The 66,633-nt window shown below is 46.4% G+C and overlaps 2 protein-coding genes across 2 annotated transcripts; one reads left to right on the forward strand and one right to left on the reverse strand.

The window, feature by feature from the left end:
- The first annotated feature begins 9,976 nt into the window (after positions 1-9,976).
- Positions 9,977-16,355, forward strand: B3gat1 (beta-1,3-glucuronyltransferase 1). The gene is made up of 4 exons (XM_038323802.1): positions 9,977-10,118; positions 14,244-14,752; positions 15,398-15,694; positions 16,269-16,355. Exons 1-4 carry the CDS (start codon positions 10,007-10,009, stop codon positions 16,353-16,355), a joined length of 1,005 nt encoding a protein of 334 aa, XP_038179730.1. The 5' UTR covers positions 9,977-10,006.
- A 6,051-nt stretch (positions 16,356-22,406) lies between these two features.
- LOC119810062 (beta-galactosidase-1-like protein 2) lies at positions 22,407-60,555 on the reverse strand. Its single transcript, XM_038323373.1, has 19 exons — positions 60,441-60,555; positions 48,567-48,764; positions 47,029-47,097; positions 46,337-46,432; positions 44,371-44,479; positions 38,749-38,841; positions 35,705-35,786; positions 33,238-33,308; positions 30,242-30,326; positions 28,800-28,937; positions 28,259-28,339; positions 27,641-27,747; positions 26,942-27,082; positions 26,589-26,660; positions 26,272-26,350; positions 24,522-24,609; positions 24,078-24,189; positions 23,553-23,669; positions 22,407-23,265 (listed from the first exon to the last, which is right to left on the reverse strand). Exons 1-19 carry the CDS (start codon positions 60,524-60,526, stop codon positions 23,179-23,181), a joined length of 1,911 nt encoding a protein of 636 aa, XP_038179301.1. The 5' UTR covers positions 60,527-60,555; the 3' UTR covers positions 22,407-23,178.
- Between the last annotated feature and the right edge of the window lie 6,078 nt (positions 60,556-66,633).

The following is a 66,633-nucleotide window of genomic DNA, read 5'->3' on the forward strand; positions in this document are numbered from 1 at the left end:
CCTGGAAATAACTGGAGTATTCCCTTCTCTGCATTTTCTCCAGGTTGTGGGATCCAACTGAATTTTTAACTTTTTATTAGCATATATTTTATCTAATAATGTGTTTTGATATTTCCATGCATATGTAGAATGTACTTTGATAATGCTGTTATCCTCTCATGCCCCCTCCCACTCCTGGCATTCTGTGTTTTAAAACAAGGTGATAGCGCTGGCTGCCACTGTTATAGTTTTCATGGTCTAAGAAATTGTAGTGCTATTTGTGAACCAGATGCTCCTCGTGGATTCCCTCAACTAACAACCAATCACCCCACTGAGTTAAGGAAACTGAGCTTCAGAGATGTTGGTGATGTTTCTGCTTTGTGTTGGGCCCTGAGTTCCAGGTAGGGATGCACAGGTTTGACCTAGAGGACAAACATCAAATCCAGCAAGTGCCTGGCAGCTTACAAAGCTCAGCATCTGATGACTGTATAGTGGGTGCTTGGGCTTGGGTGGGGCAGGGGTAAGGCGAGGAAGGCACAGGGCTCAGGGGCATCTCACCTTGCCAGCACCCTTCTCTAAACACAGCGCAGGCATCAGTACCGAGGGAATGTGAGGCAAAGGATGGCCTGGGACAGTATCAGAGTGAGAAGGACAGAGCTGGGGGAGTGAAAGGGGTGCCAACTGACCCATCCTCTCTCTGGGACGCAAAGGCCTGAAATAACTTGAAAGGCACTGAATGCTCTTCCAACATACTCAAGGTTCAGACACATGGTTCCAGGAGAGACCCACCCTGTGTGTTCTTGGGCCTGCTTGGTTCCAGTACCCAGTTCTAGAAAGGATCCAGTAGGTCTCTGTGCCAGGTTCCACCCTAGATACAGTCGCCCTCACCCCTACTTCATTCAGGCAACATAGCCATGGGCTGTCCTCTATCTTTAGGGTCGCAGAGGGCAAAGGCAGTGTCTCTCCCTGCCGCAGAGCCAGTGATTCTAGGGGCATTGCAGTGTTTCTCAGTTTAGGACCATTCCCTGCCAACTGTTGGTACATGGCAGGCTGGGGGGGGGGGGGGGAGGATGAGGCCTCCTGGCCAGCTGCCCACGTGGCTTCTGCTGCTTCTGGTTTTGAGCAGCTGTAGCTCTACTAGTCCCTGCTGCCTGCCTGGGAGAAAAATAGGCTGAGTCCCTCCTCTACTAAACAGGCATCCATTGGTAGCGCTAGCCCAGTGGGTATTCACTCACTGGAGACAGAGCCATCCCACAGATGTCCTGAGCAGCCCACAGGCCTCTCACGGGGCACTAAGCATTACAGTGGGCTGGGTGGAGAGATTCTCCAAAACCAGAATGGGTAAGTACTTAATGAAGAGAATTTTGCTTTACTGTGGAGAATCTAAAGGCAGGGCAAAACCCTCATGTGGTCCTTTGTAGTGCTGAATGAGGTACACTGCCAGTCCTGTGCCTGTCTCCGGGTAGTAAGGTAAGGTGGGTGGGGAGAGGATATGAGAAGGCTCCTGATTGGAGCAAGTCAAACTCTCCCAGAGAGCTCATAATGCAGGAGGGAGCGCCACCATTTGGATTTGCTAGCTCCGGAAGGTTGATCATGAAGCCTGGGAGAAGGCTGGTGACCCGCTCAGGGAAGGGAAGAAAGAAAAGCAGCCCTCTCTGCTCAACACCCACTTCCCCACTCAGCACCTGCAGGAGGGTTAAGCAATGGGTCTTGGGTCCTTGGTGATACCCAGTTTCCCCACAGTCTACCAATGGCTGATCTGTTGGCCTCTCTGAGTTATCACATCCTCTCATCACCCTTTCAAACCTGTCCTATTTGAGAATTGTTTTTTAAGTATACAGGTCGCACCAGCTTTGGTAAGCCAGGGGCAAGGGAATCTCAGTTTCTCATTTACCATTCGAATATGCAGCTTCAGCAGGGAAGAGCCATTTGTCACGGGGCTGAGAGGGAGGACTTGCCACTCTCAAGCAGGAGACTATCCCAACAGGAAGCCAACAGCAGATTTTAGTCAAAAAAGATGTGGTTGAGTCACACTATCTGTTAATGGGACAGTTGGGAAAATATAACCCCTGCCCTTGTGTCTCAATTTCTTCATCTATTAAAAAAAGAAAGAAAGAAAGTAAATAGAAGATATGGAATTATAAGGGTTTAATGATTAAATGAGATAAACAGCACAAGAGAACTTGGAAACCACCCTCATGAAATCTTTAGAGGGCTGCCTCCTACTCCACTGCAGAGAGAGCACACTGGCATGATGGCATCATCTCTTCTATAATAATCCCAGGCCCAAGCATCGGAAGCCAACGGCACATGACATAGCCTTTCATTTTAGCAGAGACCCAATCACAAGATTACCCAAGAGACCTTAGAAGCCATAACCACAACTGAGCTGTAAACCCATGCTCTCTCACCTAGGTGGCACGCTAGACCTCTGCTCACATGTGCAAGTACATGTGTGTGTCATGAAGAGAACTCTCGCCCTCTGAAATCACGCAGTAGGTGCTCTGTGGTTTGCCATCAGCCTTGATGTGTTGTCTGGATGAAAGGCTCAGTCCCAAGCCCTTTCTAGATTTAAATTATAAATATCAAACCTAGGAAGATGAAGGGCGGGGATCTGAGACACCTTTCCAGAACACACACTTTCTACCCCCTCAGCTCCATAAGGGCAGTGGGGAGACACACAGTGCCTGATCTGATACCAGGCTTCTACCTCCCGGGGTCTATAACAGTCACTGGACACAGGTGCTCACCCCTAGGCACACCAAGTAATGGCAGAAGCCTTTCAAATAGAAGTAGGGGGTAAGGGAGTGGATGTCACGGCAGGGAGGCAGATTTCCAGTGGAAGAAGAATCATGGCTTGAAAGGGCCCTACTGGGCTTTCTCTCAGAACATTTGTAAGACCATTTCCCTGGGGCTAGCCTTGACCCTGGCTCTGCTCTGTGCCTTCAAGTCACATGGTAAAGCCAAGGTTAGCCCTTGCGAAGGAACTGTCTCTGACTAGCCCAGTCTCTCCCTTCCTCTACCTGTTCTTTTAAGGGAGCCCTGGGGGACCAACTGGAATATCACTGGAAGTAATCAAAGGGAAGCAAGCTGGGAATCCCATGCCAGACCCTTCCCAGGCTAAGCGGATCACAGTTACAGGAGTGTCTGTTTATTGGTACCAGCTACATGACCGATTGTTTATGCTATTTTTTCCTAACTACCTAATAACCTACCTGGGGAAACACAATTTTGGTCCCATGAGAAAATGAAGGTTCAACAAAGTCCCCTTGCCACAGTGTAGGAGGAGAGAGGGTTGCAAAATGCCCAGGACCCAAGCTCTCGCACTCTTGAACTATTCCTCCATGGATCACTCTTCCTAGGCAGAGGAAAGAGAAAGGAGCTGGCAGAGAGGTCATAGATGATGATAAAACATATGGCTTGGCTGGTCCTTGAGGTTCCTGGTGAGATCTGTGATGGTTAGGCAAGAACTAAGGAGCTAAAAAAGGGGAGGACCGCCTGGCTGTTTGTGGTAGGCAGGCAGCCTCTATGATGGCCCCACGATCTTTAACTCCAAGGTCTCATACATCAATATCTTTCCATTCCTCTCACTAGTCTCTAGCCAATAAAAAATGGTTACCACTACCGCAGTTAGACTCTATCATGTAGGACTTCAGTTAACTCTGGATTCTCTCTTTGCTGAATTCATACAGTAGGAAGCCAAACAGAAGAGAGCCTTATATGACAGGGTGCTATGACATAGACAGGCTATAGGAGGTAAGCAGTAAGCACCTGTAGTTTTGCCAACAACCCAAATAATCATGGAAACAGATTCTTCCCCAGTTGGTCCTACAGGTGAAAATGCAGCCCAGCCAATCCTTTGGTGAGACTTTGGCAACCCAGGCCTAGAATCCTGACCTCAGACAATAAAGACAGCAAATACATGCTAAATACGTTCCTACTCATATAGTAAATTGTTAGACAGCAATAACTAATGAATTCGACTCCCTGGGGATGGCGAATTCCCTCCTAAATTTGGCATGGCTTGTAGAAGAAGCCCATGGCTAGGAAGAAGAGATAACAACAAAGAAAACAAAGGAGGACAGAGAAACTGAACCTCTGTCTGGCCTCAGATTAGAATGTAGGGCTCTTTACACACGGGACTTTCTCCCACATCATGGGGGCAAACGCTGAATGACCCTATGATGTCTAATCACTATCCTATTATTGCTCATTACACACCTTCCCCCACCCAAACACCAAACTCTGTCCCCTCAGTCTAGACAGTCATCCATCATACCTCTGCGGCATGGTGGCTCCTAGCTGGCACTCCTCCATGGACTGGATGACCATTTCCAGCTGTCCTCAGTCCTCCAACAGCTCTCCAACTGCCGTCAATTGTTTGGCTCTGCCCAGTTAATGCCCTGACTGTTTATACTCAACAATAGGTATAGACATGTGATGGTCCCACATGACAAAATATGGGTGTTTGATCAAGGTCCTCCTGCATAGAAACTCCATGGAAAGTGGATGTCTCATGTATTTTGGTCTACAGACCACTAGCATAACACAGGCAGCCTCAGGAAACCCAGCTAGGACCATTATTTATTTTGTTTAAATTTCTGCCATGGACTAGAGAGGACTCAGGATTGCAGAGGACCATGCTAGGCTAAAACCCAATTTTTATTTTTCACATACTCATAATCTAAATCTAATTCAAGGTTATTTCCAGAAAAGAAAAATAAAGAAATAACTTCAAAGAAATTCAAGAAACCCCATGGTTTTTGACACTGCTGGACTGGAAGAAAAGAATACCATTGTTCGCACCAAATCTGGGGTAACATAATACCGCCTTCTCCTTGAGTCCTCAGCATGGTTTTCAAGCTGGAAGGAGACAAGATGACAGGAGATCACAGCCTCATGCTGCCCTACCTATCAAAGTCTCACATGTGCCAGGCAGCAAGGGCCAGACCACAAAGCAGGAGGACATCACCATTTCCTGGTCTAGACTTTCCTCTCTTCAAACAATATAAAGTATGATGAAGAAACCCCATAGCCTTGGGAGTCTTATAGCTCGTTCCCAAGGTAGAAGTCTCCAGTGAGTGGGTTCGAGGGTGAGTCAGAAAATCCTGAAAGCAAGACACAGAAGAATCCATACAAAGGAAGTAGAGTGGTTTTGAAGGGGGCAGGATTCAAGTTCCACAGCCTCACCTACATTCAACACTGAGATCTGAAACTATTGTGTAGCATCTCTAAGCTCCTGTTCCCTCCTATGCAAGGTGGGACCAATAGCTCTTGCCTACCATGCAGAGCTGTTTAGACTATGAAGGAGCTATGCTTTACAAAAATGCACACCCCATGTGTCAAGGTAGGATTCAGAGTGGAACTTTTTGAAGACCCCTTCCCTTTCCTTTCCCTCCCTCTTCTTTCCGATGACAGAAGAGCAGAAGGCTCTGCAGGCCCCCTGCAGGTTCTAGGGGCTATTACTCTGGGAGCAGCCAATGCCCCTGTCCTGCACCCAAGGAGAGAGCATGGGCCCAAGGCAGTGCTGTGGCTGAAGGGCTGAGGCTGGGTTAATGAAGTAGGGATTGACTAGGCCGCAAGCTGATTAGCTCTGGCATTGGGCTTTCTCTGAGCAGTGCCTGCAGAATCAATACTAATCCCTTGATCCCATTAGGGGCTCCTGTAGATCTCTGGAACAAAGTCTGTGCCTCTGCTTCTGTGCAGAGGCCCTATGTAAGGAAGAGAGATGCTGGGGTTGGGGCCAACACCCCACCATCTTTATCTTCTCCACAAATCCCCCTCATCCTTCTGTTTCTACCCCCACTCCCAAGAAAAGCCAAAAATTTCCCCAGTCACCAAGGTCCCCAGTTTCGGCTCCTCCTGAGAAGCTGACTGTGATCCCTTAGAAAGAGATTTTGTTGCTTGTATCAGCTCCCAGGCTCCTCAGTAATGTTCCACATTCTTTTGCATATGGATGAAAAGTGTTTTATGGGTGTTTGTTTGTTCCTTTGTTTGTTTGTTGGCTGGTTTTATAATGCTGGGGATTAAGCCTTGGAATTCACACACATACACACACACTACACAAGAATTATCTCACTGACAATAAAACCACAACCCACAGTCTGGAAGACACACATCTTCATGGGTCTTCTAATTGAAAAGCTAACTATGTTACAGAATTACTGGGCATAAAGGCTTGAGGAACAATTAATATTTTTCAAGTGGAGATCAATAAGCCCATCTTCAGGTATCAGGGCCATTGTTGAAACACCTGTGGGCTCAGAAGAAAATCATTCTGTCTCTGGGGAATTGGCCAGCCTTAAGCCTACCTTACACACGACCCAGGCCCTCTTGGGCCAGTGGCTTCTGCTCCTCCAGCCTTGGATGATAAGAGCTCTTCATTTTGATTCCCCCGACATCCCAATTTTTTTTAATCTGTAGCCCACAGCACTTTGAAGCCTGCAGAAGAAAAATCTCCAAGGGCTTGTGGGCTTTGATTGTGACCCAGTTCCATAGGCAGCTGTAAGGGCAGCCCTCTGAAGCTGACGCTGGACGGGATGCACACCTGGACCTCTCTTCCCTCATGTAGGACATGCCTTCATCAACACTGGACCTGATCATCATTGCTTCAGGTCGTTGAAATAGCAGAGCTGAACACTCACATCCCAGTCATCTCCTATGCTTTAAAGCTAAAGTAGAGGTCAGGGAGGTAAGCTGTGTGAAAAGCCACTCCTGGTGTCCAGGACATGGCCTACCACTGTCCTAGCTCTTGCTCCTCATCCAATGGCCATTCCTCACCGAGCCTTACCCATTACACTCCCAATATAGCCTTTGTCCCTGCTCATGGGGTCCTTATGGGGTCCTTAGAGAACACTGGGGGAATGGACGATCCTCGTGTCCACACTTGCTGGGCAGAGAGGGCAGCAGTCACTTGGGTCAGTCAGGAGCACATGTCTGAGCAAGGGCATAGGAAATCGTGAACACAGCAGACCCTAACCCCCCAGCCTTCTCCACAAAGACATGTCCTAACTCACCATGAAGCCCCATTCAGCCACCTGTTTCTCAAACACCATTCTCTCCTCCTTGTCTCCTGATGTCTCCCAGATTTCTATTGGTTCTTCTACCAGAGCAAGGCTCTGGAAACCATCCTGAGGTCCGTGCTGATGCAATCACCACAATTCCTCCTAACCTAAGCTGAGACTACAGCCTTCGTGTGAGAAGCCACCTTGGTGTCAGAGTCCAGCGTAGGTAGGGACAGGCCCACCCTCTGGCCTCCTGCCCACACCCAGGCACCATTGCCAATAGACTCAGCCCCTGCTGGCCAGATGGTATTCTCCAAGTCTGGGGGCACTCTCTGCTCTACTTAATAACGGCCTGGTAATTAGCTCCACGATTTTGCCACTATGCTTATAATAGCCTCCATTAAAGTTATGGGGTTTTCGAGCTGTAATGGCTTCCAGAGTAATTAATGCACAACTGGGTTTATTGCTAAGCTTATTTTTAGAGCTTGTCTCTCTGTCTCCTCTCCCTTTTCTTGCATAGATTTTTTGTTTCCCAAAAATATGTTATGGACTCAGACACTCCTATGCCCCCTGCTTCATGCCCATGGTCTTCTCATTGTCCTTTCCTGTTCCTTCCTCCTGCTACAGCATCCAGCAGATACAGGAACTCACAGTTCAAGGGGCTATGATGAAGAAAGGTGGTTCTTAGGCCAGTGTTTATCCAAGCAACAGCCTAGAGCCACGTGGCCTTGATGTAAGTCTGGCTCCATCATTTTATCTCTGACCAGGGAAGCCAGCTGCAAATAGAGACGCATGGGTACCTGCCTCTCGGGAGAGCCGAGTGCAGCCCAGAGAAGAAGTGTAAACACTGCCATTTCTCTCTGTCGCTGGACACCACAAATGCTGTAGGAAAGCTGGTTGTCATGAGCTGTGGCACAGGCACATACAAGAGAAGCTGGGCCAGCCACAGGTCTAAGAAGCTGCCCAGAAGAAGAGGTGTGGATGCAGGAAAGCAAGCACCCACACAGACCAGTGCTCACCTCCTTTCTTCTGCTTTTTCCTAACCTGAACTCAGAACCTTCACCAGCTCCAGGCTCATTTGAAAACCAGACATTTCTGAAGCCCCGGCCAAATCTGGCCTCCCTGTGTTGACCCTGTTGTCTGTTCCTATAAGAGGATAACCGAGACCTGGCTGCTTATAAAGGAAAGGAGTTTTTTGCTCTGTGGTTCCGGAGAATGAAGTGCAAGAGCCTGGTCTTGTGAGGACCATCTGCTGCTCAGAGAGGACGGCAGAAGGTTGAGTAGACAGCCGTGGAAGAGAGGAGGCATGAGTGGTGTCTCTGCTTTAGAACAACTTGTTCTCGAAAAAGTGAGAAGGCCATTAATCCCTCTTAATTACATAATCAGCTCTTATAGGCCTCACTTCCCAACACTGCTTCAGAAGGGAGAGACTGCATCCACAGGGAGCTGCAGGAAATGCTGCACCTAGCTCAGCATTGGCTTCTTCCTGGGTGCCTCGCCATTGGCTTCTAATGTGGCATTTAACCCTCTGGTCTCATTGCCTAAGGAATGGGGCAGTGGGCAGCTAACACTAATTCTGGAAGCTGTGAGCCTTTCATGAGAAGGACTGGGTATGGGATGCTGGCTCGTCCAGGGTGGTACTCTTAAGTAGAAAGCAAAACTTGGTCTCCCAGAAGACACTAGGGCTAGGAGAGAAGACATGAGAAAGAAAATAAAGGCACACAATTTCCAAAACTGGGTCACAAAATGTTCTAGTTGGTCATAACTCTCAAGCGTGGCAGGGACTAAGAACACATGTGGGCCTGGTGGGGCAGACAATATGGCCTCAGAGATGGCTGTCAGGGTGACTATCTACCATGGAGTGATGGACTTCGGCATGATGAGGGCCGGCCGGGTGATAAGGGCTCTACCAAGGAAGGAAAGGATGTGAGCTGAGAGCTGCTACACTCATTCTCCTGTCACAGAGGAGAACAAGTTCCCAAAGAAGTGTCTCCTGGCAGATTCTCTGCAGAATCCGTTGTAAATTCCACTGGGTGACTCTACAGCAAGGGTCTTTCATGGGGCTCTCACTGCTGCCATTTTTGCGAGTGTCTCCCTACTACCTGACAGCTTCTCAGAAAACAGCCCTTTCTCCCTGCTGACAGCCAGCTCTGACCTGAGGCTGATTCTGTGAGGAGAAGGTGCTTACAAAAATCCCCTACACACATAAACAGAGGAGCACACGTAGGGCATTTGCGTGATGTCCAATCTAACCGCCTCTGCGTACCCTTGAAGGAGGCCTAAGTATAACAGTGGACCAAAGTTATCAAGGAACCACCTATGCTAATAAGAACATCACAGCAGCCATAGCTGCTGGTACCTTTCTGTCAGGGACCACCCTGAGTGCTTCCTGAGGATTAATTTATTTACTTCTGAGGACAGCTTTGGAAAGTAGGTGACTGATTAATAGGTGAAAATGAGTGCAAACTAACTAGTTGGTGGAACTGTCCAAAGGCCACAGTTAGAATTAAACCAAGGGGCATGTCTCTGAAGTCTGTGTTTTTAGGCACTGTATTCTACTGTTCCTGAACATGTCTGCATGTTAAGGGAAGGATGGAGGCTCATTCACCCAGACAGCTATACAGAAAAAGTTCTGGGGAAGTGGACGCTCGGTTGAAAAACTCTGGATGCTGTGGGTGTAGAGTAGGCCAGTCTCTGTGATCCATGCTCACATCTCTGGTCATTTCCCACTGCTCCTTCTTACAGGTATCAACCTCTGAAGGTTCCTGACCCTGCCCTGGACGACTGCCCCTTCGCAGACTCCCATCAGGCTGAACTCTGCAAACTTGCTTCAGCAATGGGTGGGTGTGAGCGCTGGTGAGAGTGACTGGCCAGTGTTCGGCTTCTGCCTCCTTGTGCCTGGCCGGCCGGCCCAATGCCTGTTCTTTTCTCCTTTGTGCTGCCGACGCTCCTCCGTGGCCACTCCCCCCTGACCTTGCCATCGCCCAGGTAATGAGGAGCTGTGGGTGCAGCCAGCCTTGGAGATGCCGAAGAGACGGGACATCCTTGCGATTGTCCTCATCGTGCTTCCGTGGACACTGCTCATCACCGTCTGGCACCAGAGCAGCCTCGCGCCTCTGCTGGCTGTGCACAAGGGTGAGCCCAACCCCACTCCCACCCTGGCCTGGCTTTGGTAATAAAAACTATCCTGCTATCATTCTTTTGACACCTGGGCCCTGACCTTATCTTGGGGGAATTTTGGCCTTCTAAGACTCCACTGAAAGCCTCCCCTCACCCTCTTTCCCCACCCCACCCCATCCCCCATCTCCCTAAACACATAATTTTAAGTACCTGGGATCTGTTATAATCAAGTATGACACAATTCAGACAGACAGAAAGTCAATGGGCTTGAAAGGCAACTTGTTATTTTCATCTCTCAAGAGGAGTGGGTATACTGTGATCTATGAGGCAGCATGGGGGAGCACTGGGGCTCTGGGTGGGAAAGCAGAGGAGCAAAGCAAGCTAGGACGGAACCTGTAATGTGCTCATTTCAGATAGAGAAAGGCCATATGAACAGCTTATCAGGCTTAGAAATGGATTGTTTGGTCAGATTTTCCTTTTTCGAGACAGGGTACTATTATACAGCTCTGACTGGCCTAGTACTATGCAGTTCAAGACTGGCTTCACACTCCTGGAAACCCTCCTGCCTCACCTTCCCAAGTGTTAAGACTACTAACAAGCATCATCATGGCAGGCTCAAAAGAGGATAGACTGGATGATTTCTGTGGAATTTTGGATGTTAGGATGGGTTCGCTTGCCCTGTATTGCAGTCTTGGGTGATTTAGGCCAGAGGAAGATTGGCCTACAGGTTGTCGGATGTCAGACGTCCACAAAGCTCCGAATTGTCAAAGCAGTATCAAATTTTAAATAATTAAAACAAGCAGGATTGATGTGTATACAGACATGCACACCCAGTCCCAAACTAGGCAAGGATGGGCTGCTCAGCAGGGGTTCCCTTTGAAGAGCTGCATCCCTGCCAGTCCCCCTGTAGTCCTAGTCTATATGGTGGCTTGAGGGAGTGCTTTTGTTTTGACTTTCATTTTGAATTGTTGAGGGGGCAACCCAGGGCTTGCTGCAGAGCAGGTAAGTGCTATAACTAGGTTTGTGCTGCCAAACCTTTCAAGGACAGTACGCCCTTTGCCCCCTTATTCCTGCTTAGGAGATTAACTGGGCAAAGGCCTGAAGAAACAAAGTGTTTTCCCAAGAGCAAGGGGGAAAACTGTGACTAAAACAATGTCCTTCGGGCTATCAGTCCTGAGTCATCTTTTTTACTCACAACCAAATCTCCACCCTCAGACCTTCCTTGCCTCCCACATCAAGCTACCTCTCGTTCAGTCTTACTAAAGCTACCTTCTGCCCCACCTCGCTGGGACAACCTCAGACAGGCAGTTCTCCCATTGCAATGTGCACCATCTTCCCTGGGAGCAAAGAAGACGGTGCCCAAGTTCTTTTCCTAACAGATGGTTGCTCTGTGGCGCAGTGAGTCCTTCATCCTCCCTGAAATTCCTCAGTCTTCTTGCAGCCACCCTATTGCCCTTGCCGGGCGCTCTGGTTCTCTGCATGACGTCATCCCCTGCTCATGACCCTGTTGCCTCCCTTTGGGGCTTCTCAGTTGAGACTCACTTCTATCCTGTGAATACATCATTTCAGAGGGGTTAAAACTACCATATATAAAATGACATAATGTCTGTCGTCCTCTTGGCAGGATGAGGGTCAGAGACATCACACTAACAGCCTTTTAGGATTCAGGGTTGCAAAAGCCCTGAAGTCAGGGGGAAGGGGAGCGTGCAGGCTCTAGCCTAGCCCTATCACATGGAGAACTTCCCCAGGACATAGGCTTCCACCTGTTTAGGAAGATCTGGATAGCAAAGGACTGTACAAATAGTTCTAAATCTTCATCCTCAGCCCCAGTTTCCAAAATAATATTGGCTACTAGATAGATAGATAGATAGATAGATAGATAGATAGATAGATAGATAGATAGACAGATAGATGATAGATAGATGACAGATAGATAGATGATAGATGATAGATAGATAGATAGATAGATAGATAGATAGATAGATAGATAGATGATAGATAGATAGATGATAGATAGATAGATGATAGATAGATAGATAGATAGATAGATAGATAGATAGATGATAGATAGATAGATAGATAGATAGATAGATAGATAGATGATAGATAGATAGATGATAGATAGATAGATAGATAGATAGATAGATGATAGATAGATGATATAGTCTCTTACATCCTGCTCAGAATATCCTGAACATTATCACTTTTTCCTCAACATTGTTTCTTTTCAATTAAACCCCAAAGTTCCCTTTGAAGAGCCACATCCCTGCCAGTCCCCCTATTCCCACCTCACCTCCCCCCACACTCAGCATTGATCTATGGCCTGAGTAACAGACTCCATGTCCCTTGCAACGTTAGCTTGTAAGCAAATCCTAGGAGACAAAAATGGATCACTTGAATTTATCTGTACTGGGCTCCACACTTTGCGAACCTTGTTGTTAATGGCGATGGCAGGACAGTAGGAGAGAAGAAAGGAGCCATGATCCAGGACCCTTTGTGTCTACATTCCAGCCCTTTCTTGTGGCTTGCTCATATCATCCTCACATAAATACATGGAGGCACAGGAAGCAGGCGAGCTAGTGTCCTACATCTACTATATCTACTGTGCTTAGTAGTGGTTCAAGCCCTTGATGTGTGTTGCTACCTACACAGTAACTCCACCAAGCAGATGTTATTAGCATTCGCTAGTATTATTAGTTGCCACTGAAATCAAGGCACCAGAAACTAATAAACTTGTTTTAGAACTTGCAGTTAGTCACTGCAGACGGGCCTGAGCCTGGGTTTCCAAGTCTGCCCTCTGGCCATTAGCATCCCTACTGAGATATGTGTGAGCGGTAGGCACTACACAGTATTTGACTCATGAATCCTTCAAACCCAAAAGTTCAACTTGGAGATCAGGGATTTGATGAAAATGAGAATGCCAATAGCCCTGATTGCTCCTCCTAGGAGGCCTGCCAGATTCCCCAGCCAGGAAAAGGTTCCAGATGTAAGAAAACCTTGGTCCTCAGAGCTGCTCCAACTGGAAACAGGTTACTTTTAAAAAATTAAGGAAGTAATGACTCCCCAACTCCATGTCTGTGAACATGTGGCCAGAGGAGAGGCTTTTGTAGGTATCATTGTCCCTCGTGGTATGCTTGGGATGCAGATGCAAAAATACTTACTGAATGCTTGGACAAGAGAACTGTTCATAGGTCCAGAGAATCAAATTAATTTGTCTATAAAGTACTAATTAGACTGGGTGAAGTGGCCCGTGCCTTTAATCCCAGCACTCAGGAGGCAGAGGCAGCAGATCTCTAAGTTCAAGGCCAGTCTGCTCTACAGAGTGAGTTCTAGGACAGCCAGAGCTATGCAGAGAAACCCTATGTCAAATAAAAACAAACAAAAAGACCAAAGAAAGAAAGAAGAAAATACATAGAGTATTAATTGAGAGGTTGACATCAGACTAATGGGGAAACCTAAATAAGTGTCTGACCAAATAGACTGTCTACACTCAAATGACATTCAGGATTCAAAACTGTATTGGTAACTAGGAGTCAAACCCACTGGAACCAAATTCAGTAGCTAAATGCTATATGCCATGTGCCAACGTCCAAAGAACAACTTGCATAGGACAGAGAAGGAGGTCTCGCCTGACTAGAAGGTTTGTGGGAACCTTAAGTTCCTTTTGAGATCCAGATTGTGCTGCAACCACCCACTCCCACCACTTCCTAGCTTTGTGTCATCCACACCAGAGAACATGGCTGCTCCTCTCTGCTAGATGGTCAGTTTTACCATGCGAGGAAGACACTTTGGAGGTTGAGAGTCAGGGCACTGTCATTTAAAGCCTGATGCAATGAGGAACTGGAGATAGATGGCTGGAAGGTGGCCAGGTGCATCCAAATAGCTACAGGCATGTTACATTTGATGAAGGGGGGTCATTTGTATGTCATCCCAGAAATCCAAACTAGGAAAATTCTCATGAGAGTTCCAGGACCACAGGTTGGAACCTCAGGCAGGTCTGAAGACAGAAGCAGTTCTTCAGAGGGGCAGAGGACAGGACTGTCTTGGAAGGGTGGGTGACTTTGAAGGCCCTGTATCAGAGCCAGGCCAGCGCCCTCGTCCCCTACCCCCTCCCCGCACCGCCTTCTCCCACCTCTGCAGATGAGGGCAGTGACCCCCGGCGTGAGGCACCACCCGGTGCGGACCCTAGGGAGTATTGCATGTCTGACCGAGACATCGTGGAGGTGGTGCGCACAGAGTACGTGTACACGAGGCCGCCACCGTGGTCGGACACGCTGCCCACCATCCACGTGGTGACGCCCACCTACAGTAGACCGGTTCAGAAGGCAGAGCTGACGCGAATGGCCAACACACTACTGCATGTGCCCAACTTGCACTGGCTGGTGGTGGAGGACGCTCCACGCAGGACGCCCCTGACAGCGCGCCTGCTGCGCGACACTGGCCTCAACTACACACACCTGCATGTGGAGACACCCCGCAACTACAAACTGCGAGGTGATGCCCGAGACCCTCGCATCCCACGTGGCACCATGCAGCGCAACCTGGCCCTGCGCTGGCTGCGGGAGACCTTCCCACGGAACTCCACACAGCCAGGCGTAGTGTATTTCGCGGATGATGACAACACCTACAGTCTGGAGCTCTTTGAAGAGGTGCGCTAGGGACCAGAGGAGGGAAGAGTAGTAGGTGGAGCTCAAGAAAACAGAAGGATGTGGGGCCCAGACCAAGATTGGAGCAGAGGGTAGCCCCCATGAGGTGATGCTAAGCCATGCATAGACTCATACAGGAAACCTTAGGTTGGGCTCGTTTCACACTGTGGAGAACCAGGGAAAGACATGCGTAAACCTCAGTACAAGGTAAAGGAACCCAGAGCATTAAAAGGAAGCCTATTGAGGCTTGTAGCTCCCAAACCCTAGTCCTGGCCTTAGAGATTTGTTCCCTGAAAGAGACCTTTCTATGGGATCATTTAATATGGTCACCAGAAACCTCTTGGGTGGACATTTTGAGTGTGCCTGTTAAGTTTTGTGGAGGGAGGCTTGTTTCAGATTTTAAAAGGACAAGATTAAGAGATTTTTGCCATCGGGCCGCATTGAGAAGTTGATCAACATCTTAGCTGAAAGATGTCTTGAATGCCTAGATGAGAGTCCTCTAGGGATTCCCCAAGAGGTCAGGAGCAGCAGGGTCCACAGACAGACTGGGAGGGACCCACACACACCCATTAAGTGATCTACCTCCTATGGGAAAGGGTAGCATTTACATCCTAGACCCCTATCCTGACTCAGGTTCTCACCTTGTAGATGCGCAGCACGAGGAGGGTGTCCGTGTGGCCTGTGGCCTTCGTTGGTGGCCTTCGGTATGAGGCCCCAAGGGTGAATGGGGCAGGGAAGGTGGTTGGCTGGAAGACAGTGTTCGACCCTCACCGGCCATTTGCGATAGACATGGCTGGATTTGCCGTCAATCTGCAGCTCATCTTGCAGCGAAATCAGGCCTACTTTAAACTCCGTGGTGTGAAGGGAGGATACCAGGAAAGCAGCCTCCTTCGAGAACTGGTCACCCTAAATGACCTGGAGCCCAAGGCAGCAAACTGCACCAAGGTAAGTACGACCCTCTTCAGAACTGATGGCTAGTAATGCAAGCACCCCCAGACTTGTAGATCCAGGAGAAAGAGGGGTCTCAAAATAGCTTTGTCTACAGTCCCCATCCAGGATGGTAGCTTATTATAAACTGATAACACTGATAAGCAGAAAGATGGGGAGGGGTTTCTACTGAGAAATTCCAATGATTCACTGGCTCTCCATAGGGGCATCTGTGTTCCATGACCCTGGTTGAGTATGCACATGCATACACTAAGGCAGATGCACATATGCATACATGCACATCTTCAAATATGTACATAGACATTCATACAGATGCCTTCATATGTGTGCATACACAAATACACATATACATACACACATGCATATTGGAAACTCTTGAGATGTGTCTCTTTTCTGTAGTTCTAGAATGAGGGAGTAGATAGAAATAAAGAACAGTTAAAAAAAATCTTGATGGGGCAATGGTGGAAAGAGAGAGGGCAGAAGAAATACTCGCAGGGTTTGGGAGGGAGCCAGGTGCTGGCAGAATGAGCTGGGGATCTGTACCACTTATTTTGTGTCTCTGGCCATGCAGATCCTGGTCTGGCATACACGGACAGAGAAGCCAGTGCTGGTGAATGAGGGGAAGAAAGGCTTCACTGACCCCTCGGTGGAGATCTGAGGATGAGGATGCAGGTAGGAGAGAAGGCCGCCGTGGCCAAGGCACTGCACAAACAGCACCATCCTCCATCTCTTGGGATACATCTCCATCTCTGAGGGCTTTTCCTCTTGGTCCTTAACAGTGGGAGGACAAGACCAATGTGGGCAGAAGCATGGCCAAAGTCCCCTTCCTATTGTGCTCCCAACAACTATTGGCAGGCTTCATGCATACAGCCGGGTCCTTCTGCAAGCATCACCTTCCTTCATTGTTATTGTCATGCTGGCCACGACCGTCCACAGTGGGGGATGTTTTACCCGGTTCGTGGATGACTTTCGGTATAGAGCTCTGGTGAGATCACACTACACCACATCAGTGGTCCTGTGGCCTCCAGTAGTAGGTGAAGGAGCTCACTGAGCAGGAACCCTGGAGCCCACACCACTGCCAGGCTACCACTTTCCTATTTTAGCCTGGTTTCATTTCTCTGTTCCTGGTTTTTCTTACATGTAGAATGGGCTGCTAGGGCACTGAAATTAGTCTGTAGCACATACAGACTATGTATGTAGAGTTCTTAATTTTGATTATTTAAATCCCACTGGGGTAGACCACCACCACATTTACCTACACTTTAGAAGTGACAACGATGTTCAGAAAAGAAGCAAAAAAAAAAGTTACACAGTAGCCCAAGAGATCTAAGTGCTAAGTGACTGACCCGGCAAAGTATTTTCGAGGGTTTTTTTGTGCTCTGGACTTTTGGAGGCATCACTTGCAGGACTTTAACTCCTCCAGACCCTGCCCCAGATCTGGGGGCTCACAGCAGACTCCTGCCTTGACCAGACCCTGGCCCCAGATCTGGGAGCTCACAGCAGACACATACCTTGACCAGACTCTGCCACAGATCTGGGGCTCACAGCAGACTCCTACCTTGACCAGACCCTGCCACAGTTCTGAAGGCTCACAGCAGACTCCTACCTTGACCAGACCCTGCCCCAGATCTGGGAGCTCACAGCAGACATATACCTTGATTTTTGTCCCACTACATCTGCAGGCTCCATGTCTTTGGGACTACAGGGAGTCATCCCTGAACTTCAGGTCCTTGGCAGCACCTCTTAGAATGTGTCAGTACAGAGATTCATCCCACCTCTGGCCCTCACTGGGTCACTGGAATAATCTCCACCACTTGCTTTTCAAACAAGTCTCCAAAGGGAACCCATAGAGGCTCTGTGGGATCCACTAGGAGCTCAGGATCGAGCCTTCTGTCCTACTTGCTGTTGCAGCTCCACCTTGCCCCAGGCTGACACCCGTGCTGTTCCTGCTTTCCCCACACAGGAATCTCCTTCTCAGACCCTGATCTTGGCCTTCCATCCTCTCCCATGGCTGATAGTCACTCTGAGGCAGACTCCAGAGGAACAGCATCACCTCTTGTCTATTCTGAGGGCTTCCAAGAAAGCCCAGCTTGATGCCAGGATAAAAGACAGAGAATTTAAGCACAGAATCCCAGACCTGTCGTTCTCTCCATCACCATGGCCAGGGGCTTGAGACCTGAGGGCTGGGGATTCCAGCAGCCAGCAAAGCCCGTGCTCTGCCCTCTTCCTTGGAAGCGTCCTGCACTGATGGGGCTGTGTAAGCGGGTGACCCTGCCTTGGAGTGATGCTGGAGCTGAGGGAGGTCAGAAAACCCCACTGTTGAGTCCAGCATGGTTCTCCATTGCTCCCTGCTCTTGGGCCCAGCATGACTACACAGCATGTGCCCAGCCAGGACATTGTGAAGACCAGAGAGCAGCCCGGGGCATGAAGGTGCCCCAACACTCCTCTTTCACACCCGCTCTTCCGCAGAGCTGCTCCCAAATCACAAATACCTCTGGCTCTTCTCTGGTTCATGTTTACAGGGCATAAGGCTGTCTTGGATGCCACCTGACACCCGGCCCTGCATCAGGGGAGCCTGGGCCTACCTACAGCTCCCCCTGTACCTCAGGCTGTGGGAGAACAAAGCCCCTTCCCACATCCCTCAAGCCTCCTGTGCCAGAACTGGCAAGGTGGTGGGCCTAGAGCCAGCACAGGTCATTCATTGACCTGGATTAAGAACCACGTGACCCCAGTGTCCACACTGCCTCTCTAATACCCCTGGGCTGCAACGCCCCCTTGCCTGGCTTGGACCGGGGACAAAAATGCCCTCTTCCCAGAACCTGAGAATCATAGACCTCAGGACTGGAGTTAACAGTAATAAATAGGCAGAGCTTTTCCTGAGAAAGTGTGAGGCCCAGCAACCGCAGCCCTTTCCTGCACTGATTCCTGTGAGGGGTGCATTAGCAGGGGACCTGGAAACAAGAGCAGGGTTGCTTGAACCCTGGAAGAAAAGGAGACTTGAACGCACACTACTTTGGAAGTCACTCTATCTTACACAAAATGGGAAAGCTTGCAAAGCCAGCCTGGCCTCCTGCTCACTTACCCTCTCCGCCCCAGAGAAAAGAGTATGCCCAGGCTGTTGTCCCCACCCACCCAGGAGAAGCATCTGCCTGGGGTCCAGCATCTGAGAGGCCCCTGGCTCTGGCTGGATGTGGCCCTCTGGTGGTAATCTCACTCCAGCTCCTACAAGTTGGAAGCACAATTTTCCTCCAAGTGGGGAAAGGGAAAGGGCACCACAAGCCCACTGAAGAGGTGTTTATTTTTTAACCGCTAACAGCTCCCCCTCCATTAAAACTCATAGGACAGGCCCGAGAGTCGTTCAGAACCCACTCTTGGGTGGATGGGACTCAGTTCACACATCTAACCTTCCGAGAATAGTGTCGGCTGCCTATTTTGAAATGGATTTAACTTCCCACAGTCTTCAGGAGAACCTTCGGTAGGATCAGATCCCACAGTCACCTTGCAGGATATTCCCTCCGACCACTTCTTCTTTGGATGTTGCTTTGGAAATTGACCCCTTGGCATCACATGTGTGGCATGGGAGAGGGAGGAAGTAGGCACAGGGCATCTATCCGATGAGTAAATTTATGTCTGAGCACTCTGCTGCCCATTCATAGAAACCGATAGTGAAAGCCAAGGTCAAGCCAGCTGCTGAGGCTGCCTTCTTAGCCAAAACCCACTGCTCCTTTTTAGGAAATGGGAAATGAAAAACAAACTGGGGCTTTTATTATTGTTATTATTTTGGGCAGATGTTAGTTCAGTTGTTTTCACCTAATATCCTCTCTTAGCTGCATGTGTATTTATTTATAATTCCAACCCCGGTGGACTGCAGCCTTTGAGAATGAGTTTGTTACAAATAGAACTGGGTCCGTGTTGACAACTTGTTCTCCAAACCCAGGCTGTTCCCTGCTCCCTTGCTGGAAAGCCCCACCACAGAGGAGTCAAGCCGGGGGTTTAGGAGCTCCACAGGCAGAGGCTGGTGTGAGGGTGGAGCCCAAGCTGCTGCGCCATCTGGTCTGTTTTAATTTAACTCTATTTAATTTGTTTTCGAAATTAAAAGTCAAATATGGTTTTTAACAGTTGTAATCCTCTTCAGCCTTGCCTTATTTTAGTCTCATTTATTAATTTAGCCAGCCGGCAAATAGTTCCCAGGTGCCTGCTCTGAATAGGCATTCTAGTCAGGATCCAGCATGATGGAGCTTACCCACCAAATCCAGGACTCAGACCACGGTGCTCACGCAGCATTTCAGGTGTGAGGTGCCGGAAGAAGGACGGAACTGCTGGAGAGGATGGAGGGTAGTAGTGGGATGGGCAGAAGTTCCTTAAAGCATGGCGAGAAAGACCTCCCAGGTACGGGCCGTGGCGCCGAACAGCAGCACGCCAACCTGCAGCTGAGGCAGACATCCTGATAAGAGAGAAACGTCCCCAACTGTGTGCAGAGAGCTTCTCATACCTATAGCTCAGAAAAGAAGAGTAACGTGATTGCAATTGACTGGGCAGGAGGCAGGGGTGGGAGCGGTGGCATGAGAGATGTGGTTGGCATGTCAGAAAGAATGCATGGAATCAGCTGGTCTCTGAGACCAGGATAAAGCTTTTGGTTTCTACTCTAAGTGAAACTAGGAGCCACTGTTGGAGCTGACCTTCGAGAGCAGCTTTGTTTCCTGTGCTGAGGATAAATGGGCCAAGGCAGGGGACTGGGGAGGCAGCCCCTGCCATAAGCCAGGTACAAGATGCTGGAGGCTGGGAAGGAAGCAGGAGCTCTGGAGTCGAGGGAGTGGCTGCATCTAAACATGCCTAGGAAGGGTTGGGTGTGGAATGAAGAGACGGCAGCCAAGATGACCCAGGCCACAGGCCAGAGTTTCCATTTGTTGATACAGGACAGAGTGTAGGAGAGGAAAATGGAGTTCTGCTTCTGACCTGGTAGTGCATGTGCATCAGATAGTCAGGGTCAGCTCTCCGCGTACTTGCAGTGAGGATGGGAACGGACACCGGAAAGTGTTGGTGTCAAGATCCCACAGGCGTGACCCCACACAGTGAGTAGACAAAAGAAATAATGGGTGAGCAAAGTCTCAGGGCAAATTGGTTAAGGGGAAGTACTTTGGGGGGACTGAGATGGGCTTCATGGCACACAGGATCTGAGTAAACTGTCACTCTGGACAGCTAAGGTTGGCCAGCACAGGCTAAGGAAGCAGAGAAAAATGTTTCTACAGAAAGCCCAATACATACCTGATCATGTATGCATAAAACTGTAACTCAGAATTCTTCGCTCCCTTACAGAAGGACAGCACTGCTTAATGCGGCTTTGTAGGAATATGCTCTTATGTAATGCAAGACCTTTAAAGTGACAAGTTAACACTGCTCTCGGGCTCTGGCCTTACTCAAGAAGTCCTGGACTCAGCTACACCATAGCTGGATGCTTGATAGTCCAAGACATCTCAGGAAGACCCTGCAAGCATGGGTAAAATTGGGGACTTAGTCTAACTTGATCTTCAAGCATCATCTGTAATCTGCACTTTCTAAAGCCCCCTTGGAAGAGCCAGCAAGATGGCTTGGCGGGTAAAGACACTCGCTCTCAACCCTGACAACCCACAAGGAGGCTGTCCTCTGACCATTCATGCCCCGTCGCACTCATACACCTAATCCACACACACAGTAAACAAATAATCATCGTATAATTTTATTTTAACACTTTAAAAACAAATAAAGGACTTTTTTAAAAAGCTCCCTTCGAGTTGGCATGATGGGACAACCTTATCATCTCAGTCCCTGGGAAGCTACAGCAGGAGAACTGAAAGTTCAAGGCCAGCCTGGGCTACATAAAATGACCACATCTAAAAAAGAGAGAAAGAGAGAGAGAGAGGAAAAAACCCTCAATTTCTCAGACCCAGTGACACATGAGCTGTGCTCCACGACCACCCACTACTAAGTTATCAGGGCTCATAGCTCAGTTGCTGCACACCAGCCTGCACACCCTGACTCCACTGCAAACCTTGTTCTCAGCAATACTCAGGGATCCAGACTGCCAGGCTGTGAGCCTCTTGTTCACCCTACGCTTGCCTGATCCATCTTCACTGGGCTTCTCTAGGGACACTGTGCTCACAGATGTGTGTTCTTTGATTTTCACTATTATTGAAGATAGCCAGCTTAGAGTAGTACATATCAAATATAATTTATGAAGAGAGACTATCACCTATGGCTAAGTTATATATTGTGGTTTTGGCTTTCTAGAATGTTCTTATTCTTATCCACCAACATGAGACAGGACTGTTCTTAACACAATGACATTTCAAAGAAAATTGAAATCAGGAAAAGTGATAAGAAGCCAGGGCATGTGCCATCCACCAGTTGGGTATCATCAGTGTCTGGATCCTTCTCGACGAGCTGGAGACATCCACAAAGATGGTTTGTTTCAAATCTATTACTTTATTGCAGTTTAGGGTGGACAACCCAAAGCAAGCCATTGCACTCAATCCCTAGAACAAGAGTTTCCAATCTGGACTGGGACAGCAGTGTGGGTGCTGGCCGCTTTCCCTCCTCCTTGCTGCTTTTCCAGTCAGGGGAAGGAGTGCTCAGTGAATCAGCTGAGCTGGAAACAAGGCCTCTGCTAGACCTGTGGCTTGTAGCTAACCCCAAATTCTTCTGTGGGGTCAGAAGCAGCTGCCTGGTGCCACTTAGCTGAACCTTCTGCCATTCTCTCCCAAAAAGCATGGATATGAGGTGGTTTCTGCCAAAATTCCCAGCTCCCCCGCCCCGGTGAAGCTGTTCCTCTTTGGTGACTCTCCTTACCCAGAACAATAGCAAATGCTCTCTTAACTTAGGAAGATAAGTACTGAACATGTCTATTTCTCTTAAGCTCAGCTTATCAACTGATTCAATGTCATAAGAGACAGAATGAAAAGGAAAAGATGTATGTTTCTTCCAGAACCCCAGAACTAGCTGAGGAAAGTTGAAACGTAAATCAAGTTGACTCAAGTAAGACATGCTTTCTCTTTGCTCTACAAACAGTGGAAATTCAGGAGCAGAAAGCGGAACTACAGGATGTGGCCATGCCCTCCTAGGATGTTTAAAAAGCCTTCCTGTATCCTGCAGGTTGGCCTGATGAGGCTTTCACTTCCAGAAGAGGGCAATAAACACCCAGCTTCAGCACCTTCTTTGCAGGTGCTCCAACTACATACTCCACCTTCGGAGATAGCTCTACGGCCTCCCCAGAAAGATTGGGGGAGCAGAAAGGGACTCAACCACAAAACCAGGAGAGAAGCCATTTCAGTATGAGGGTATCCTAGAAAATGCTACCCATCTCCTCTGTAGTCCCCTCATGTTTAGGATTTTGGATTGAGTTGACTATAGCCCTTTGTTCCCTGAGGTTGCTAGGTATGAAGACCCTCCTGTAGCAGAGGACGGAAGGACACTGCCAACCACAGCAGGAAGGCTGGGACTGTTGTTCAGTTAACATACTGGTTCCTGCCCAGGTAGGGGGTATCAGTAGACTGTACCACGGAGCCTGCCATTGTCTCCTCGAAGATGATGACCTGTGGGAAACAAGGGTTGAACTATGAGGTCTGCCCTGCAGCTGGATGAGAACACAATGAGACAGAAGGATGGGAGGAAGGGTGTGGGGATGAGGATGGAAGGAGGCAGGAAGCAGTGAGTACAGAGTCATCACCAAGCAAAGCCGAAGTACAGGTTGGCCGGAATATCCACCCATTCCTATTCTGTGACCAGGCTTTTCAGGGGTAGAGAAGGAGCTTGCTAGCAGGAGAACAGGGATGGGAAGAGAGTCACAAGGAAAGGGGACGGAGCCTAGAAGTAGTCCCACCTTGTTGAGTCCTTTCTCTAGCCAGACACCTGGGAGGTAGAGAGTCTCCTGAGGTCCTATGTTCCAGTAGCGTCCAAGGTTTTGATCATTGACGAATACAACCCCCTTCACCCAGCCCTTGGGAAAAAAGCAGGGAAAGACTTGATTTACTACAAACGCCCCAAAGGTAAAGTCACACCAGAAACAGATGCAGTGAGAAATACACCATCCTCCTGAAAGACCAAAGTGAACCAACATTTGATATCCATGTAGGTCAGCCCACCCCACTGCTGAGTCTTCTAGGCAGGGCAGTCAACCTCAGACTGTCCACAGGAACCCACCCACACACTGAGAAGTACCACGGGTGCTTCTGCTCTGAGCCCACCCCTCTGCCACAGAGAAGTCGCAGGGTTCCTATCATATGTGGCAACACAGAAAGACAAGGAGGTCTCTAGGCACAGGTGTCACAGAGCACTCCACTGAAGCCAACTGGGCTCAGAGCCCCACGAAAATGGGAGGACAGGGAAGGAAAGGGGTCCTACAAACCTCTAGCTTCAGAAATGTGTCAGAGGGGTAAATGCCCACTGACAAGGCACCCAGGAAGAAAGCAGGAAAGCTGGGCTCTTTGGGAATGAAACTCCACTTGTCCATGATGAGCCTAAGAACAGGATGTAAGCAGGGAAAGGAAGGACCATCTCACATCTGCTTCCAGACTTTCATCTAATTCCTAAAGCACATCCCTCCCCACAACAAGGCCAGAAGTCACATGCCTGCCAACCAGGTCATAGGATGGCAGCAAGATAGCAAGATGGGTGTTTCTCAGTCTGGAAACATAGGTTCTGGCTAGTCCGTATCCCTCACCTTAGGTATGTCACTTTGCTCTTTGGGTCTGTTTGTAACTCTGCAGAATCCAGACAGGGAAAGCAAGGCACTCCTGGCTCTTGCTACATATTAGCTATGACCCCATATAACAGACTCTCAGGGACCCACCTCTGTAAGAACGGCTTTGTCATATCCAGGCTGTAGATTTTGAAGTTTTTCAGAGGATTATTATCCAGATAGAGATTTCCAATTAAACCTGGAGAGAGTGGGCAAAGAAAGATGAGCAAGCCCCCAGTCAGGAGACAGGCAGCATAGCTGCAGTCAGGGCATGTGCAGACAACCCAGGAATCATGAAACAAGGATTTTCCTAAAGCAGATGCTGCCTAAGGAACTTTGCACTTGGACTAAAGCCTCCCTTGAGATGTCTAAAAGTGGCAATAAACAAGACCACTGTTTGTCAAGCCCTAGATCTGACATAAAGAGCAGGGCACCTGAGGACAGAGACAAAGCTGAGGTGTCAGGGTGTGACATCTGGCTTGTGATGTGACTAAATGGTGACAAAGAGCCTAATTTTGTGGATCATGGGGGTCTCAGAGCAGAAGACCTGGTCAATCAGCCAGAACTCTCCATACAACCTAAGATTAAAGTTAGCATTAAAGACATCTAAATGGTGAAGGTATGATAAGATCACAGACGTGTCCAGCAGTAAGCACCTGCATACGGGAATGGCAGCTGCTCAGCACCTTAATGGTGGAGACAGCTGGTCCTGGAGCAGGCTCCACAGCAGGGACAAGCATGTGAGCACATGTATTTCTGGAGGAAAGGTCTGTGAACTGGCCAAAAGGATGAGATTCTACAGATGATCGGGGCACACTCAATTAAAACCCCGGGGAAATAAAGACTGGACAGTCTGACAGGTCTTCCTAACTCCAGAACAACCAAAGAGGTAAGATGGCTCCAGAGAAGGAAGACTAAGCAAGGTGCTGAGGCCTGTGGAGAAATACTGGAAAACCGCTGAGGGTCTAGGATGGTGGCCTAGATGCTGCTACTTTGGTATGTGGATAGTGCTAGATGGGACTATAATAATGAATCTGAGGCTCTTCTGGAGAGGAAGCTCCAAGAGCTGAGGCCCCATTACTTTGTGGACATGTGCATTTCCTGACCAGGACAAAGAGGTGAAAGCTTCCTCCACCACAAACACAGATGGAGGAAGAGAAATGGAATTTCCTCAACTCCTTGTCATAGGAAGATCTTACTTTAACTTAGTTCCCTCCTTAAACTGCGCTGGAAACTACTCACATATAAACAGACAGGGAAAAGAAAGGGACTAAAGGTCTAATAATTCAGAAAGCCAGGGACAAGGGCAAGTGTCATGGAGGGATACTCATGGAGGGGTGTGAAAGCAAACTGCAGTGTGTTCATTGCGGGTCTGGCTTCCCCCTGAGCCCAGAGCATTGCCTATGAGTGTTCCTGAGAGAAATGAGAACAGAAATCCAGTGTGAAGACCCAAGAATGTAGGTATATTACATTCTTTCATGGACTCCGGGATACTCCCATTCCTTGCTCCTTACCTATAGCCCTGCAAACAGAGAGGCCCATGCCCACCAAAGGAGTACAAAGACTGAGAGGCCAGCTCATGGCTTATGGAGCCTCTTCCAAGGGTACATGTGCTATGCAGGTATGAAGCACTAAAGAGAAAGTGGCCAAATCCTCCTGATGCATTAACCAGGACTTGGATGCAGGTAAAGTAGGCACCATCTCCCTTCAATAAACTTTCACGAGCCACCTGTCTTGCAGTGGCATCCTCAGGCCACCTCCCTGAAAGGGGCCCAATGGCCTGCTGATGTGCTCTATGGCGAACAGATAAACAAGCCTGACAAGTGATGATAGTTTGCTCCTGGTCTATAGTAGGACCCACCTTTTCGCTGAGTGTCAATATTATCCCCATAGTTGACTCGCCCACAATTTTCCACCAAGATCCTCAGCATGGTGTGACCCTGTCAGGAACACAGTAACCAGTTATCACTGCCTGATAGCCCACCTATACTTGGGGATCTCTGTGTTCCTATTATTCTCTATGCTCTGAGAATGGGAATGAGAGCCCCAACTGGTCAGAAAGCTAGGTGTGCCCTTTTCTTTCCAGTTCTTAATTAAGGAGCTTCCTGCCTTCCTTGTCTTCCTCTTTGAACCCTACTGAGTTTCCTAGCCATCACCCAGCTCCCTGGAATAACAAACCTGGGTCAAGGGGATAGTAATCTTCGTTGTTTTATAGTCCAAGAATCCTATGGATACCCTGTTCAAAAAGACCTGCCAAAGTGAGCAGATGAAAGTCATGGTCAACAGGAGGAAGAAACGAGGACCCTGTGAGAAACAACAAAACAAGTGCCATTGTGGGGACTTATGAAGGTGCTGGATGTACGGTATGGAGGGAAGTGAGCACCACAGTTAGGAGGGAAGGACTGTGTGATCTCCAGCTAGTAGAGGGAGACAACCACTGGCAACAGCTGGTTCTGAAGGCAGAGAATAAGGTATGTATTGCCATGTTTTATCGCTACAAAGTGCTGGGAATTCAGAGGAGATGCTCCTACCTGCCCCCGGTCACGCACAAGGCCACTGAGGACTCCAGATGAAAAGATGGTGGTCTCGTACAGGATGTACCCAAAGGCCTGCCCATTACCGTTGTTTACTGGCAGGTTCTCCATGTTGATGGGAGTCTCAGACTGGACTGGCTACATAATGAGACACAAGAAGGCACAGGAGCCAGGCTGCTTCTAAGTCAAAGTCTTCACATATGCAGCAAGAACACTGGGGACAGGATGCAAGGTTTCTCTAACCTCTTTTCTCTGTTCCATCTTCTTACTAGCTTAAACTCGTGGCTCTAATACTAGAGTTACAGAAATAAGGTCAGCAGGAAAAGGGAGATCACACTAGAGTCCTGTAATCTACTAGAATCCTTAAGCCAGTATCATTTCTGCATCACAAAAGAATGAACTACTGCAGGTGCCCTCTTCCTTCTCATGAGGGAAGAATCATCCCTTCCACCACTCTTCATTCTATTCGTGACCCAGGCCTACCCCGGAGGCTAAAGAAGGGGGCAACAAGTTCAAACTCTTCTGTTCCTTCCCAATTCCTACTCCAGCACCACTGCATTCTCTTTGCTCAGGTCCCTGGTTGTGAAGAGACCTTAATGCCACTGAGTGGCTTTGCTCATCCCGGAACCCCATTTGCAAAGCACCTGGTCCTATTTTCTTGATAACTATCCCTGATGCCCGGCCTGCAGCACTTACGTCATCCAAGAGCAGGATAGCATCCCACAGTGAGAGGTAGAAAGATGGCCTCATTGGCTCATAGATCATCTTAAGAGTAAGTTCAGGTGGAGGAGGTGGAGGGATACCTGCAACAGAAACCATGGCCCATGGCCCTCCCTTAAAGACTCAATCCTCATTGTCTCCTCTAGCCTCGTACCCACAATATACAATGCACTCCTTTCATTTTGACAGCAGTATTAACCACTGGCCCTATTCAGGGCTGGAACTACTCTAGAACACAAGGCATCGACAAGGGCAGGGTTTCCTCATGTCTTCATATGTCATAAATAGGATTAGCATGAGTCAAATACAAGAAGCACACCATGATGAAAATAGTCTCTCAAACTTTCTTTGTCTAGAATGTTTGCTTGCTTGTTTGTTTGTTTGTTTGTTTGTTTATGGCAGTGCTCAGGGTACAACACAGGGCCTTATACATGCTGGGCAAGAGTTCTACTGAGCTACATTCCTAGTAGTTTAGAGTATTCTTGAATATGGAGCAGCTGGAGTTGAGGTAGGATAGCAAGACAGCAGAAATGCCAAGGCTCTGGGCAAGAGCATGGACCCAAGTGGATGTTTGAATCTGCTGCTTGTTTGTACCTGAGAAGGTTCCAAAGAGGTTTCGAAGCTTGGTGTATTTGGCAGTATAATCTCCAGCCTCTGTCAATACAGCATCATAGTCTGCAAAACAGCCATTGACCTTTCACAGTCTCTCCTGTCCCCAGAACAGTGCAAAGGGATGAAGAAAAAGAGAAGAAAGGAGGAGAAACTGGGTTGGGGGGACAGAGTTCTCAAACCAGCAATTTTGAAGAAAAACACCTTTATTATGAAGTAGGGGGGGCCAACAGCAAACCTTCTCAAGGGCCTGAGAAGGAAGAAGTTTATCCCTACCCCTATCACTCTAGATTTGCCTCCCTTCCCTTGGTCCCCCAAGTGCTCCCTCAATGAAGCAAGGTGTTCACAGGTACCTACTGCTCTAGAAGTTTTGAAGTGATAGTCAGCCAAAGCCTATACCTTCCCTGGACATTATATAGCCAAAGTCATGAAAGGAGACAGAAACTCTTTCTAAAGGACTCTCCATCAAAAGTGTCAACCCTATAAACACTGGGGTGTAACAGGAAGAACCAGTTGGGATACTTGCCATAGCTGGTGACATCAGCCTTGTAGTCATTAAAATGCATGGCTCCATTTATGAAGCCAAAATTTGTGCCTCCGTGGAACATGTACAAATTGATGGAGGAGCCAGCTTTGATGATAGCAGACACTGTTTGCAAGACCTCTTCAAGGAGAACAAGAAGGAAAGATGTTTAGAATAGGTCAGAGCACAAGGGAAGCCCCATATCCCAATTCTCTCCAGGTCCATTTCATCACTGGGTCATTCAGTTTTCCATGGACAATAGGTAGCCAGTAGGCTGTTTCTACTCTACCAGCCGGCATGTTATGCAGTGGCTACTCTGCCCCAAAGAAATGCAAAAAAGATGGGTCCCCATTACACAAGAGTCGTGACTATGTCCCTAAGTCCTCTCTTAACTAGGAGATGAGCCAAGGATATGCTAAGAGGGTATCTGAAAACAAAATAAAAGGTCAATTAATAGATATTTGTATGATATATACAGTAAATGAAAACTCAATACTGATCTAGTGAACTGGAAAATCTTTTTAAAAACCATTTTAAGCCGGGCGGTGGTGGCGCACGCCTTTAATCCCAGCACTCAGGAGGCAGAGGCAGGCGGATCTCTGTGAGTTCGAGACCAGCCTGGTCTACAAGAGCTAGTTCCAGGATAGGCTTCAAAGCTACAGAGAAACCCTGTCTCGAAAAACCAAAAAAAAAAAAAAAAAAAAAAAAACCATTTTAATACTCAGTACTGATATATCTGCAGGAAATGAGTACTTTAATAATGACCTGTAGGCTACTTTATGAAGGGGAGTGGTAAATACATATATTAAAACTGCACTGATGTAGCAGTTTTCATATGGAAATATAGACCAACTATACAAAACTAGATGTTCAAGGATGCTCACTTAAGTAGTATTCAATTAACCAATTCCAAAACTAAGCAACCATTAGTAAAGAACTGGGTCACTAAATGGTGGTTTAGTCATCAACACAACAGGTCCCTTTAAATTCTTTAGGAGAGTGATGTCCAATTACCCCAAGTATTCCTACATTCAGCAGTATAGGATGGTGTGCGTGGGTGGGTGGGTGGCTGTGGATGGGTGTGAAGATCTGATCAATCTGTCTCTAGCTCTGGAGAAACACTGTGCGCTGCCTATTTTGTTAAATACATCAAAATGCTTGGTATGTACTCAAGGACTTTTATTTCTTCTTTAAACTTTCCTACAGTTCTTAGATATTTGTAATAAGTATACTACTTTTCTAATTACAAAAACACAGAAAAGCAATGATGAAAGTCCTACCATTATTTCAAGTCAAGACTCTGAAATACCAAGAGCTGAGTATGAACACAAATGATCCCATAATCCCAGCATCCTACAACTCCATACTCAATGCCAAGGAATGGAACACACATTCTTGCTCAGGGTCAACATACATACTAGATATAGGCAAAATAAAGCACTCACCAGAGGAATCCAAGATATTGTGGGAGCCACCCCATGAGTCAAACCACCCTGTCCAGTACTCCATCACCATCTTTGGTTGAATCCCCTGGGTACCACAAAATGAGAATTAGGAAGAATGGCTAGTCCAAAGGGAGAGAGGGGCACGCTTCTTGGAAGGAACCCCAGTACCTTTGTCCTCCCTGGCCATCTACCCCTTGCCTGAGACTTGTAGGTGCACAGCACAGATGAAGATCATTCACTCACCACACGTGGCCTCACCACCTGCTGGTATAATGTAGAAGTGGCTACCAGAGTTGATGTTTAATGTGATTTTGAGAGTGCATGATGGGTGTTAGCAAGAAGACACAAGTCTATGCTCAAACTAAGACTCCATCAGAATTTGCCAACTACCTTACGTGTGCCCTTTCCAACATTGGTTGGATTTCGTTATGGCTCAAGACAACATTTGCCTACCCTCTACCAGGGAAGAAGAATGTCCTATTCTGGATGAGTAAATTCAATAGCCACACTGTGGATGCAGACAAGCTAAAATTACTGCTTTCCTGTATCTGCAAGTCAGCAGGCTTTAGGATGGGTCTTCTTTCAATTCTGATTTAAACAACAGTTTATAGAACTAAACCAGAGCATCAGATCTTGACAGAGCTGCTACTCATGGTGCAAGCTCTACAGCTACACTCTGGGTCCATACTTCCCTAGGATATTGAGCAAGTCTTAATTGTTACTTCAGAACACTGAAGTGACACCTGCTTTCTCCAAGCATACAGAGATCATCTGGGGACTATGCTTGGTTCCACCATGTTTGCAAAAGCTGAAAACACCTAGGCAGGTGTAAAAGACTCATTTGCTAAGATTTTATGCTCTGGGCCAGGAAGCATTCCTCATTTATTCAGTGACAGCTGATTAAGTATCCTCTCTCATGGGCTGGCCTGGCATTTGAAACTGCATAAAAAGGAATAGAACATGTTCCAGAGAGATGGGGTATACTTAATAATCCATGGTATAGAAGGTACCACTTGTCCCTGAGTAAAATCCAGCATAGCCACAGGTTTGGGTTTTTAGCAAGGAATAGCTTTGTTTTTCTTTACAAACTGTCTACATCCCAAGATATGCCATACTATGCACACATTTAAGTCACCCCAAAGGGAAAAGCAGCCAAAGTCCTAAATTCCAGCAACCTTTAGTGCCAACTGTGGATTTGTTTGCTTAAGGCCTTCTCTGGTGCAGGGAAGGAGTGAATATACAGAATGGACTGAGCTGTCTCATTGCAGAATGTGGTGCAGCCAACCCTAAGCTGACTATCTTCAGGGTGCCTCATCCATTTCTGTCTCCTTGCTTGACCACGAATAGCAGTAGCAGTAACCGTAGCTGGCACCTAGGCTCGCTGGGAGAATTAGATCAAATGATGTGTATAAACCTGTGGTATATAGGAAGTACTCAAAAAATCTCTAGCACAAATCACCTTCCTCACTGGGCATACATGCGAGGACTAATGAACACCCCTTAGTTAACCAGTACTGGGGTCTCTAGTGTCCATTCAATGAAGCCCTTTAGACAAAGCCATTTATTTAAGCAAGGGCAGATGTCATGGACTATACGAGAAAGTACTTCAGCAGTGCCATTCTGCTGATAGGACAGCCAGCCCAATGGCACTGGCATGGCAGGTTTCCTAGGGACCAACACAGACACTCCTTCCATTACCAGTAAAGTGAGGTACTTCTCAAACATTACCTTATTCAAGTCAAGGTTCTCATTCTATCTACTCAAGTAAAGGAAAAAGAGAAACACAGAGGAGCCAAACAATGTGTCCAAAGTCCCACAATAGGTGACCAAGTGGATTCTAAGCAGCTCCAGGAATCTGTATTTCCCTTGGCAGCACTCAACTACAGCTCTGCTCAGCCACTTTGAGACAACATCTTGTGATTCTCTCTTCCCATGTAGATTACAGACTCTTAAAAACAGATGCCCTATAATCAGTCATGAAGGAAGACAGACCCGGCACCCCTAAAGAGGAAAGAGCTAAGAAATGCTGGGAGAAAGAAAATGAGAAGAAAGAGTTCCACTTGAACCCAAACATGTACCTGCATTCTCCCTCCCCTCTGGGAAGTCTACCAGCAACCAGACTGGCCCTCCTCCTAAGATCCTTCCCGCCCCTTCCTGGCCACCATCTATACTGCAGGAGTATACATCACACATACATATTTACAAGGTACTGCCTGTCACTATGACTTCATGAGTGTACCTGAGGATACCATTCCTACTCTGAAAGGCCAACAGCTAGAACAAACAACCTACTCAGTGGACCCCGAGTATGCCCACCCCGTTGGCCCAGGATCCCCATGGGCATCTAGCCATGCCGATACACTCTTAGCAGTTTCACTCCAGGACCCTGGTGGATATGCAGTGGGTGGGGGCAAGTTGGGGGCATTGACACCCTTCCATAAGCCAGGCTGAGATGGGCTCTCTGTTCTGCACATGGGATGCAGCTTGGCCCCAGTCACATCTATCTGTTTAGGAGAGACACACAAACCAGAGACATTAACTGGAATGGGGCTATGTGTGACCATCAATCTGAAGAAGGTGAATACACCCAGAAACCGCTCTCTCGTCTCCACTTGGAATCAACTAGGCCTCCTGTCCTATGGATAACAGAAAGATTCCCAGTGCTAATAAGGATCTGAAAGTTGAGGTAGGGACAGAGAGGCTTCTTTTCACTCTCAATCCCTCAAAGCAAAGCTGTGGCTTGCAGAATCCATAAAAGCCAAAAGCTTCAAAAGGTGCCCTTCTCAACAGAGCACAGCACACTTGGATGGCATCAGTTTACACTGCAAAACTTTAGAGCAAAGCCTCTAAGCTGCTTCCCTTCCAGGCAATGTGGCATGAGCCAAGAGGCTGGGAGAGCTAAGTGATCTGATAGCAGAACTCCAGGAACGGTGCAGGCATGCAGACTCCCTGCACTCAAGCTAGAAGATCCCCAGCATCCCTTGGGCCAGACCTACCTGTATAGATAAGAGAACACTGTTCAGTTCCTTCAGCTCCTGTTGTGACTGCAAGTTGATTGTGGCCAGCACTGGGAAGGCAACAGAGAAAGAAAACGCATAGTCTTGAAGTCACAAAGACTTTTTGAATTACCCAAATCATCAATCCACCAGCATAAAAAATATAGCTAGTTCCCACCTCCCATTAGAAGCTGGCTGTTGTGATGCCGAGAGACCTGCCTATATTGTTGGTCCTGGAAACTCCGCCATTCGCTAGAGAGCAGAGCCACAACACTCAGCATCTGATTTTATTGGCTGTAATGTTTGCAGGCAGAGTAAAGGCTCTCTGATCTACTGCCGTAGGAACCAGAGCCTGAGCTCTACACAGCACGCCAAGTGCAATGGTGAGGCCTCTGTACACCAAGGGCAATGATCTCAATGAAGACTCATGTCTCATTTCTTGATAAGAATTCGGTCTACTCTATTCCATGATGTGTTTATTTTTAAAATGTAACCAATATTGTATACAGCTTCCCATAAGTGAAATGCATGCTCAAGAAAAAATGCTGCTGCTAGCTGCTGGTCACAGCCCTGCCACAGTCACAGCCAGCTGTAGAACTTGACTCCAAGGACCCTTGCTTACAGTCCACTTGAATGGTCAGCTGCAGATGAATGGGATCAGGAGTGACTAAAAGACTGGCCAGTTCCAGTTACCATTCAGGAGATCCGGCCATGGAAACCAGCAAAGAAAACAAAGCTAAGGCTGTGAAGGTACAGAGACGATTTGTCTGCAGCAGAGCAGGGCTGCAAACTCAGGACCCTTCACACCAAGACATTATCCTGTGATGGAGAGAGCGCCTTCAAAGGTCTTTTATAGGCTGTCTCACACCCCATAACCCCCAACCCATGGGCCTTGCTAGCAAACATGAGTGGATGGTGCCACCTTGTGGAACTCACAGGAATCACTACTGATTTTGTTAGAACCAAAGAGCATGACTGTTTCTTTCAAGGTACTTGCTGTAGATAAGAGCCTTTTCCTCCCCATCTACCCAACAGTCATTCCCAGAGGCAATCATGCCAGGTATTGTGGAAGGGAAGTCAAGTTAAAAGTCACCATCTACAAACAGGTCAGTCTAGAGAGGGAAATACAAAACAAAGAGAACAGAGAGTAGAAGGTGCTACTGCAGAGAAGCATAGCACAGGGACCCTCAGAAGGAGTTACACGCAGCCTCTGTCAGCATGAATCATGCGTGAGTGCATGTTCAAGCACAGGCCCTATGAGACAGTCCAGTCCCACAGAGCTCACTCCTGCTGGGAGACAGAGAACTAAGTTAAGCCAGCTATTCCAGAGGTTAAAAGGCAAAATGGCAGAGTGGGCTGAGCCTCATGAATGGGGTACACGGTCTAACAGAGTGCTCAGAGAAAACCTCATTGCAAAGACCACCAGGGAAGCAAGCCATGCAGATTCCCAGGTGTGCAGAGTCACCGAATCTGAGGGTGCTCTGTGTACATGAGAAACAGACCAGAGCCAGGAGGGGAGAACAGACGGGGAAAGAGCATACAATGGAGAGCAGCTCGGCCAGCCATGTGTGTGGAGACTGTGAGGTGTGCTGCAGGGGTGCAGTCAGGGTCATGTGCGGGGCTGTGGGAGCAGGCAGGGGAGAATGGCCGTGTGAGGGAAGATGGGAGGGGTGTTCAGGGGTTGCTGTGTGGGCAGCCCAGGCGGCCATTCTCTTTCTTCTCCATGGAGCACTTGGAGCTCAAGGGGTAAGGCAGGATGATCTGGGTTGTAAGCTTCTCTGTTAGAGAATATGGAGTCTAGAGATATATGTAGTCTTGGCTGGCCTGGAACTCACTCTGTAGCCCAAGCTGGCCTGGAACTCACTCTGTAGCCCAAGCTGGCCTCCCGCCTTCGCTTCCCTAGGTGTGTACTTTAAAAGGCCTGACCCATGGGTTGCATTCTCTAAGGTGGGCACAAACTGCTGCATCAAGACAAGCTTGACGGGGGATCGGTGAAGGACTGCAGCACTGCAGGTGGGGAGGGCGGCAACAGCCGAGGTGGCAAGACACATCTGAGGAGAAAAGTACAGATAAAAGAATGTGCCCGCGGCTGCTGGGCCGGGCAGGAGAGGGCTGAGAATAACTGCGAGGCTTGATGCAATTGCGGGGAAATGGAGATGCAGTTTTCTGATAAAAGGAAACCTGCCAGTGGGGGCAGCCACCTGTAGCACACTGAGCACCCCACGTGCTTAGCAAGAACAATGTCCAGAGACAGCCGGCCAAGTGCTTGGGTATCTGGAAGATCTATGGTAAGGCACTTGCTAAAAAGAAGAGGAAGGGGCCATGGGAGTTGCTGTGGAGCCTGATAGCCCTGCAGCCCAGAGAACCAAGCCCCGTGTACCACAAGCACCAGGGAAACTCCTGATTTATCTCAGACCACACCCAGAGGACTGTGCAAAGAGTCAGGCAGGCAGCCTCCTTCAGGTACCTCCGTCAACCACTCCCTTTTCCAGGCCGTCTTTGTTGTCTGAGGTCAGGAGCATCTCTATAATGCCACGGTCTTCCAAGGCCTGTTTGAGGGATAAAAGGCAAGTGAAACTCAGTCTTTGTCTCTCAGAGCTCCTACAGGGTCACTGCTGAAGCAGAGTTAGTCCACAGAAAGAGAGAGAAATCTAGCCAACGTGTTTCTTTGCATGTCGTCTATGCCTACAATATTCAGCGAAGTTCCAATAAGTGTTGGGTTTCTGAGTGTGGCAAAGACAGTGCTGCTGAGATCTGACAGGCCTCAGTTGCTCCTGAAGGTCTAGTCAGTTTGGGGACACACATAAGCTTACTCAAAGGCTGACTCCCTGGGGCTAGATGCCATGCTATCACACGGTAACTACCTGCAGAGGTTGCCAGTGGAGCACTATTATTCCCCCTCCATCCACACCACAAACAAGAAGCCTGTCTCTTCTCCACTCTGAGCCTGTGTGAGCTTGCTTGGTCAGTGGCAGAGGCTAAGATGACCCAGCCATACCTCCTGGCATGGCCATCCAATACTGCCCATGCTCAGCAAAACTTGAAGCAGTCCTTGGAGGGCATAAATGAAACTATGCTTGGGGATCAGATAACTGCTAGCGTCAGAACATTAGGCATGAGGCTAAGCTCTTTGACCGTCTCCTGCACTCTTCATAGCTAACATCTGAACAGTACAGACAAAGTCTCAGAAGGGCTGAAGGAAGTATGGTCAGTTACAGAGGTCATGTGAGAGGTGGGACTGAACTCAGAACATGTCCACCCACCCACCCTCCACACTGGAACTTTGGACTCAAACAGCCCTCAAAGATGATTATTTCCACTGTATTCTTCTGGAACAGAGGAGTAACATCTAACCCTAATGCCAGACCCATGTGCCGTAAAGACAGAGTAGAAGGGGCTCCAACTCTCAGGATGACAGGGGCTGGAACATTTAAGCCATGAGGAATATTGGCAAAATGTCTATTAAAAGCCCTGGAACAACCTTCTTCAAGTACCAACTAGTTACTCACTGACACAGAACACTTCATTTTCTACACCCTTAATTTTACAGGCATTAATTTTCCAACCTTATCCTTTAAAGGCCAGTTACTATTTCCCAAGTATCAGTCAAATGCCAAGCACAGAGCTCCCACACTCAGAAGCCTTAGGAAAAGGCACTCTTGTGTCCATGTCGTAAATGATAAGAGTAGGACTCAGAACGCTGAGGGGATCATGACCAAGGTCATTCAATGCCAGTGGGATGCACATCTCGCCAACACCCCCACGAGAAGTTGCATACCGTTCAGAGGAGAACTCTCCCAAGAGCCTCAAATTCCCTGGGCAACAGGGAAGTATGAGTGTACAGACAAGGTCCCCTAAGGAGCTAGTCTCTACTCCTGATGCTCCTCGGAGCTTTCCTTAGCTGCATCACTGGTAAACAACTGCTGGAGACGAACAATACTCTGGGGAGACTGACAAAGGACCAGAGCAAGAGAGACTCTGGAGTCTGTGCCCAGAACAGGATTTTTTTCCAGGTAACCCGGGACAAGGAAGCTAGATGTGTGCTCTGTCCAGAATATGCACAAGTGCTTACCTTGCTCCTTTTCAACCTGAGGAATCCCACCCTTCCTAGACAGCCTGTATCCTACTAAGAGCTCTTCTCAAGTAAGAAGGAAAAGGCATGAAGTCAAAGGCTAGACTCTGGAGCACGTGAGTGTCAGGCTCCAGTCTGTGAGAACAGAAGTAATTTCTAGACAGCAAATGAAAGGGGGTGACAGCATAGGTAGAGTGCTCACACCATCAGCATCTCGTCAGCCAGACCCAGAGAGTTCACACCATGACCAACCCTCCAGAGTGCACTGAAAGAAATGCCAATGACGCTATCCAAGCCGCTGATTGACAACTTCCTGTGTCCCAGGCCACTTGACATCACAGAACATGAAAGAGGAAGGCGCTCTTTTTAACCTCACTTTGTAAAAGATAAAAGGAAGCTTAGGGAAACTGAGGCATTCGCTCAAAGCCTCAGCAACCAAGGGAGAGAAACCGGATATGGATGTCAGGCCTCTCTTTGCTGTCCCCTGCCATCCTTCTCTGGCATGCCATGTGAACTGGCAGTTCTCATCTGCCCTGTCACTCTAGAATCGGATGCCTGAGCACCGTCCCAGAGGTCCTCAGGATGAGCATGGCATGTAGCTAGTCAGGAACTTTACATTTCCTCAATAAAATCCATGTACAACCACCTATCTGGCTTTATGCTAGGATGAGGGAGACTCTCCACAAAGCTCTCATCACCTCCACTTAATTAAGGTAATTCCTTTATTCTTAGCCCCTGTGACACTATATTCTTGGGGAATATTATTTTCGGGTATGTGACTGTAGTTTACGCTGCTCTGTGAAGCTGTGTTCCTATGCCTGTCTAAAACACATGATGGTTCTAATAAACAGATGAATGGTAAATAGCGAGGCAGGAGCAAGGGTAGGTAGGGATAGCAGTCAGAGAGTATAAATAGGAGGAGAACCAAGAACTGAGAATGAGAGAACTAGAAGCAAGAGAACAAGGAGAGGATGACATCAGGGGCCAGCCACCCAACTACACACTAAGCCACAGAGAAAGAAGTAAAGAAAGGTATACAGGAATAGAGAAAGATAAAAGTCTAGAGGCAAAAGGTAGTAGGGATAATTTAAGTTAAGAAAAGTTGGCAAGAAAAAAGCTTAGCTAAGGCTGGGCATTCATAATCAAGAATGAGCCTCCATGTGTGATTTATTTGGGAGCTGGGTGGCAGGCCCCTCAAAAAAGCCAAAAGAGCAAAACAACAAACAATGCTATATGAGCACTAAACATATCTCAGTAAACTCAATCAACAAAGGGCAAATAAGTGATAACTCTGTAGAAATGAACACTGGAAAAATTCACTAATTAATAAGGTGGTGTTGGGACACATGGTGTATTAATTTCAGGAAAGTATTAGGGCACCATGTCACAGTCTGTAATATATTTCAGGAAAGGAATGTAAAGAAATGAAGGGCCCTTACCTTCTTGATGTAAGGCATGTATGCACGGTCTTTGTTATAGGAACCATATTCATTCTCCACTTGCACAGCAATGATGGGTCCCCCATACTTATACTAGGGCAAAGAGATGAACAATTAAAAGCTAAATGGGTAATGGGAACCATAATATCGAAATTTAAATCCATCACAATGACATGCAAAAAAAATCAGGGTTTGGGTATGGATAGAACATATATCCAGGTAATATAAGAGACTATGTATCTTCATTCTGGGCTGATTTTTTTAAGTTCAAAATGCCATTAGTTAGTGAAGGTTTTCCCTGACCATCTGCAGAGACAAGGAAAGATAATTGTTTTTTCAATGTCTAATGTTCAACCAAAAAGCCTTGAGGCACACACACACACACACACACACACACACACACACGGAAACAGAGGCATAAGAAACATAATCCAGTGGAAGAACATTTTGCTAGCATGTGCTACGCCCTAGGTTGGATGCTCAGAACCACAAACCAGAAAAGGGGGGAAAGGTTGGGGATTCATTTGATGGAAAAAAGGAGGGCTTTGATCAAAGAACATATACATAGTGTGATAAATATTTCATATATGAAACTGTAAAAGAATAAATGGAAAAAACTTCAGAAAAACCTAAAAAGAATGTACACACACACACAGAGAGAGAGAGAGAGAGAGAGAGAGAGAGAGAGAGAGAGAAGATTTACTAGACAAAGTAAACAATAAATGAACTTGAAATGATTGTTTGAAGTTATCTACCTTAGGGAAAGAAAAGAAAAATGAATGACAAAATATGAACAGGGCCAAATGAACTTAGGCGACACCATTAATCAGACCAATAAACATATTCTTTGAAATGGAAGAGGAGGGGACAGAAGAAGAGAAGGAGGAAAAAGAGATGCCCTACCCCTAGATGAAGAGCTATAGGCAATTAATGCCAAATTAGAGAGGAAGAGTCAGTCTTCTCTAGAAACAAGCCTCCCCATGGGTTATCCAACAACAAGTGGTCAGCACTAAATAAGCAAATATACAAGCAACACTAAATGAACTCAGCAGGAGCATACATATGTATATACTATATATATATATATATATATATATATATATGTGTGTGTGTGTGTGTGTGTGTGTGTTAAAGAAGAGGGGTCAATAATTAAAATGGGAGGGGTAGGGACATGGAAAAAGTTGGAGGGAGAGAGAGATAGGGTAGAAATGGAGTAAACATAATACTCATGCAAAATATTCTCAAAGTATAAAAATTTAAATTGAAAAGTGAACTGTATCAACAGTGTATTTGAAGAAATAATGGCTGACCAGGCATGTTATCCCAGCACTTGAGAGGCTGAAAAGGATTGGAAGTCCAAGAACAGCATATATATATATATATATATATATATATATATATATATATATATATATATATAGTGAATTTGATGTCAGCTTGGGCTACACAGCAAGACCTTGTCAAAAAAGAAGGAGGAGGAGGAGGGGGGGAGGTGGAGGGGGGAGGAGAAGGAGGAGGAGGAATGGAGGGAGGAACAGCAGCAGAAGAAAGAATAGTTGAATAGTTGAAAATCCCTCAAATTTGAGGAAATTTTTAAATTTAAAAAGCCAGTTATCAAAAGTCATGTGATAAGGCATGATAACATTGTTTATGGAAATTAATTTTAATATTAATTGGCTTTTTAAGTTTTCTTTATATATTTTGATCATATTCTTTCCCCTCCCCCAACTCCTCCTAGATCTTCCCTACTTCCTGACCCACCCAACTCCATATTCCTTTTCTCACTTGATGAGAAAAGAAAATCAAAACAAAGACAAAAATACCAAAGTAAAACAAGCAAACAAAAAAGACAAAATGTATTTTGTATTGTATTGTCCACCTATTCCTAAGTTGTTGCCTGCCCTGGGGTGTGGTGGATATACCCAGTGTCACTCCCTTGGAGCAAACTGACTTTCCCTCTCCTGTCAATCCCAGATAGCTTCTTGGTTAGAGATGAACTCTTCACTTCCCCTTCCCCTTTCTGGGATTGTGTCTGGCTTGAACTTACACAGGTTTTGTGCATGCTGCCACAGTTTCTGAGGTCCTTTTGTGGGTGGAGTCATCAACCACCTCTGTCAGGTGTATAGTTGATAAAGACATCTTTCCCATTCTGTAGGCTGCCACTTGGTAAAATGATGATGTCCTTTGCTGTACAGAAGCTTTTTAGCTTCATGAGGACCCGTTTATTAATTGTTGGTCTTATGAGACCCCAATGCTACAGGTTCCATTAAAAAAGTCCTTTTCTATGCCAATGAGTTCATGTGAATCTCTACATTTTCTCCTATCAGATTGAAGGAATCGGGTTTTACATTGAGGTCTCTGATCCATTTGGAGTTGAGTTATGTGTAGGGTGATGCGGATCTTTTGCATCTTCCACCGGCAGTCATCCACTTAGATCAGCACCACTGCTGAAGACGCCATCTTTTCTCTAGTGTGTATTTTCTTTTCATTCTTTGCCAAAAAGCAGGTCTCCATAGGTGTGTAGAATTATCTCTGGATCTTCAATTCTGTTCCATTGATTGGCATGTGTGTTTTAATGCCAACCTCATGCTGTTTTTTTTTTTTTTAATCAGGAAAGCTCTATAACACAACTTTAAATCTGGGATAGTGATACTTCCAACATTTATTTATTCAAGATTGTTTGAACTACCCTGGATATTTTGTTGTTTCCATATGAAGTTTCAGGGTTTTTTTTTTTTTTTCAGTAAAGAACTGTGTTGGAATTTTGATGGAGATTGCATTGAATCTGTAGATTGCTTTTGGTAGGGTGGCCATGTTTACTATATTAATCCAACTGATTCATGAGCACGGAAGATTTTTCTATTTTCAAATATCTTCTCCAATTTATTTCTTCAATGTTTTAAAATTTTTATTGCACAAGTCTTAAGGTTATTACAAAAGATAATGTTTCCCTGATTTCTTTCTCAATATGTTTTCCATTTGTATATAGGAAAACTACTGATTTTTTGTATTAATTTTGTACCCAGCTACTATTACTGAAAATGTCTATCAGCTGTAGAAGTTTCCTGGTCAAGTTCCAAAGGTCTTTTACATATATAATCATATTGTTTGCAAACATGAATACCTTGACTTCTTCCTTTCCTATTTGTATTCCCTTGGTCTCCTGCGGTTGTCTTATTGCTCTAGCTAAGATTTCAAGTACTTTGTTGAGTTGGTATGGAAAGAGTGGACATCCTTGTCTTCTTCCTGATTTTGGTGGAAATGCTTTGAGTGTCTCTCTGTTTAGGGTAATGGTGACCAAGTGCTTACTGTAAGTGCCTTTTTATGTTCAGATACCGTCCTTATATCCCTCATCTTTCTCAGTTTTAGAAGCTGATGGAATTCCTGTTCTTGCACTACACCTGCTCTCTCCTGAAGCCCACGTCTCCCTCCTACGTGATTTCAGATGTTCCTGAAGTTCTGTGTAGCAGTTCTGTAAATGGTCTGCACCACTTCCCAATTCCAGGGTTTCCACATTTTCCTGAGCTAGAAGGTTAAAAGTTTGAATTGTGTCAATCAAAATCTATATGCTGAAATCATAACCTCAAGTGGCATTAAGAGACAGAACCTCTGAAAAGTGATTATATCATGAGGATGGCGCCCTCATGAGTGGATTAGAGTCCTTATGAAAACATACCACAGTCTGCGGGGTGCTTTAGAGACAGAATGCACACCTTCACAGGTAAGCCATCCAAGGTGGGAGGGAGGAGACAGAGGAAACAACAGGGATTGAGGGTGGAGGGGAGAGACTGATTGACTGATTGATTGATTGACTGGATTGATGATTGATTGGACCTCTGGCTTTGGGAACTGTTCCAGCTTTCCCGATGTTTAAGCTGTCATAGCTCCCCTCGCTGTTGTTTCTGTCACAGAATAGTTTCTCCCTAGCTGCTGCTTTTAAACCATCACACAGCAGTGGGCTTATACTGCAGGTTTCAATTACTCATGACAAATGACAGTATGAAAGTATGAAATGGAAAGTTCCCTATGAACAATTCGTAAATTTTAAGCTGTCCATAAATTTAATGGGAGGAGTAATCTGACGGGAGCTGGCACCATCCTATCATGTTCAACCTGACTGTAAAGTCATCTCTTTGTCCAGGCTGTCCCTGCAGTAAACAACCTGTCTGTCAGTCACTTAGGGCCACCTCAGTCTCAGAGGAATTGCAGGACTTCACTACTCAGGTTCAAGTAGCCCTGGCTGTACTTTAAAATGGCCCAAAGTATAAGATTAGAGATTCTGGTGACTTTATTACAGTATATTGCTATAATTGTTCTATTTTATGATGTTATTAGCCTTCATGTCTTACTGTGTCTGATCCATTTAACTTCACTGTACATATCTATAAAAAGGAACATGTCATATATGTAGGGTTTACTCCTATCTGTGGTCTCAAGCACCCATTAAGGGTCTTGGAATATGTCCTCTCTGATAAGGAGGATTCTTATGCATTTAATTATGGTTAACTGCATACCTGAAAGGGCCAGCTTTTTTACATACATTTTACACAATCTTTCGATCATGTGAAACAACTCAGCTGTGGCCATGCACAAGACTGGTTATATTACTCCCATGACTCAGAATGCATTCCTAGAACAACCTTCCCTGCTCCGCCCACCACAAAATGTGCTGGACCATCTCAGTAGCTGTGTTCCCTGGGAAAACCTCGGCTAAGAACTTCCAAGCTTCCTGCTTCTCTCATATCTAGCAAAGCCTGGCTTAGTAAATAAAAAGGCATTCAGTTGCATCTGATTTACAATGAAGATTTTCTGTAAATAGGCAGTAGTTTGTAAATATAAACGTGGCTCAAGTGATATCAGGGCATATTTATAAAAGTTTTTCCTTGCTTATCTGACTTTCAAACTCTCCCCAACAACCTGTTTCATCTGGCTGTTCATTCTGACTTATGCTATTAGGAATGTTCCAAACCATTAACCCAAGAGTGATATTTTTTTTTTCTCAGTACACCAGTTTTTTATTGCTGTACTAATTTCCAGACATCATTCTTTGTGATTTTACAAAGCAACTGGGTTAATTAATTCCATTCCTGTTTGTTATTGCTTATAATTGTTGCATAAAATATTAAGATGCTTCCTCCCTGTTTCATTTTAGTATATTTGTTTTGAACGGTCAGTGTGAATCGTACAGCACCTTTTGGCAGCACAGGGCAGTACTTTAAAGACATTAGTTAGAGCTTTGTACTGACACAGCGCTCTTCTGTCCTATCCTGGGCCTCCCACACGTGCTGTGCCATGCAGCACTGAGTCACTGTGTTGCAGGGACTCTGACACATGCACGCTTCAGTTCCTAGGGCATCCTATCTACTCAAGCCCCGCTGGAGCTCTGGCCGCACAGACTAATATGAGTGCTCATGCCTGGCTGTCATTTCAGCACTGACTGAGACCACACTAGGGTGGACACTCTTTGAAAACGTAAGTATCGCAGTCCTCCAGGACTCGCGCAGTGAAGAATGTATGGGTGTGTTGAGAAGAACTGCAGGATTCTCCTCTGGGAGTTTACCAAGGGCTGCCTGCTATTCAGAAGGCAGGCAGGAAAGGATTGAAAAGTCGTCCTTCTTTTACCTGGAGTGGCACCACCCTGGACATCAGGTGGTCAAAATAAAGGTCCACTGCTTTAGTGAAGCCACGGTACGTTGTTCTCAGCTTCATGTTCGGGTCTTGGAGGAGCCAACTTGGAGAAGGAAAGAAAAAGAGTATCAGTGCCAGGGTCTGTGGTTTCCCTTAGGCAGGCTCATGAGCAGTGCGAAGGAAGCAGCTTAAGAACAAGTCCGGAGAACAGGTCAGGGAAGGGTTAGTCACCACCCCACCACCTCCAATTAGCTAAGAAGTCAGGAAGCTACGCACACACCACTGCGTCAGCCTACACACCAAATGCCTTGGGAACTTAGAGTTCAATTTCACGCTACAGGAGCACTCACTGTCCACTGGAGTGAAAAAAGCAAGGCCTAGTTTTATACTAAAGAATCAAAACAGGCATGGCCGAGCACTCCTGGAACCCCAGCACTCAGTTGACACTGGAGAATCGCAAGTAAAACCAGCCTTAGCTAAAGAGGGAGTTGGCAGGTCCAGTGCGAAGGCAGGGGTAAAGGCAGTGCCAAAACGATTCATCCTTCCAGGATGTCCCAGAGGAACTAAGCTTACTGACTGAGGAACTCCTGAGCAGCAGCGGGAGGCCAAGAAGACACCGTCCCTGATCTGCTGTGGCCACAGATTTCCACAAAAACTCAGCACCATTCAAACGAAGTCCTGAGAAACACATTTTCTACCAGAAGACTCGGAGGGCTCCCTTCCCCTAACTCAGAAATGGAACAGCAATGTATCAGGAATGCCAGTTGGTGATGAAAGGCTGGCAGAAATGTCTCCCCTAGCCTGAGCTGCATGTCCCTGTCTATCAAACAGGCCTAGTTTCTCACCACACAGATACCCTACCCTCCTGGAAACCCCTCACGAATAGGCAGGAACCCCCAACCATGACAAGGGAGGGGGGAATCTGAGAGTGGGTGTTCCTACTGCTTCTAATTTAAGACTGTTAAACCCCGCTGGCCTCCCATGCCCAGCTCCAGCTGAGCCCAAGGAAAATGCTGACAGTGGCACAGGTGTCTAATCCGCCAAGAGGGGCAAGCAGCTCTGCCTCTGCTCACAGCTCTGTCTTGGACACTGTGCCAGGTCAGACTGACGCTGGATGCTGGAGAGGGGACAAGCTGCGTCCCTGAGGGAATGGCAGGCCTTGCTGGAAACAGAGCAGATAAAGCCTGACCATAGTACTTGTGTTGTGAGGAGAGAGCTCCCCACGCTACTTCTTTCCTCTGGGGACAGCACAGGTGGGCGGAGGCTTGCTAGCCACCTGTAATTAACAGCACAGGTGGGCGGAGACTGCGGCTAGCCACCTGTGATTGATGCTGTGCGGCCAGATATGGCAACGCCAATTAAGACAGAACTTGTTTTGATGGGAAAGGAAGGCAGCCTTGCTGAGGAAGAGGAAAGGATGTGGGTCCATGTGATAGATCCCCATCCTGACCCCACTCCCAGAGCATATGTTTAGCACACTCTGACCTTTGTGGAAACTATACTTAGATGAATGGACTCAGGAGAATTGAGGACAGAAACCATAACACCAACTCCTCCAAACTACAGCAACACTTGGTTGTTGATTTAATAAATCAACAGTAATATCGCCAAGAAACAGAGCAGGTTTGGTTTGCCTCATGTTGCAGTAAGAGCAAGATCAGATAAGGAGCCTGCCTGGGTGCCTCTCCAGTATGGCCAGAAGAAGGAAACACTTCCAAAGAGATAAGCGTTCTGCTGCTGCCACCTGACACATAGAAAGACCCAAGGGTAGCCACAAGGACAATCACTGCAGCGTTCTTCCAAAGAGCCTGCGGCACTGCCACCTGCTCCAGAAAGGAAATGCTATACAGGAAGAAAGCTACCTTAAAAACAAAACTAAGCCAACCCCTGTGAGCCTCATGAACGGGCATCCAGACCCCTCTCTCTGGCAACTCTGGACACCCGCACTGCCCTTTCTCACCTGGGCAAGCCCCCGAGGTCAATCTCACTACAGATGTAGGGCCCCGGTCGCAGAATCACCCACAGGCCAATCTTCGCAGCCAGCTGGATAAAGGCCCTAGGGAGGGAAAGAAAGTCAGCCCTGAGCATCCAGAAGGAAGGATACAGGAGGAGTCACAGGCGTGTGGGGATTAAACCTCTCCTGTTCTTCCCCTGCCTTTTCTCTCTCAACCAGGGAACATGGGATGATGAAGATTTGGCCCCAGCTCAACATAGCAGGGGATTCCTGCACCAGATAGGGGCTCAAAAGTCCTGGAAGCTGGGTATGCACTGGTTCCTTGCATCAGGACCACTGGGATTTGTCAGACAGGATACAGGGCTTTGTCTCCGACAACAGCCTTGTTAACTCAGAAGCAGCCCCAATCCCATCCCAAGCATATGGACCCCAACACAGAATCTGGTGGGATCTGGGATCTTGGCCCTCTGTATAGTGAAAAAGAGGATTACAGCCTATAGGCTGAGTACCTGGGTAATGAGTCACAATGGGGGAGCATCTAGGCCCTAAGTTCAGAACCTTTCTAAGCATGCTGAGGACAAGGCTCCAGATTCAGTCTCAGTCAAAGCAGAGCTAAGATACAACATCTTGAGTACTCATCATCAACCCCAAGTAACTTCCAATCCCGGACCAGGTACAGAAGCACCAAGACCACATACTCCAGGTCCAGGTTCCCAGAGAAGTTGAATTTGCCTCTTTCTGGCTCATGGAGGTTCCAGGGCACATAGCTGTAAGAGACAAGATAATTGCAGGTAAGTTTAATCATTCACATGAACATTTTTATCTCTAACACCCACGACAATGGCTAAAAAGACAATGTTCGATAACTTCAAATCTTGGAGACCAGATATGGGGACCACAAAAACTTAAGACAAGTCCTAGGAAGAATATGACATCTCCTTAGGCAGACAGAAAGTCAAGTAGACTTAGTGACATATGAGCTCCGTGGAGTAAAAGGCCAGGCTCTGTGCCCCAGGTTAGCACACACTGTAGTATTCCTATGACCTGTAGTTCTCCACGAGGCTGTACACATTATTTTCAACAGTGCTGTGATTGTCATTTTAATAACCGTCTTCAAAGTCAGCTCACGAGCCATGCGAGGGAGTTCATGTCCTTGATTAGTAATCACAGCTTCTTTTGCCTGCTAATGCAGCATTTCTACCTGATAGTGCTCTTTATTTCATAGAGATAGCACCTCAGGAGCATTTTTATTTATTTTTATTATTGTTAATAACATGTGTCTGGAGAGTGGTGTAGTGCAGGTGAGTGCAGGCTCCCACAGAGACCTATGGTGCCTCTGGAGCAGCGGGAACAAGCAGGTTGTGAGGTGCCTGACATGAATGCTAAGGACAGACTCCAGTCACTCTTAACTGCTCAGCCACCTCCTCCAGCCCCTAACCCTACTTTTTAGCTGGCTTGTCTAGCCTACATTTCGTCTGTGTCTGCCCCAGAACAGTTGTCAGGCTAGGTGAGGGAGGACAGTTGTAACAATCCAAAGGGCTTTCCAGAAAATAGATGCTGAACTGGTGTCAGCATCTTGGGACCCTAAAACTTGGGAAGCAGCAGTTGCTTGTGGAAAAGGGTTGGTTGCTTGTCAGTCTAGACAAAGTGGCGCACACCTGCAACCCCAGCATTCAAGACTCTACTTAGAGAGGACGGAGAGTTTGAAGCTAGCCTGGGCTGCACAGTAGAGAACCTTTCTCAAAAAAAGAAAATCACTTGCAGTAGTCTTTTTAACAACATAAGGAGACGACACTAGGAATGCAAAACTACAATGGAAAAGTCATCTGAGGGCACGGGGGAGGTAACAGTTCTCCACTGTACGGAGGCTCCAGGAGAAACTAGACTTGAAGAGACAGCTTGGCCATGAGCGCAGGTGAGCCTTCAGAATTGTGAAAAAGCAAGTTTATTTATTCAGACCACAAGATGAATAAACAAATCACCTCCCATATTTATTCTCTCTCTCTCCTCTCTCTCCTCTCTCTCTCTCTCTCTCTCTCTCTCACTCTCTCTCTCTCTCTCTCTCCAGTACTACATGGTTACATGTCCTCTACTTCATCTGTAGGGAGTTCTATAGAGCTTGCAAACCTAAGCAAGCAGCTTGGGCTAACTTCATCTCATAGCTTTCCTCCTGCAAGCACCAGGAGCCCCAACTTGGTAGCCAAGCTTGGTGGAGGGATGGGGAGGCGGCACTCACGTGGTAAGGGTATTCAAGCCACAGGCTTTCATTTTGAGCAGGCGGTCCCTCCAGTATTCCCTGGGCACACGGAAATAGTGTATGGATCCCCCAAAAATCTGAAAAGTGGAGTCCTCCAGCATAAAGTCTGGGCCTTTTGTTCGAAGTCCCAGGCGCCGATGCTGAAGCCATAGAGGAAGCAGAGTGCTCCAGTTCAACCTGAAAAATCAAAGGCCCTCATGTAGCCGTGAGGTTTCCACAGCAATGAGCATGGGTACAGAGATACACATTGCGTTCTTCTGTCCTTCACAAGTCCTCTGCTTTCTCTCTTTCACCTGCTCCCAGGGTAGCCAGGCAAAGCTCCCACCTTCCCACTTGGCCAAACCTTGGCAGGTGACTTTCTTCAGCACTACTTCCTGGGCTGGGCCCCACTGCAGGGGAAGTGCAAGCTGATGCTGCAACCAGGAACAAGACAGACACAATTTTCAACATGAAGACACGTAGGCTAAAGGGAGAGAGGATGAGGAAGGGTCAAGCTATGTGGGGAATTGTTCTCTAGTGTCACAGACAAGAACAGCTGCAGCTCACGGGCCTCTACTACTGCCGGTTGTTCTAAGCCATCAGACTAAACATTAAAGCAACAGCTACCAAAACAGTACCTCAGAGCCCCCTCATGGTCACAGCCGCCAACTTTGGGGTTCAGATACCTAGAAAGAGGCATCTGGATTAAATGGCATCCATTCACAGAGCAGATATGAAGTTTTTGCCTTCTGATAATCTACCGTCAACAAGGGATAACACAGAATGGCAGGGGCCTGTCCAGGAAGGCTATGAAGCAGCTACAGTCCATGAAAAAGCTTCTATGGATGTCTCAGTGGTTGGCTGACCAATGGGAGCCCTCAACTTGTTCCCCATGACTTACACAACTAGAAGTCTCTCTCTTTATCTAGGCTTTTAAAGGTCACTAGAAAAAGTCAACAAGAACTGGTTTAGGAAAGTTGGAGACAGAAAATAAGACCATAAGAATATTTGGAGCAAAAACCAATTTTAGCTGAGTTTTTTTTTCCATTATAGATCCTACAACGACAGGACGTATTGCCAGGCAGACTCCTCTGCATAAAAAGTCACCTGAGTGCCAAGAACTATGGCCCTGAGGCCCCAGAATAGGCCCTTTACTAAGAGTGCAGACACTACATAGGCATCGCTGTCTACTTGGGGATTCTCCGGGACAATTCATGGACAATAAAAATTACTTTTGGTCTGTGACTTCTGGCTTCTGATACCCCCAGTTTCCAAACCTGCCAGTAGCCATGTCTGAGGAGCAGCAGATAGCAGTTGAGCTCTAGGAGATTGGCCCTCCAGGAGGCAAAGCACTGATGGACGAGTCTCCGACAGGCAAGGATCTGAGGGCTTCAGCTCCAGAATGTTCCTGCTACTGCCATGCCTTTACGTTTGCCGCTGCCACTTTGCTCTGGCATCTAGCACGGTGTGAATGGGGGTGGGGGATACACTGCCTTTATGGTAGTGTGATTATCTCATGGGAACATCCTGTTCTACTGGCGATTTTTACCTGTGGGCTATCATGAAGATGATTTCCTCTCAAGCTGTACTGTTTAACTGAAGCGATGATTTTATTCAATAATAGTGTCAGCTTAAACAGAATTTTGATGGTTGAGGATTTTTAATAATTACAGGAAGTGATTGTGATAGAGGTTAGTTTAATGAGAAAGTTAATATAGGTAAAAACAGGATATGGTGTTGTTCCCATCTCTGATAAAGCAGGGGCTGCAGAGGATAGAAAATAATAACAAGGCAGTGTCACAGAGCTAGACTGTGGCTTGGGTTAATGATTAAGAACAACAACTGTGTCCCAGAAACTAACTTAGCGCAAGTTCTTTTAGTTTTAAAGTTGGGAGATTTCTCCATGGGTTACAGTATGCATCGTAGCTAAAACAAATATTTAAATAATTACTTAAGGTTAGATTAAGATTTTTTTGTTAATGATTTTGAGGTAGAAAATCTTGGGGAACAATTTAAAGTATAGAAAGGCATATAGTTGAGTGAGGGACTCAGAGGTCAAGAAACAAGAACAAAGCCTGGTTATTATTAGTTGATGTACCATTTTTGCTAGGATGGGTTGGTGATCAAAGATGATGATGAATTCCTTGTGCCCATTTCTACCCTCAGCTTCCTGATATAAAAAACTGTTGATGAATGGGTATTCACCCTGAGGATTTACAGTAGAGTTGACTGATTGTTTTTCATATGTAAAATTTTAGATTCATGATTCTTTTGAGATTTTTTTATAAGATTACCTTCTAAGATAAATAATAGAGTGATTTATCCTTTTGTTTTAATGACAAAACACAGCTTGCCAGCAAAAGAACTGGCTGAGAAAAATGCCTTGCTTGCTTACACTCTGTTAATCTATAATAAGTTGCTTGGATATGAATGTATGTGGGTTCCTGGGAATAATTTGTTTCTCACATATGGTACATAAGATGTTTAATCATGTAAGGGAAATGATAAACATGCTCTTTTTCTCTTGTATTCATTGTGATCATTCAATTGAAAAGTATAATGTAACCACACTATAATTTTTATACTGCTTGAAAGATTTTGCTGGGGTATATAAGCTGTAAGTGAAAAATTAAGGGCAGAAGGGATATATTTAGAAAGAGGTAAGAAAAGAAATAAGGAAATGAAAAGATGGCAGAGAGGCCGTGAAGGTGTAGGTGTGTATTTTCCCTTTCTCACCAGCCCTGGAGAAATGAATTTTGCTCCCCTCAGCAGCCCCAGAGAATTGAATTTTGCCCCCTTTACCAGCCCCAGAGAATTAAACTTTACTCCCTCAGAGAGAAAAGTCACATTGAGCAATTAGTTCATAGGCTCAGTGGATCCCCCTCAATGCCTGCACTGCTGAAGGCTGGTCCTCACGGCAGCTGTACAAACCCATACGGGATTCCATTTCTGTTTAGTCATCTTGGATAACCTGTGACCTAATCTCCCTCTCTGTCTCTCTGGAAGAAAGCTTCACGTTCCCACAGAAGACTGGCAAATGATATCTGAGGATTTGTTCACCTTTTGCAAGGATGAAAACAAACTAGCATCTAGATGCGAGTACCCTGGAAGTATGCTAGCCCTAAACTCATAACCCTAGCTCTTTGGGTGAGTTTCTTCTGTGAAATGGGGATGATGCCTGTTAGAAAGGCCACTGAGAGGGTTAGGTAAAAATAAAATGCCCTGTGGAATGCAATGAACGTGTCTTCCTATTGTTTGAAAGTAAAACTCATGTTAGTGAACTTACATGGCACAAAGAACAGTCTTGGTGCATTTAATGACATTAATATGAAATAATCTCATGGTTGCCATTATCCTATTTTAGTAAATACTTTTAATGCTAAACTTTGTGTCGGGCTATCTTATTACACTGCCAAAACTTTTGCACCAAAAGATCTATACAGTGATATTCTACCAACCAATCCAATTCCTCGGCCAGCATGTAATTTACTCCAGCCAAGAGCCAAACCCTGACACATTGCCACATCCACCTTGTGGCTGCTTTGGGGACACAGGTAAGTAGTTACTGTGGAGACTGTGTGGCTCACACTACTGAGAACATTTAATACCTGACCCTTGCCAGGAAACCCTGAAATCTCTATCCTAGTTGAGGAGCGGGGGTTATTCAAATGCCGCCCTGAGGCTCCCACTCCTCCTGGCAGCAGGATCTCAGCAGGACCTTTCTTAGGCTGTAGGCTCTGGGCAGTTCAAGCTGTTTTGCACCTGTGCATCTCCCTTGGTTTGAGGACATGTCCTCTGAAGAAAGCACTCTGCTTCACTTGTCTGCTCATTTACCCGCAACACACACACACACACACACACACACACACACACACACACCTGTTGGACTTGCCAGGCTACTACGAGTAATGACTGAAAGGATAGGTTTTTTTTTCTTTGTCTTTAAATGTCTTAAAAAAGGAACACAACGACAGTCTGGTTATGAAAACATACACACACACACACAATCTCATTATTTTTAAAGATATTTATATATAAATATATATATAATATAAAAATATTATATAATATTTACATGTTAGTGATCTTACTATCAGGTAGCAATCTTTGTTCTCTGGACAGAAGTTGAAAAAAATCTCTAAATATTGGCCAATTCCGATTTCTTACTTTCCTTAGTGAGAAGCTATAAATGTCTGTTTATAGGAGAAGAGAGTCCTCATTCTGCTAAACACAGATAAGGGCAGGACTGGCTGAAGGCAGGATCTGGGACTCTCATTCCTTGCAAATAACACACACTCTTCCCTGCCCTAGTTGTGACCAATGCAGGCTGTTTTCTCCAAGTGTGGTCTGCAGACAGAAGGGTATATCCATCTGAAGCTTGTTGGAAATGCGAAAATCTGAGACCTACTGAACCAAAACCTGCACTTTAACCAGATTCCCAAGGTTAAATACAAGTGTCACACCCCCTCTGTACTTTCTCCTTGAACAGCACTCTTGACCAACAAATGAATCAAGGAAAGAATCAGAAAATGCTTTGAGATGGAAAATAAAGGCACAACACAGAAAATATACAGTTCCATTCCAAATTTTCTTAAACTCCAAACTCCCCTGAGCCAATTAATGACTTAACATCTTTACTGCAATGTGTAGCAAGCAGATAGTTCGTCGTGCCCCACCACCCTGTGATATATCTTTTTCTCTTCCTCTCCACTGACAGTTTCAAACTTCCAGTTGTTCGGGACCAGATCCTGGAGTCCTCCTTGACTCCTCTTTCTTTTGCTATTTCTTTGCCTTTTTATGCCCTATCATTTTCTAGATTAAAAAATAAAATATCTCTTGCTTGTCAAGAGATAGGAAATGAACACTGCAAGCAAGCACACAGCTAACTGTTATCAAATTTTGAATGCTGGAAAGTTCAATATTTCTGGAAATTTTGTGTTAGCCTACTAAACAAAACATCAATATCTCGACAAAAGGGATGAATTCGGAGAGATAACAAGGTTGGTCAATGTTGGGCTTCTCCAGAGAATTCGCCGTGAGAAAAATGTGGTGACGCAAGTGAGATCTCTGTGCACCAAACTGCAGGACAAAGCTCCTTGCAAAGAGCTGTTCACACTAAATCACGATCATTAATACTAATGATCATCATATTAAAAATTACCCCATAATTTCCTGAGTAATTAACTGGGCAATATTAGAATACAGGAAATGCCAACTGTGTGATTCTGACTGGCTAGTTTAAAGATCAGAGGCGCTTCACTCCTAAGTTAGGCTTGTCACCAAGGAGCTAGCCAGACCCTGGGGAACCCGGTGTGCTTTGCTGTCTTCCTTAGCGAGCAGTTCATGCATGGTCGCATTCTCTCTGAGGAAAACGGAGGCACCTGCCTTCTTTGGGGCTAGATGCTTATAGCGCCACTTTCTTCTAGATCCTTTGTTGCTTCTGTATCTTGATTTCATTTTAAGGAAAGAATCTGGCCAGAAGTGCTCTGCCGGGCTCTGCTTAGTCAGGTTCTGTTCTTCCATCTAGAAGAAAGGGTAGCCACGCTCACAGTATAGATAAGGGGCCTGGACAAAGACGTGTATGTGCTATGGTGTGTGCGTGTGTGTGTGTGGAGCGTGTTTGGGTGGGTGTGTGTTTGGGTGTGTGTGCATGTGTGAGCATGCGTGTGTGTGTATTCCTAACGGGACCTCATGCAACTCATCCCACTAATGGCAAGTGAAACACACAGTATTCACTGTCGCTTTGTAGGCTACAGACACAGAAACAGGCAACGGTGAAACATGAAGAAAGCCCTGTGAGGATGTCTCATCACTTGTGAAGTTGCGGGATGAAGGGTGAAGCTTCCTGACACTTTGCCACGAATAACTGAAGGGGGTCATGAGGACAGAGGGCATGAAACAGGTTCCAGCAGGAAGCATGTCCCTGAACATAAGATGCGCTGTTGTGTGGCTGTGTTCAGAAAAGCGCAGAGGAGCAGGTCAGAGGTTACCACCTCATTCACTCTGAAAGGGCCCATGAATGGATTTTCAACTGTCAAAGATCTTGTAAGAAGCTGGTATGGAGTGGGGGAGGGGGAGACCAGATATTGCTACCACCTCTTTGAACAATATATGTGAATCAGCCTGATTTTGGAGTGCCTCTCACCATGCCAGAGGATTATTTGTAAATCCTGCAAACACTGATCAGCAATAGGCTTTCAGTGGGCTTAGGAAGCTTCATTAGAGACACAGCCACCTCCTGCAAGCATCTGTTCACCACAGTCTGGCCAGACAGACCTAGATGGCCTGGGATCCTCAGAAGTCGATGCAACACAGACATCACCAGGAGCAGCTAAGCTTGAGATGAGAGGCAAAGGCAACACATTCACTGTAGTAATCTGGGCACCTGCAGTGGCTGTCAACAACTTGTAGATCCCCAGGGTTGATTACTTTGGTAATAAACATAACATGTCTGAGATAAGAGCCTACAGGTTCAATCTCCAGATGCACTGTGAGCTTTCTAGAGCCCATGAACCAGAGATGCAACTGAATTCAGTTCAGGGCATCGTACTAGCAGAGAAAGCAAGAGAATACCCACAACTTCATTCATTCCAGTGGCCAAGCCAGAGGCCACAATTTTACATGGCAGATACATTAAAATGCCCAAAGACCTCATTATATACACACAGAAATTTTCTCCCAACATCTCGATATGGCTCAGCCTATTAAATATATGCCTTTTAGTTGAAGTCAAATGCTTTGGACTGCCATTTTGCTGAAGAGTCATCAAACACAACCCACCTCCCACCCTTCCCCTAACCCCACCCCACCCCACACCCAAGCACAAAGATCTGTACCCCCAAACCCCAAAACCAGTATGTGCTTTCCACAGAGACACAAGGCACTATTGCAAGCCCAGTAAGTCTACTTTCCCTTTGAAAGAAACTAGACTGCTTCCCAGACTATAGACATCTGTGTGCTTGGCCCCAAGACAGTATTGTGCTTCAGAGGGCAGCATCTTCTGAATACTGTAGGAAATATATACACGAAGAAGCATGAATTAGACCAGTACCTTGAGACCCAGCAATGAAATAACAGAGATCCTTTCAGTAATTCATCACCTAACAAAAGCCAAAACTATAAGGATCTTCTGTGATACTGTACTTTTATTGTGACCAAAAAAAAAAAAAAATTACCATCAACAGCCTCATAAATCAACAGATTAGTTCATCTCAGCCTAAAAGAGAAAACTCTGATAACTCAAAAAGATTAAAGATTCTTAGCCGGGCGGTGGTGGTGCATGCCTTTAATCCTAGCACTCGGGAGGCAGAGGCAGGCGGATCTCTGAGTTCGAGGCCAGCCTGGTCTACAAGAGCTAGTTCCAGGACAGGCTCTAGAAACTACAGAGAAACCCTGTCTCGAAAAACCAAAAAAAAAAAAAAAAAAAAAAAAAAAGATTCTTCATCATTAATAATAAGCCTATAGGAGTGTTTGAGGCGGTATAAACAGAATAACCTTCTGATATAGGAAACAGTGCAGCTACATTAAGTGCATTAAAATCTATTTCTGGGGATTATGTCACTAAGGTATATAATGAACACAATAATTTTTATAAATCCTCAGGAATCTATATTGTCCTACACACAAATTAAAAGAATTTTCTCCCTTAGCCTGAAGAATTTAGCTCAAAATATCCTTTACAGGACCCAGGAGAAATGGAATATGTTGTTTTGGAAGAATGTCCTGAGATTTAAAATTAATATCTGTTATGGTCAGCAATTCTGCTTATAGAAATCCATCTATTGTATATTCATTGCAGCTGTTTACTTCAGTAGCTAAAAGATTAAAAACAATCAATGCCCATCAACTGAGGAATGCTTAAATAAATTATGTACCTAATGGACAAGTGGGAAAACAGTACAGCTATTGTCTCATGAACGCATACAACACATCTACAAGAATCTATCATCAGTAACTATGGTGGAAAAGGAAGTGAGGATGTAGGAGTTTCTTTTCACTAATTCTCCCTTTATCCTCTGGATGTTCATTTACCACCTACTCACAAATTAAACACTTAAAACCAAGTTTTTCCTTGAAATGGGAAACACCCAGTATCATGCTAAGTGTCACCAAAGGACCCATGAATACCAACTGAGTATCCCCTGGGCAAACAGCAATTTGAAAGTGTTTGCTTCCTTACCATGAGCCTTGAAACCCATCCCTGCCCTTTTATCCCAGGAACAGCCCCTCACAAGGGGAATTCTCATTTCAACATGGGCTTTAATACCCAGATCATTAGATTAAAGCAAACTATGGGATTGGATGGAGCAGAAAACATCCATATACCAAAAGGACTTTGCCCTTGCTGGGGTGACAAGTTAGGAGGGTAGAACAGTCATTTCAGCAAAGATTAGTGGCATGTATTTTCCTTGCTACTTATTTGAGTAAGGTAGGAAGAACCCTCTCCACCCTTCTGGAACACCTGGCCCCGATGCAATGTAGTTCTTTGTTCCCATCAAAAGTGTCAAAGTTCTAAGAGAACTTCAGTCTCCTTTAGAGACTGGCTAACGCGGGTTCTGTGAAAATCTCAGTGCCAACCCCGTTCTACCTGCACAGACTAACTCAAGTATCTCACATCTCCTGCACTGTGAGCTTCTTCCCAGGAAGCTTTGCTTCACCACCTGTACAGTGACTACCTGCCCAGAGACACTTCCCAGATCCTAAAAACTTTACTACCACTAAAAGATGAAAGGAACAGCCCTCTAAGCATTGGGACACTCCAGGACCCATGACTCAGGCCTCAGAGTGGAGTCCTAAAGTAGGGAAAGCTCATAAAATCAGTAGCTTCGCAGGAGAGAGACACAGTTTGTCCACAGGTTACCTTTGGAAAGCACGTTGATCTAATATGTTTTTTTAAAAAAATACAGCCATCATATAGCTAAGTTATCCGCTTTTAGCAAGAAAGAGTTTCAGAGGGAGACAGCAGGGCCTAGAAGCCAGAGACTGGTGGTACAGGAACAGCAGCTGACAAAGGGCTGAGAGAAGAAATGAACACACCTAGAAACATGAGACTAAAAAACTTAATGTGGCTCTCTCTCTCTTTTTCTCTCTCTCTCCCTCCCTTCCTCCCTCCCTCCCTCCCTCCCTCCAGTTTGGACAGATAAAAATCTCAAGTCTAAGATATGCAGAGCTGACTGAATTATTACTCAGCGGAGCATTTCTATTGTGGGAAAAGGCTATAAAAAGACCATGCCCTGATCGTATCAAATAGGCATTCTTGTGTGGCTTTAGGTGGAAGAGCAGAAAAGAAAATTGGGCAACCAGTTCAACAACACGGTTCACACTGATAACACAGGCTGCCATTCTCAAGCGAAAAGAAGCCACACGAAAGGATCACACACACCTTAGATAATACATAAAGTCACAGAAAACCCCCAGTGGATACTGGGCACTATATAGAAACAAGAGGGAGGGAAAGGTGACAGTGAGGTACAAAAGAATTCAGGGAAGAGAAAAATAGCTACTTCCACTGCTTTTAATTGTGGTGGCACTGTCCCACGTTATCTATATCAAAGGTGATTGATAAACTACGTACACTTCATTGTATAACAATTACACTTCTATGCGTAAATATAGCTTTTAATAAAAAACATTTTTAAAGCCCCCCAAAAAGATTGAATGAAATCTCCCCCCCCAAATCATTTTTAGTCCTCCCATGTCTTAAATGTGATATAATTAAGCAACTATAACTATGAACCAACCCAAGGAAAAGTTGGGGAAAAAGGAATGTTAAAGCCCAACATCTTACCCCCAAATACCTGCTGTCGGGGTCCCGGAAAAGGGCTGGTGCTGATGGTTGGGCTCCAGAGCACTGTGAGCAGAGTAGCCAGTCTCCATGTGACCTATATTCCACCAGCCACACCAACATTCCTCAACAACAGCTGGGAGGGAGAGGCACCCACCCACCCGCTCAGTTAATGACCTGGTCAAAGCTGGGGTAAGCCAGGAAGAGAGAGCCAGTTTGTTTTCCTTTGGCCCCAGAGCTATTTAAGTAACTCATAGGCACTGGTGTCCCACACAAATTTGCCAGAAGGAACTGGGCAGATGGCACGTGGGAATGCTACATTCCAAAGGATGCCAAGGACACTTGTACTCCCAGGGGATCCCAAACGATGGCCCTGATCTGAGGTCTGAGCCTCTCTAGGCTTCCTCACCTGCTGAAAAGGAAGGAGTCATGAAGCAAATTAGCATTTCAACCCGTTTCCCAGGCTTGAGTCACCACTATGCTTTCTTGGCTGCTATTCCTGACCCATTCCACAGCCCCAGCGTGATTCCTGTCATGGCTACCTTGCCTGGTGGGAATCAGTTACTCAGCTATGAGAAGGTCGGTCTTCTTCACAGCCCACTCACTTCCCTGACACCTCAGCAGTGTCCTGCCAGGTGACAACCACCCTTCCTCCTTCCCACATGTTTTCCCTAGGACTACTAGAAAATGCTACCTGACCAGCTCCATCCCTTCCGGAGTTGCCCTCACAGTGACCTGCCTCAGTCACTTGCAGGGACAGGTGTACCTGGGATCAAAAACAAGCAAACACTTCTCTAGGGCCCCACCTCCAGGACTCCCTGCTCTAGGAAGGAGCTCCTGTTGCCTCAGCCCTGAGTGATTCCTCTGGAGTTGCATCAACCTTGCACCTGGGGAAAGCTGACAGAAGCCATGACTTCAAAGAAAAGGCAGTTCCAACCGATAAGAAAGGGAAAGGGTTCAGAACAACTAAGAGAATAAAATGACTTAGAAGTTTCTTGGGCCCCAGGATGAAAAAAAAAGATCCATTTTCTTCTCCCAAGCAATATAATGACATCCTCTCAGAAACAAAAGGCTGTAAGTCTTGAGAAGATGTCAATGTGAAGTTTCCAAGTGTATTCTCGTGGCAGTATAAAAGCATAGATCTTCATCTAAAAGGGGGAGGTGGGGAAGAAGTAAGTCCCTATCTTCCAGTGGAAGTTCACGGAAGTGAGGAAAGGGAATAATAAAGGAACCAAAGCCAAAACTGAGGGTGCCCACCACCTCCAGTTCCCAGGGCTGGGCCTCCAACTCAAGTCAACTGCTTAAACATTCCGCATTGCTATTGTGCTTCCCAGCAACGCTGGAGATTTTGAATATGTAAAGTGCCAGGCATGGACCTGGAAGAGCAGAGGGACTGTAGGCTCCTATAAATAGATATGTTTTGGAAAACTTCTGGAGTGCATCACCAGAGAACTTGTTCCTGAGCAGTGGGGAAACCATTCTTCCAATGAACACCACCGACTGCTGCAAGCAGCAGTTTATAAAGCGGGTGGGGAGCATACAAAAGGGAAGGGAGAAAGTGGAGACGCGTACTTACAAACTAGTGCAAATAAATCGGGGCTGAGAGTCTAGGAGAGACCCACGGTCAGAGTCCTTAGGACTCTAAGTCCGCTTTAGCCATGAGCAACAAACACTGACTGCAGAATAGAGACTTCCAGCTTGGAAGGAAATGTGAGTGAGAGAAAAGCAGAGGGGGCTACAAGAAGCAGTGGTGGGGGCGTCTGAGGAGGGATGTAAAGGCCAGCCAGTTCTGCCGAGCTTTCCACAGGACTAGACGTGTCTATGAACAGAAGAGACGGGCACCAAGTGTGGAGCACTGGAAAACACAACGCACTGACCTCTAGGGACTGATAGGGCAGTGCCTGCCTGGTGTTACCCAGGAGCTAGGTGTGAGTGACTCCGGGGGCTCAAAGGGACTCCGGGTTGCTGGAGCTCTCTAAGGAAAGAAAGGATTAGGGTCGCGGTTTCCCAGGCTTGTGGCAGACTCCAACCTGAGACTTTGGGCTGGGACCAGAGGAGTCCCGTAGGTGCTGGGCGGGGCTCCCTCTCACCTGCGGAGCACCAGGAAGCTCAAGAACAGCAGCAGCACGAGTCCGAGTGTGCGGCCCGGCCTCCGCCGCAGGCTCCACTTGGGCATCTCGCGAACGCTGCGGGCAGACACCCGGGTTCCCACTCCAGCCTCACTCAGCGGCCCGCCAAAGCCCTGGCCCGGTGGGGCGGGGCCGCACACGGGTCACCCCGGCAACCGTGCTACGGCCAGCCCGACCCGCTGGCGCCCATTGGCTGAGGCTTGAGGCCCCGCCTCCCCGCCGGGGCCTTGCGCAGACAAGGTGCCCCGCCCCGGCCAAAGGCGAAACAAGGCTGGGGAGGGGCGGGGAGGGGCAAGGAGGGACGGGGCGGGGCAGGGAGGGGCGGGGCGGGCGAGGGAGGAGGAGGCAGGGTGGTCTCAGCTCTCCTTCAACCTTGTGGGGGTGCCACAAAGTTCCCTGCTGCCCAGTTGAGGCAGCAAATTACCAACTACCCAGGTCGTCCTGCCTCCCACCCTGCACTTAAATGCAGGGTCTTTTCCTGCATATGAAATGCCAACAGGTGCTGAACTATTGGTCCTGTGTTACTGCTTCTTCAAATACTCAAACTCTGGGAAAAGTCACCCCCTACAGCATTACATAATGAAACAAGAATTAAGTGTGCCTTGCTCAGAAAGTGCAAAGTAAAAAAAAAAAAAAGGTCTCTTAAAACAACTCAAAGTTTGAAAAAGAAAAATGATTTTGAAATAAAAACTCGTTGTAAAAGTCAGGGCACTGTAGAATTTCTTTAAGACATTTGATGGCTGAGTCTAGTTCAAGTTTGACTAGCACTAAGGTGAAAACCAAACTATTTTGCTTGTGGTTACACGGATCCAGTTTAGGCCCTGGCTTCCAGCATATTTAACTTTGCTTTTAAAAAGAGTAATACATTAGAATTTACATTTGACTGAAGAGATGGCTCAGCTATTTACAGCAAAGGACTTGAATTCATTTCCTAGTATTCACGTTGGTGGCCAAAACAACCTGTAATTCCAGCTCTGGGCACTCCAGCACCATTTTCTGGCCTCCCCTGGCACCTGAACTCACATTTGTGCGCGCACACACACACACACACACACACACACACACACACAAACTAAAAGTAAAACAAAAAACAATTATTGCATTTTAGGAAAAGCTGAATATAGTTCCCCTGACACAGAATTGTCCCTATGACATTTTCTAATATTTGGTGGCATTTATACCTCAGTGTAGCAAAAAGGGGGGGGGGGGCAGTGAAAGAAACACACCCTGTTTCTGAGACCCAAGCTAGTGAGAGAAATGTTTTAGCCCGGAACCCCAGAACCAAAGAAATATACCCTGACCCTGAAACCAGTGCCAAAGAAGACACTTTGACCCAGAGTCAAATATGCCCTGGCCCCAAAACTAAAGCCAAAGGCTTAAAAAGGCCAATGAGAAAAGCACAGTTTGGCTCTGAAATCAGCCATCTCTGACCCTGACCATCTAAACTAACCAATCCCTGAGCAGGGAAAACTAACAATCCCTCTTCTCCCTGGGAAAACCCTGTGTCTAAGAAGCCCTATATGTAAGCCCTGTGCCTGTTCCGTTTACAGCTGCTCTTCTTCTACCCTGGCAGAGGCAGCCACTCTCCGGGATTCTTCCCTCCCAATAAATCTCTTGACTGAGGTTTAAGTGAAGACCTTCCTTTGCCAGAGCAGAGGCAGAGCAGAGCAGGACTGTAACACTTTTACTTGGGCATTCTTCCCCCTAGCAGCGCCAGGGAAGCCAGAGACTGAGGACCAGAGTGCAACAGGGCTATAACACTTTTGCTGGGAAACCTTCCCCTAGCAGAGCAGAGTTGCTACAATCGGGAACACCTGAGCCAACCTGTAACAACTTCACAAGCACTGGGGAATCCCTCTCCTGCCAGGGCAGTGCTGTCACTTGGGGAAAACCTTTCCCTGGAGCAGGGCTGGAAGTTGCTACATTTACTGTGACCTGTGCTATACCCTGGCTCCCGACTGCTAGACTGGCTTCCACCCAGGCTGTAACACTCAGTATTCCCTGGCTCCCGACGATCGAGAGGATCCCTATCCATCTGAGCTGTGACACACTCAGCATAAGACAGGTTTTCAGAGTGGGTTTCTAGTGAATCTCTACAGCTACAGTCTGAATTTTGCTTTAACAGGTGAAACTGATACGTGCTAAGAGAAATCCCAATTCCAAGAATAAAGATAAAAAGTTTGCTTTGCCTCCCCTCTAAAATGATCCTGCCTATCATTACATGGTCAAAGTATCAGAGGTTGGACCAGATATCGCTCTGCTCATGGGAGCCTTGTCCAGTTATGGAGACAAGTGTCAGGACTCATAAGAAAAGAAACTAAGATTACGGGGGAATTTCTACAAATAAGTTAGGACCAGTTCAATCATAGACAAAAAGGAAATAGGAAATCCTAAAGTGAAAATTTTAGCCCTGGAAAAAAAGAAAAGAACTAAGCTGAGACGCAGATGAGCCCTCCAGATTCTAAATGATGTGGTTGCAGTGCTGGAAGGAGCCGGTACATACCTAAAGAATGCTCAGAACCATGTCTGCTTCGTAGTCCAAAACCATCATTTCCAACCTCAGCCTTTGGAAGGCTGGGTGACCATGATCTAGCACAACACCATCTTATTCACTTAAAAATAGCCAAAAAGGGCAGGGAAGGCCCATGAGGCCTCAACCCACACAAAGAACTACAGGCAACTAAGGAATGCTGAGAGTGTGAGAAATAATATTCTCCAGGGAAGAGAACACAAATTGGTTATCTAATGCAAAAGTCGGGCCTGAAAACACATGCATGCAAAAATGGTTTTTTTTTTTTTTTTGGTTTTTCGAGAAAATGTTTTATACACTATTCATGATATAGACTGAACAGACTGTATTTATGTAGTTTGTGTGTGTGTGTGTGTGTGTGTGTGTGTCTGTGTGTGCATAACAACAATGAAAAAAAGAGACCCTGAATTTGAAAGAGAACAAGGAGGGGTATATGGGAGGGTTTAGAGTGAGAAAAGGGAAGCGGTAAATAATGCAATTATGTTATTTAAATAAAAATAAAGAGCAAATGTTTAGTAAGCACTTGTTAAATGACGAGCACTGTTTCAGATTCTTTCAGGAGCTTTGGATACATCAGAGGACACAACAGAACAATTCATTTCTTTTCCAAATCACTTTTGTCCTTCTCTTTAAAACTCATTATTCTGGCTGGGAAAGAAAACTGACAAAAATCAACATAGTAAAACAGGACACTGTAGAATATGTTCAAGGGTAATAAACACCAAAACAAAATAAAATTTAGACAAGAGCAGAGGGTTAGGTGTGTCCTGTAGGAGGCTGCAGAGAACAAAGCTTCCCTGGAAATATTAACTGAGCAAAGGTCTGGAGGTAAAGCAGCTCAGGAAAGGCTGCCCAAGCGAAGCAAACAACCGGTGAGTGCATGGGCACTGAGGCAGGACCAGAATCAGGTGTTCCAGTTCAAGGAAAGCCAAGGATGCCAGGGAGAAAGGAAAAGGGTGGCGTGAAGGCAGGAAACGCGGTCAGACAAAGGCAGAAACCGGGCCATGTGGGACCTACGAGTGGGGGGCCTTGGACCGTACGTGAAGTGGTAGTCACTTCAGGCTTTGGACATGACGTTGAGGATGATGTAGGAAGATCGTTATGGCTGTTGTGTTTAAGAACCTCCGGAGCAGGAAAGACTAAGGGAAAATAGATGATTGGGCATCTTGCTGTAATCCGTGTATTACTCAGCCTTCTGATACTATCACAAAGCATTTTAGATAAATAATTTATAAGACTGAACTACCAGTTCACTGGAGAAGCCACATCCATATTCAGAAGCCATAGACTATATGAAGTCCATGACCGAGCAGAACTGTGTGAATGCGGTGATACAGGAAGTTCCACATGAGGAGCCAAAGCAGTTGTGGATTATGTTTCACCGGCCATGTTTATCATCCTGCATATCTGACCCAACACCCTGTGACATCTGTAAAGTGTCGTTAAGCTTGTACTTGTCTGGTCTCCATTAACCCCGAAGCTAAGAATGCAATAGTATCTGAGTCCTATAGATTTGTAAGGTTCATTATAGTCCACCTACCTGATGGCACACGCGATAGAACCGTAACTAATACTGACGTCCAAATGATATTATCGTGAAAACTGATGTTGGCTTGCAAGGGGAAGATAGCAATGGAGGTGATGAGACATGCAGGACTTCTGGATATATTTGGAAAGCTAAGTGGGTTTCTACAGTCCATCGTGTGTGGAGTGGGAAATAAAGAGGAATAAGTGATGCTAACATATTAAACTTGAAAGACTGTAGGAATTGGAGTTGTCATTGCTTGAGACAGGAAAGCTATGAGGAGAATGAATTTTCTGGGGGGTTTCAGGCTTGTGCTTAGGGGACTGTGTGCAAGACATCCAAGGGGTGCTAAATATAAATACAAGTATAGTATTACATAGAGAAGCCTGATATTGAGAAAGAGTCTGGGAGGAAGATACCAATTGTGTGTTTTATGAAATACTTTGAGATCACCAATGAACTAAGCATGACGGATGAAGGGGACCAAGTACAAACTCTGGTACATCTAACAAGGAAAGAGGAGGAACTCATTGGGGCAGAAGCAGTAGCACCTGGGGACAAAAAGAGAAGTCAGAACGTGGGGTGTCCTGAAAGTCATGAGAACAAAGTCCCCAGGCAGAGGCGGTGATGGAGTGTGGTAATACAGCTGCTGAGTGAACCAATGTGTGTGTGATGCATCAGATACTGGTGCCCTGAGCCAGCCTGTGTTCACCTGAGATACACAGTGAGTTCAAGGGCAGCACCGGAAATTCAAAAGAAAAACATGTTAAGAATCCAGGGACCCAATATACTGGTAGGGCATTTGCCTAGAAAAGCCCTAAAGTTGATCCTCAGTGCTGGGTACATATAAGAAAGGCAAAATTGAATGAAGAACTTAAGATGGTGTGATAGTCTTGTCAACTTGACAGATTCTAGAATCACCTAGTAGGCAAGCCTCAGGTTCAGATATGAGGGATTTTCCTGATTGGGTAAGCCCCTGTCCATGCCAGTGAGGGATTGTCATGATTAGGTTAGAGTAAGAAGCTCCACCCTAAAAGTAGAAGACACCTTTCCTTGGGTTGGGGTCCTGGACTGCATAAGAAAGAGAAAGTTAGCTTTGTGCCAGCATCTCTCTCTTCTTCTTGGCTGCAGATATCATGTGACCCGATACCTCAGAATCCTGCTGCCTTGACTTCACTGCCATGTTGGACTACACCCTCAAACTGAGAGCCAGAACAATTCATTTCCTTTCCAAGTCACCTTTGTCAGAATATTTTAATCACAGCCACAAGAAAATAACCAAGTCAGGTGGCAAACACAGACAACCTCCCTCACCTTTCTGCAAGCTTCCTGGACCTTCCGCCACACCTGCTGTTCCTCTTGCCTTCCCCTCCATGATGGACTGGATCCCCCCTGAAACCATAAACTAAAACAAATCACTTCCTCATCTAAGTTGCTTTAAGCCCTGGTGTTTTGGTTTTTTTTTTTTTTTTCACAGCTAAAGAAAATAACACAGCTGCTGACCTGAGTTTGATCCAGACCCACATGGCAGAAGGAGCAAACTAATTCCTGAAAGTTGTCCTCTGACCTAAACACACACACACACACACACACACACACACACACACACACTCACACAGAGAAAGAAAAAAAGGGAAGAAAAAAGGAAGGGAGGGAGGGAGGGAGAGAGAGGGAAGAAGGAAGAAAAGAAGGAAGGAAAAAATAAAAGCCAAACAAAAAGGCCCACATAGTTTATGATTACATGAACAAAAAGTTTTCAAAATAGTCCATCCCAAAGACACAAAGTGTGATGAGTGACTGGCAGGAAATGTTGGAAAGGGTCAATGATGAGTGACTGCTAAAGACCTAAGGATTTCTTCTTGGTGCAAGGAAAGCATGCTAGAATTAGATATTGTTTATGATAGGAATGATAAATATTTACACGATAGTTTATAATTATTGTTAATAGAATCTAGAATCACCTAGCAGACAAACCCACGAGTGTATCTATAAGGAACTATATAGATTAGGGTAATACACCCTGACTGTGGGTGATACTATCCCATGGGCTGCAGTCCTAGGCTGCATGAAAGGAAGACAGAAAACTGAGAACCAGTATT

The sequence above is a fragment of the Arvicola amphibius genome, chromosome 3 (assembly GCF_903992535.2).
Source record: "Arvicola amphibius chromosome 3, mArvAmp1.2, whole genome shotgun sequence".
Lineage (NCBI taxonomy): Eukaryota > Metazoa > Chordata > Mammalia > Rodentia > Cricetidae > Arvicola > Arvicola amphibius.

Coding starts and splice junctions, on each gene's coding strand:
- B3gat1 (XM_038323802.1), top strand. CDS start 10,007: ATGCCGAAGAGACGGGACATCCTTGCGATTGTCCTCATCGTGCTTCCG. Junction 10,119..14,243: donor TCTGCTGGCTGTGCACAAGG/GTGAGCCCAACC, acceptor CCACCTCTGCAG/ATGAGGGCAGTGACCCCCGG. Junction 15,695..16,268: donor AGGCAGCAAACTGCACCAAG/GTAAGTACGACC, acceptor CTGGCCATGCAG/ATCCTGGTCTGGCATACACG.
- LOC119810062 (XM_038323373.1), bottom strand. CDS start 60,526: ATGCCCAAGTGGAGCCTGCGGCGGAGGCCGGGCCGCACACTCGGACTC. Junction 44,480..46,336: donor GACCTCGGGGGCTTGCCCAG/GTGAGAAAGGGC, acceptor TCCTTCTCCAAG/TTGGCTCCTCCAAGACCCGA. Junction 24,610..26,271: donor TATTGACACTCAGCGAAAAG/GTGGGTCCTACT, acceptor CACTCTCTCCAG/GTTTAATTGGAAATCTCTAT.